Source organism: Stegastes partitus, unplaced genomic scaffold (assembly GCF_000690725.1).
Source record: "Stegastes partitus isolate 25-593 unplaced genomic scaffold, Stegastes_partitus-1.0.2 Scaffold1408, whole genome shotgun sequence".
Lineage (NCBI taxonomy): Eukaryota > Metazoa > Chordata > Actinopteri > Pomacentridae > Stegastes > Stegastes partitus.
Window position 1 is genome coordinate 107,644 of NW_007579139.1, and position 72,089 is coordinate 179,732.

General features: G+C 41.3%; 2 protein-coding genes across 2 annotated transcripts; both read left to right on the plus strand.

Moving 5' to 3' along the window:
* Positions 1 to 25,477: 25,477 nt before the first annotated feature.
* trpa1b (transient receptor potential cation channel, subfamily A, member 1b) lies at positions 25,478 to 47,900 on the plus strand. The gene is made up of 27 exons (XM_008299371.1): positions 25,478 to 25,573; positions 26,331 to 26,493; positions 26,692 to 26,867; positions 27,445 to 27,552; positions 27,718 to 27,826; positions 28,503 to 28,648; positions 29,457 to 29,593; positions 32,075 to 32,123; positions 34,809 to 34,908; positions 35,017 to 35,117; positions 35,526 to 35,701; positions 36,733 to 36,897; positions 37,118 to 37,232; positions 38,860 to 39,026; positions 39,454 to 39,544; positions 39,698 to 39,757; positions 39,851 to 39,943; positions 41,348 to 41,418; positions 41,567 to 41,723; positions 42,729 to 42,818; positions 43,183 to 43,352; positions 43,442 to 43,571; positions 46,104 to 46,286; positions 46,476 to 46,544; positions 47,002 to 47,103; positions 47,212 to 47,330; positions 47,687 to 47,900. The coding sequence occupies exons 1-27, from the start codon at positions 25,478 to 25,480 to the stop codon at positions 47,898 to 47,900; spliced, it is 3,357 nt and encodes a 1,118-aa protein (XP_008297593.1).
* Positions 47,901 to 51,537: 3,637 nt separating this feature from the next.
* Positions 51,538 to 52,643, plus strand: LOC103370346 (musculin-like). Its single transcript, XM_008299372.1, has 2 exons — positions 51,538 to 52,014; positions 52,223 to 52,643. Exons 1-2 carry the CDS (start codon positions 51,592 to 51,594, stop codon positions 52,298 to 52,300), a joined length of 501 nt encoding a protein of 166 aa, XP_008297594.1. The 5' UTR covers positions 51,538 to 51,591; the 3' UTR covers positions 52,301 to 52,643.
* The last annotated feature ends 19,446 nt before the right edge of the window (positions 52,644 to 72,089 follow it).

The following is a 72,089-nucleotide window of genomic DNA, read 5'->3' on the forward strand; positions in this document are numbered from 1 at the left end:
GATCTGGAGAAGACAGCTTGATTCTTTTTTTTCTTTTCTTGATCACTTCAGAGAGCAGTGGCAGATCCACCTCGTGCCTCCAAATCAAATCCCCATTAGCTATCAATATATAATGATCCCCTCCACTCCCTGGTCTGAAATGAATAAATACAGATATTAAATTATGTAGGCTATTCTTTATTATCCCTCTGGTCGTTAATGCTGGACTGCTCTCTCCCTCTCCCTCTCTCTCTCTCTTTCCCTCTCAGCTCAGATGAGTAGCTGGTATTCGGTATGATATTTCCCTGCAGAGCGTACATATGTGTCAATTGAGCAGTTCCCCCTTAGCTAAGCACTTTTTTCCAGAAATTTGATTATACGCTGCATATGTGTAATTGATTCCCCCCTGCCATGTTCCTTCCTTCCAGTGACAAGTGATCAATAATGCCGCATTGACTAAACGGAGCCTTTGTGTGCGCGGATACAGTGTCTTAACCGTGTGGGCACTGATGTTTGAAGGTCAGCGGTCGTCTCCGGGTCTGTAAATATGCAGATCTGCAGATTGCATGTCGTCCAACTGCTCACTCCATCACTGCCAATCACATATGACATATAGTTAGCAGTCTATTTTGAATAAGTCAAGAGCGGTTGTAGGAGTTTCCCCCAATTTCCACAACGTTTACCACTTAGATAAAGACATGATTTGAAGATTTTTCCATTTAACCCCTTGACGTCACATGTGACAGCAGGTCTGGGTGCAGTGAAGCCTGTGATCCCTAATTGACAGGCGTGAAATATACCGCTGTTGACAACAAAACTGCTGATGACACAGTTGTTAATTACTTAGGGTACAGATAAATGATTAAGGGTAATTGACTGTGCCCCCTTTCATTAATTATTATTATCAGCCTGGCAGCCGTTCAGCCGTCCCATGAGTCATGATGTGCGAGGTAGCGGCGACGTTGAGCCGAAATAATCAGCGAGCCGCAGCCTTCCGCGACAGGAAAAAATGCGTCCTGTGAAGCAGTGTAATACTTTGCAGTGGATGCTTCAAGCTCTATGCTAACACCACCTGCATGCATGAGTACTCCAGGGAGTTGAAGGCAGCTTGGCGTCCCACTGTGTGGGCGGAATAACTCTAGTTACCAGCTTGATATCTATAATTACTAACTTTTCAGCAGGTTACAAAGACTACAAAATGTTTTTTTTTTTTTTCTACTAAAGGGTGTTTATGAGGTTTTCTTTTTAATTCCTGTGCACTATGTGGGCATGTGTGCGTGTGTGGGTTGTTGCCATAGCAACCCAAATTGTAGCATCATGCTGAAGAAACACTTTGGGCCACGGAGCCAGAAAGAGTTGGATGTGTAGATAGCCGGCGTGGCTGCTCTGTGGGACTGAAGGATTGAATCAGCTGTTTAGTCAATTAACCTTTGGTGTCTGTATTTATCAGAATAAATTACACGGCCCGGCATCTATTCAAATTCTGTGCGCGAAATAAAGCAAGAGTAAGTTGTGAAGATGAACCCAAAAGTGAGGTGCTCCTCACTGTTTGGCATCACAGGCGCCGTCAAGTCTTTGTAAGCGTGTTCTCATCAATCCTTGACCAAAAAGAGATGACTGACTACACCGGCTGCCTCATCCCTGAGCTGTCACTGCCTGCTGTATTTCCCCTTTTCAATTTGTCATAAAATGTGTCCATTCCATCATCCAAACAACACCGCGGACACACACTCGCACCCCACAGCTCCTGCCTCTGACGCTGGCAGCGCACAAGAGAAACACATCATCATCCGTTCATCACACACTCATTAGGGAGATGCACTGAGGAGCACCGCATAGATCACATTGAGCTTCGCCGTGGGAATATTTAACTGTACTGGGCTCTGAAAGCATTAGGTGCTGTGTAACAGGAAAAAGGAAAAAATGTGTTTTCTTTAAAGAGGCTCAGCAGATCAAACCCAACAAGAAAACGGCGCCTTACATGTAAAACGGGTGTGTGGTGGAAGAAAGAAACGTGGATGCTGTAATTTACTGTGAGCTTCTGCAGTGAGTGAGCGAAGAAAAGCCACATTCACTTAAATTACTGTAATAAGCATTCAAGCAGCGTGGAACACCTTTCTATTATTAGTAAGCTGCCATAGATTTGAATACTTTTAAAAAAAAACAAAGAAAACACACACACATAGGTGGACAAGGTGAAAAACCGTATCTGCTTTCTCTCCAACTCCCCCCCGCCTGCTCCCTTGACATTTTGACGGCTTGAATAGAATGTAATTTTCAAGGATGTCATTTATTATTCTGTGAAATTCAAAGTTATGGAAGGTCCACAACTGGCTCCGGCCACACAGTGAGAGCTTGAAGACTTTGTAAGTACTCCACGGAAGAGTACAGTGTGTCCAAATGTGTGTGTGTGGCTGCATCTGTGAGTGTGTGTGTGTGTGTGTGTGTGTGTGTGTTTTCGTCAATAAGAGGGAGGAAACACGCCATAGCAGCAGCCTGTTTATTCTCTTTGTCTATTTTTAGCTGTTGGCCATGTCAAGGTCCACACAACCACCCACCCACAGTGGGCAGCAGTGGCCTTCAATATAATGGTCTGCTGCAGACTCCAGTCATTAATCTATGTCATGTCTTCATTCATCTCAACAAACACACCTGTTCACCTCTGATGCTGCCAACAACACCTAACGTGTCAGAAATACACACGACGAGATGAACACGCTTTGGCATTGTGGTTGTGCAAAACACAACTATGTGGGGTGTCCTGGGGGGTTTAGCGGTCTAAGTCTGTACCATGTAACCATGCAACTACTAAATCCTGGTTCAATTCCATCCAAAGACCTTTGCAATATGTCATGTCACTCCCTATCTCCAAATGTTTATTGTCACTACCTTCTCCCATCAATCACAGGAGGAGAACAATGCCCTAACAGCAATCTTTTAGAGAGAAATAACACGTTTTTTTTTTAGTCCGTGGCACTCTGGCCTCAGCATCCTGCCGTTAGCTGCGGACAAACAAACATGATTGATTACCACTCTGTACCGTTGGTTATGTTTACATAATACATCCAGAGCCATGGATCGCTAATTGAACGGGTGTTGTTTTGTTTTTTTATATTATTATTGGAATCTCTGCAAGCAACTGCCGGTCAATTGCCGTCACAATCATCTCGTTCAGCGCAGCAGAGCGCGCAGGCCGCCATGGGAAAACAAGTAAACACACGTAGAGGCTCTGCTTTGACCCGTACACCTCCAGTAACATTGTTTACCAAACACAGAATGCCACATCCTTCGTAGCACAGCTTCAGTGCAAATTTCAGGAGTTTGCAGCGCACTCATCAGCATTCATCAGTGTGAATAATGCTGCCTTGCAGGGTAGACAAGATGCTCAGTGCTGCACCTTAACCCAAAGTGCTTGTGGCAGCATGATAATGTGAATATAATGCACTTTGTCTAATTGCTGCAAAAACACCCAGGCTGGCAATTTGACCTGCTACTACTGTCAAGAGTCGTCTTATGAGAGTAAGCATTTTTGTAGTCAGGGACGGTGTGGCACCTCTAGCGTGTTCCTGTGATCACCACGTTGTACACCGAAGTGAAAGACGGGGAGGAGAGGCCATGGCATGAATAGCAATGAAGTCACTTGTGGTGTAGCTGGCAGATTAGTTGGGCTTAGAGTGGACCATTTAGTGTGTTCAGTCTGCACCTGACTTGTATTAATCTTTCAACGCTCAAGGTGTCATTTTTACTTTTAATTTCTCCGAGACAGCGCTCGGCCTTTATAACGTGGCATAAAAGGCATCTTAGCAAAGACAGAGGACATTTTTCTTTGTATTCTGCTGCAGCAAATGTCTGAAGCAAACCTGCTGGTGGGTGACTTTTATGTCCCAGTTACTTGGCGACATTTTTTATCATCATCAGCAGCTTGATGCATTCACGTTGGGCTGCTAATCTGTGCAGATCATTTCTGTATTATCTCACGTCTATGGATGCAAGGCCAAGGTAGCCGTATATGCGCTGCCATAAGTCAGAGAGTTGCATTGATACTGTTGTCAGTTGTGTAATTGGGTCCACAGGTAGTGTTATGGTGTTATGAGTCCCTCCGTGAAATAATGTGAAAGATTAATCATTTGGACAGGAAACCAAAACTTGCCCACTCCTGGGAGGGATAATATGATGGGGAAAATCTCTCCTGCTCTCACAAATGAACACAGAGGAAAGGAGGGAGGTTTCTTTTAACAGGTATGCAACGCTGACTTGTGTTTATATCTTTTCACATATCATCTGACAGTTAAAATTGGATTTATGGTTACATAATTTAAACAGACAAAATACAGTTGAGAAATGCCGCACTGACACCGGTGAGCCATACGCCGCGATGTCGTTAAAATCAGGCGTTTTGAACATAAAGGAAGCAATGAGAGGAGGAAAAGCAGCATGCTGGAGTAAGATGCTAGTCCCATATTCGACTGAGGTGTTATAGCCCTATGTAATATTGATACCGTACTTAACAGCTAATGTGTTGCAACCCCAATTAGGCTGCCTTTTGAGGGAGCATCCTGTCTTAAAACGCTGTAGTTTAATGACTAGTGCAAAGTTAAAAGACTCCACTAAACGACTACCGAGTAAAGCAGCACGCGCCCCAGCATTGAAATATTATGGAGATCTTCCTTTAATGTGTTTATTTCTTTCCTTTTTGAAAATGTTCATTCATTCAGCTCATGCGTGGTCCATGCTTTTGTGTCTGCACTCTTTGTCCCGCTGCGAACAGACCAATGAGTGACAAATACTCACAGTTAGGGCCAACTACTCAGACATACATAGCCTGTGTGTCGAGGTCAGACTGGGGCAGATGATGTGCCCCTATCTTGTTCCCCGCTGTTTACCTGCTGGCGTGCGTCTGCGGTCACGTTGAGCAGATTGGCCGACGGTGATGTTGTTTCTGGGGTTTAAGTATAGAAGATGGCATTGCTTTGACATCCAATCCCCCTGCCCGTCACCTCAGCCAACAGGACTGTGTGTGTGTGTGTGTGTGTGTGTTAGAGTGAGTGATAACCTTGGATATTTGCATTAAACAATTCATCAAGTCTCTAGACGTGCTGCAGTCCTGCTCACAATTGATATGTTCAATCACGATCAGCATCCAGTGGTGATATGACATCATCTCATCGTGCTCATGTCCTTCAAGGTTGCACATATTGAACTTTAAAGATAATGCTAACTGCTGGACATGACAGGGCTCCTGATGGACTCTGGTACACGCTCGACAGATGTGCCCTCTAATTTAAAGCAGTCTATAGAAGGGGGTCATTGCTGTTGATCTTGATTTCTCGTCCTTGAGGGTAGGCGATCCCCCGCACATGTAACACAGTCCCTGACCCAGAGTGGTATCGTTTACATGATGATGGAACAACGCAGAGCAGGGGACTAAGCCTGGATTACCAAGCATCAACTGAGCTGTGCATTAACTAGTTTGTGCTAGTTGAACTGATGGATTGATTAGGAAAACCAATGAATAAGTTACAGGCCAGGTGGTTTTGCAGTATTTGTAAATAAATAAATAAATATAAAATGTATATTTAGCACAAAGTGTAAAAGGAACAGGAGGGTTGATGGTTCATGAGCAGGTCTTTGTTGCTCTGGCACTAATGCTTGGAATAAAAAAAAAAAAAAAAAAAAAAAGTAAAACAATCCCTGAAGAAGAAAGCCTTGATTTGGGGCATTATCCCCAAATCCATGAGATAGATTCTGCCACTTTCAGGGTTCTGTTCTTCACTTTTACACAACTTGTACTCACTTACACCAAATGGAACAGAATCACTTTGCTTTTTCTGGGAAACTGATAAATTGCACATCTCCTCTCAGTGTGTCTTTTCCACCATCCCGCTTTCTTTCTCTGAGTCTTACACACAAGTACTACATACGTCGATCAGCCACAACATTACAACCATCTACCAAATGCCTAATAATGTGTAAGATCCCCGTTGGAGGAAGGATGTCCTTGGGGTGTCCTTGTTTGGTACCTGGACATTTTCAAGGAGTCTTTTGGGCCCTGGGTCTCTGATTGGGGGCTTTGTGATTCGGGCTTGTTCTGGCACATCCCACATGGGTGCTTGATCAGATTGACATCTGGGAAGTCTGGAGGCCGGATCAACACCTTGAGCTCTTGGTCATGTTCCTCGAAGCGTTTGCATTGTTCTGCTGGAGGAGGCTGGGTTTTTCAAAGTAACATCCACATAAATACCAGAATCCAAAGTTTCTCTTTAGCTGTCAGTGCTTTAATGTCGTGCCTCAACAGGGTAAATACAAACACAATGAAACTATTTTATTTAATTCACTGCTGTGTCTATGCATTTTCACTCTCCATTAGTTTTGGAGGCCACTGCTGTGATTCAGAATAGGGAGTGCAGTCGTATTTGTCAGGTTAGGAGACATCACCGAAGAACCAACACTAGAAAGACTTTGCACTTACTATTTACAGTGCAGTTTCTTAGGAAGTGTGAGGTGTCAATATCATCTGTGGCAGTTGCCCCCGCAAAGACGAGTTCATTCGGATCTAATGAAGACACTGTTTACGAGCGTCTGAATAATCATTTAAAAATACACCTGATGGCTGGTCTCATGTCTGACTGCAGAATGTCTTCACACATGCCTTTAAAGTGCAGCACATGATCGCTGTACATTCGTTGTAAGGCTGACGTAAGCGCTTGTTTTTTTTAAAGAATGGTTTATCACTTGGTGTGCTCCTGTGCTGAATGTCATGAGTTTTACACACAGTTCTTTATTGCCCGCTACTTCAATATACTTAGCCATCAGAGGAAGTCAATACCATTCTCCCTGCCTCTGTAAATCTAAGGCAGGCTACAATAAGTGTTTTCTTTCTTGCCCACACATTTTCACATACACTATCCCATCTGTACCTGTTACTGTAGGAAGTACCGAATGCCTCACGTTGAGCCAGGGGAAGACCCTGGTGTACGGAGCGTTAATCATTCCTGTAAAGTGGCTGTGGCCAAATACAAGGTGTTCAAGATTAAAGAGCTGGGCCCGATTTCTCAAAAACATCTTGAAGTAAAGATTATCTCAAACCCATTAGAAGTGTGTGACCATTTTAGCCACAAGATGATTTTGGGAAACAGTCTCACTGACGAAGCAAACTCCGTTCCCCTCATCCATCATGCAGTGTGCCTGGCAGCCCTGCACAGCTCAACATGCCCTCTGCCCGGCACACAAGTCCAAGCCCTTGTCCAAAAAGGGAGTCATGATGTGAAGTATCAAAATGAGCTATTGCTGTCACCATAAAGGAGAACCCCCGAGGACAGATGGTGGTCCTTGGATCATTGCACCCACATTAACCTTCCTGTGAAGGGATCAGAAGCAAGCTTACTTTCACAAGGGAGTTGGGTCATTGTTCTAGGAATACGTTTCTGGAGGTTTTTTTTTGAAGGGCACTGATAGAAACCTATGTTCAGGAACCCCTGTGGCAGAAAACCCTCCTGGGCCTGGCAGGCAGATTGAAAATGAATAAAGCCCTCAAAAGAAACTACAGACAGGCCTTTGGCAGAGATGGTAATGTTATCCCTCGGGTGCTTTGTAACTCATACCTGAGGGACAGGTTAGTGCACTGCTGAACTCTATCCATTTGATTACCGCGACAGAGGCAGGTGTAATTAACTTAATACAGTTTAATTATGTTGAGTAGGTTTCAATGAATGTTTCATTGTTATCCCTGCTTGCTGCCAGTGCAATGCAGTGTGAGATAGCTGTACCACCCAAAGGTATCACCAGATGGTGGTTTGGACATGGTCCTGAAATGAACATTCCCCACAGCCAGCACACTCAAACATTGAACATGTACAGTCAAAAGTCACTCGAGTGGAGCAGTGATCTGTTGGATAACGCCTTCAGAAAACATATTGTTTTTCTTTATGAATTAAAAAAAAACTCATTAACGTAGCATGTTTGTTAATGCTCATCATCTCTGCTTTCCACGATTAATCCTAAAAAAACAAAAAAAAAAACTGTGGCTGTTTGATTTGAACAAAGCAATTTAAAAGCCATCATCCCTCATGCTGTGACAATAGATGGGCCCCATTACTGTACTAGATTTGAGTGTTTATACAGCACAGTGAGTCTGTTGTCAAGAATACCGCTGACACATTTTTCACTCGTGCATTATGCACTAATTGAGAGCTTTCGACATGTCACAAGATGATTAATTTAGATGAAAAGTAAACATGACCACTTTTCTCTTGGTGTGAAGTGGCTCACACTTTACAAAAGCTTAATCTTGAGTGTACATTTGAACAGTGGTTTCTGAACCTGCCTCTGTCCGCTGTGCTACAAAAGGTTGGCTTTCCGTTTACTGTCCATTGAAATGGTATTGAGTGCTGTCTTTTTTAATGAGTGCATTCATCAGTATAAGCTTTCACTCATTTGAAATACAGCTGGACTGCGTTCTATGCAAGGTGTTTAATTGTCTGCTCTCTAAGTGCCCTCTTGGTATTTTATTGAACTAATTTATTCTGAATGGAAACCCTAGAGGGTATAAAGCCATCTGTTTGACATTGCCAGCTGGACCATGTCCGATAAGAGACATTTTTACTGCGAGGTTAAGCTTTGGGGTTTAAAAATACACAATGCAGTGAGGTTGGTAAGTGCGGGCCTCTAAAACTGGAAGAGGTAAAAAAAAAACTGATTCCCAACTATGAATGAGAAGATACTGAAAGAACACTGATAAGGCCATAAATTATGATCTCAATCTTGGTGTCCTAAACCAAAGATTGAGTGTTTGGAGAAATCAATAATGTGCAGGGTGCAGGAAAAGACGGTTTAAAACAGCTGAGATAAAAGCTGAACACCGAAAAGAAGATAGAGAGAAATTTGTACAATGGCAATGAATAAATTACTGTCTTTTTTTTTTTTTTTTACTGCAAGGTCAGCTGTGTTGTTCTGCTTCTCCAGGGAAACCTCCGCCAACTCACATGAGCTCACACACTAACACACACACAAATGTAGTCCCACACAGTGGTCAATCACAGGCACCCCACCAACACATGCATCACTGCAAATGTCTTCCCACACAGAAATGCATCTTATGAGAGCACGCACATGCCGGCCGCTTGCTGCACCGCTGCACACATGCGCGCCACGTGTACCTGTAAAGGAGACGTGCATTTGTGCAAAAAAAAAAAAACATACACATGCGTTCTTCTTTCTCTGAGCCCAATTTGATATAATGAGTATTGAGTTATACAAAGGGCACCTTTACAGTGAGTCTCTTGACCCGTGCATGTGGGAAGCTGTTTGCTGTGGGAGAGGAGGAGGTTCAAGGGTGAACACCAGCTCTCAGCGAATACACTGAAATTACCGCACAGAGGAGGCAGCCAATAGGGTTTTAGACACAGCAACAAAAAAGATTCTCCAGTGCTGATTTCCCACAATATTGCTGGCACAACATTTTTACTTTAATCTACAACTTGAAGTTTAATCTCGCAGATTTGGAGGTGGCACATAAGGGTAAGACACTGTAAAGCCCCTGCCTTGTTTGTGTGTATTTTATATATGGGCTTATATAAATATCCCCAAAAATAAATCGGAAGGATAGAGAATGATTAAACTTTTTAGGATTATTTATTGTGTGCTGAGCAGACATGCTGCGAGTAATTTATTTGTGGGCCATCAGAAACATTTATGAGCCTGTTTCAGCAGTATGCTCTAAACAAGAAGCCATAAATCTACCAGTGTATCCTCACTCCTCTCCCTTCTCTCTCTATGTTGCGCTGTCTCCACCTCACTATCTCTCTCTCTCTCTCTCTCTCTCTGCACCTCTCCTACTTCTCATTTCCCATTTTTCAGTTGCCCACATCACACGAGTAAGTGCCCGGGCTTAAAGATTTGCCATCAATTTCAAATTCATCAGTCGTGATTGGATTACAGGGGGTGGAGGTGAGGGGGTGGGGGAGAAAAGGGAGGCAGCTGTGTTTGATTTGGTGTTGCCTCCTAAACAGCGAAGTGGAGCACATTTCAAAACTAATGTTCTCGATACAGCAGTTTTAGGAGAAGAAATAGTGTCCACAAGGTAAAAAAAAAAAAAAAAGATTAGTAAGAAGTTGACAGTCTTCAGGATGCCACTGTGCTCCAAAAGCACATTTGTCAAATAAGCATTTCTTCTCTAATTAAAAATGAAGCACCTGCCTGCCTGTAAGCACAGTATAATGTTTGTGAATGGTGTGTTTGAAATACAGGAAGACTCCTTGCAGTTCTGTCTGTCAGCACGTGTGTTTAAAGCAGAAATCTGTGTTGTCTCCACAAGGTGGTGTCGTGCTCATTAGCTGACTGTCATTTCCAGACCTAGTTTGACTCTTTTACTGCTTAACTTAGTCATGTGGGTGATAACACAGCTCACATATCACTCAGTGAAAGAAAATGTAAGCTTGTAGCTCATTCTAATTTATCACTGAAGGTCCAAAAAGATTCCCCAACATATGCATGCGTTTTTGTGTTGTTTATTACAGTCAGCTAAAACTGTCGGTGCAGCCCTGTTATCCGGCAGTGTGGAGCGCCAAGAGTGACTGTAAACCCATTTCATTGCAGAGAGCAGTTCAGCAAAGTGAGACTGTAGAGGCAGCCACTCATTACCACGATTTGGAGGGTATTGCTGCCTTGACCCGTCCATTGACCTTCAAAATAATAGTTGCAGTGGTGTGGAGACAGTTCATTACCCAGGATGCCTGTCAGTGGACAAGCTCATACATCCTCAATCACCAAAATAAGGGCAAGAAAACAGGGCATCCTGGAGTGGCGAGCCGACTCTCATCTCTATCTCCTAGCTGTCCTTTTCTCTTTCCGCTGAGCCTTCCAACCTAATCTCTTCCTCAGCCTCTTCCTGCATTTCATTCCCGCTCATTACCATCAGCCAAACTCCCACTTGCACTCTTGCAACACGCAGCTTGAAGAAAATAATAAAAATCAGAAATCAATTGCTTATTGATTTTCTAAACCTGTAGTTCCTCGCTGCATGCGAAAGCAAGTGATGAGTGATTACACAATACAATTATAGTGAACCGCTTTCGTCCCTGGTGACGGATTGCCCCGGTGGTCAGCTCTGGTTGTGGCTAAGTTTGCTCACGCGTAACCTCCTCGGTGTTAGTGGTTAACAAGCTCTGTCAGGGTCGAGTGAGTGGAACTAACCATGGATCAGCTGATTGATCCACAAGCAGTTTTCTAGAGGAAGCTTTCAAGAATAGCAACTTTAAACTAAAAACACTCATCAGCCTGCATGCATGTAGCCATATAATCTTTGCCAGAATTTCAGAAACCAGTTGTTCTAACATTTACTTGAGGATGCTCCAAAACAGATACATTTCTTACTCGATGGATGTAAATATTTGTTAAGCAAATTCCCTGCACAGTGTTTCCAGATCCTTAGCAACAAGGGTTAAAACAGGATATCTTTAATTTGTCTCAGATATTGGTGGTGCCGTGGTTAGCATTCACAGCATGAAAGTTCTGGGTTTGAACCTGCAGATCAGACGGGAGCTTTTTGTTTGGAGTTTGCATGTTAATTCGGTGTCTGTGTGGGTTTTCTGCGGGCGCTCTGGCATCCTCCCACAGTCCAAAGGCATGCATGTCCAAGGTCTACCCCTCCACGTGTCTCATGTAGAGCTGGGATGGGCTTCAGGATTTCAAAGTCAGTAAAGCTAATGGAAGGACGAATGGGTGGATTTGTCTCAAATAAGTTGGTGCTGTGACACATGGAGAGTGGGAGCTGTTTGCACCACCTGTTTGAACTTTTCCTACATCCATGTATACGATGTGGAGATTTAAACATCACTAAATTAAAAGAGAACGCACCACACAAGTCATTTCTTACATAAAGATGAGTTATGACTAATTATCTAGACCTAATAAATGTCAATTAGATATGTAGAATTGGCAATTAACTTACTCCATGACTCATTTAGACTGATGAATACTGTCGCCGTGTGACTGACACTCAAAACGCTGTTGAACATTATATAAAAACAAACAAGGATGCTTCCAATGTCAAAACATGCCAATATTATCTGACAAAAATGACTGCAAGTAATTCTGAAATGCATTGATATTACTTTTACTTATTATACACACAAACTTGTGGCTAGTTTCAGGAAAGCAGGAACACTTTAGTCCTGCTCACCATGTTTTTGCCAAGTTTGATTTTAACGCTGGGTATCTCAAAGTTGCTGTTTACTGTTCTGTTGCTGACATTGTATGCCACTGCGGAGGAGAGGATCCTCCAGGTCGGTCACCGAAGTGTGAATGCTGTGTTAACGATCTGCACAGGGCACAGCACTGACAGATGGAAGAATACTGCTAAAGCGGATTAAAGGCAGACTCGGGAGAGGTGGTCCTTCAGGTGCGTCAGGGGACGGAGCAGCGAAACAGCTGCAACAAACATCCGTCTGTTCTTCAGCCATGCTCTGCTTTTTTACTGTGGATCTTAGTTATTTAAGGTATGAGTGGCATGTGATAATAATATTGGATATAAACATAACCCAGGGCATATGCTTAGATCATAATATGTAATATAATAAGCACGATAATCCCTGCAAAATAAACAACTGTGGGGAAAAAAGTGACAAAAAAAAGGGAATACTGACAAATAGAATGATCCACTCCCAAGTGTGTGAGGGCACGGCCTCACGGCAAACTGAGCAGATGGTGTAGCTGGGACGGAATAGAAATGATACTGTCTCTGTAGCTCATGATTGTTTTTCCAATTTGACCGGTGCAAATCCACACAGATAATCACAGGCACCAGGATCAAGGCTTCAGACCTCAGGGGGGTTCTAGCAGTCATAATGCTCACAGTAGTCTCAAGAAAATGCACTTGAGCTCACCTCAGCTTAGCTCAGACCAGCTGGGGTTTGGAGAGACAGAAAAGAAAAGGATAGAGAGAAGGAGTAGAGGGAGAGGGAGAGAAAGCAGAACAGAAAACTAAAGCACTTTTATGCCGCCTGCAGCAAGAAACTCTGTCTTAGTGTTAGCGCCGACTACTCAGACTGTCACTCAGACATAATTTTTACATTGTTTTGATGTGCTGTCAAAACAAATGTTCACCTCCGAAGAAACAGTTTGAAAAGCATAATTCTAAAAAAAAATTTGAAGCATAAATCAAAGCAGCAGCAGAGAAATCCCTCATTTGAAACAGCATTACTTGGTGCATAGAAAGCAAGAACCCACAGGTGAAGAGCGAATGACAAAATAGGATGCAAACAATGTAGTGTTTAATTAAAAGCACTGAACTGCCAAACATAGTTGAATCTTTAGTGGCTCCAATTTCAACAAGAGAATGAATGCAAAACTTTTTAATTCAAAAGGCACACGGATTTTACCAATTCATTGAGCTGTTTTTTTTTTTTTTTTAGCCTTGCATTGGAAATATGTGTACTATTTATTCTTTCGTTCCTTTATATTTTACATCTGCACCTCCAGGCCCCCACCTTGTGCAAGTCTGTCTGAAAAAGGGTCTTATAAACTTTTCATAACTTTGCAGTAAGCAAAAATACTGAGAGGTACAGTGCCTTAAAAAAAAAGTATTCACTCCCCCTTGGAAGTGTTGCCCTTTCATCGCTTTTTAGTATTTGCCCATGCTCAATTTAACTTGGCTTTTTTGACAAGAATTTACAAAAGCATAAAAAAGCACAAGTCAGGGGATGGATACAAGAACATTTCCAAATCACTGAATATTTCCCGGAGTTCAGTTAAGTCCACCATAAAGAAAGAGAAGAATATTGCACATGCACAAATCTGCCTACAGCAGGCCATCCTCAAAAATTGAGGGACCACGCAAATGAAAGTCTTGTGAGGGAGGCTTTTAAGACACCTATGACTTCTCTGGAGGAGTTACAAGCGGTTGAGATGAAGGAGCATACAACAATCTTTGCTGGTTCTTCACCACTCAAAGCTTTATAGGAAATAGGAAAAGAGAAAACCAAAAGCTCATATTAAACCTCAATCAGACTTCACCAGAAGGCATGTGTGACTCTGAAGTCAGCACCAAAAACTGCACACCATCACAAACACACCATCCCCACTGTGAGGCATGGCGGGGGCAGCATCATGAGTACTTCTGGGCAGCAGGCCCTGGGATGCTGGTAAAAGTTGAACATAAAATGAATGCAGCGAAGCAAAGGGAAATCTCAGACACAACTCAATGCAGTCTGCAATACAACTGCATCTTGAGAGATTATTTGATTCTCATAGAAACAAAGACCTAAATCAAACAGCCAAAAGTGCACAGAAATTGAGTCAGGCATTAATTTAGACAGGCACGGAGTCAGGTGGTCACAAGGCCCGATTCTGTCCAATCGTTCACTACTGAAGTCCAGCCCACCCACTTAACGTGCTTTATAACCGAGGCAGCGCTCATTCATTCTGTCTGCTTCATGCTCATCACATGGCTGCTACACCAGCCTCCACAGATCCGCAAAACTACGCTGCTGCTCAACTTCTCTTCAGAAATCTACCGGTTATATAACTCGGTATTTGGAAGTTTGTTCTTACCTTCTGAATGTGATCATGTCCGGGTGGGCCAATACGTCTTCAGAGTATGATTGCAGCGCACACACCAAAGCTGGACTGTCAAGAACAAAGTTTGGCAGAGGAAGTCCTTCTATCCTCCTCTGGCCGATTTAAAATCCAGTGGGAGCTTCTCATCAGTGAAATCAAACATCCGGGCAGCGAGAGTTTGTAATGTGCATTTGATTACTTCAGCTTAATCCCTTCAAAATGCACATCAGAAAACGTCGGGTGCTCCTATTGGCCATCCACATCCCGTCGGGTCACCGGCACCAGCTCTCGATCTAACCATCTAAATTCTGCTCCAGAACACCTCGCTCCCAACCTCCCCTCACCATGTCTCCTCCAACCTTCCATCAGTCTCCTCTGGACACCACGGCTCCCAATTCAAGCCCCTAAAATCCACTTCCTCAGCTACTGTCACCTGCCGTTTAACTTCCGGGTTCACATCCGCTGTCTCTGCCCACCTGGATGATGTCATAATCTCTCCACCAGAGCGTGCGGCTCCAGCGCCCCCTGCTGGCGTGGCCCTTTTCCTCCTGCCCTCTGCAGCCAGATACTGGCAGGTAAAGTCAACCCAATTAAAATTCTGCTGATTTCATCTGAGAAAAAAAGTCTAGGTGGTTGTACTACAATTTCAGGTATTCTTAAAGACCATGATTGAACAATATAGCGACGGAATCAAGCTAGTTTTGAAGTCTATAAAGAAACTAGTATTAATGTGGCATGGCAAGGTTCAAGGTCCAATGTCTTTATTTATCACAAACACAGTCATACATGGTATAACGCGCAGTGAAATGTTTTGGTTAATCATTGGCTTATCGGCTCCTCATGATCAAGAGGCTCAAAGAACCATAGTCCCGTTACATTGTGCCCTCTTTCTTTCACCTACACGACAGTATCAGTGGTTCTTAGCCGAATATTTAAAGTAGTTAGGTCTGTCTCCAAAATCAATACTTCGTTATGTTATTATATAAATGTATATTGTCATACTCAGCTGTAGCGTTATATTCATTAGGTTAATTTCAATAATTAATGATAAAGAATAATTTCCATATTCATATGTTCATATATATTCATATAGGTTGATTTCCATAATACCCAGGCATCTTAGCGATGATATTAAATTAGCTTGGTTAATATCTGTGCAGTGCTTAGAAGGTCCTGTGTTTGATTCTTAGCCTGAGGTCTTTCTGTGTGGAGTTGGCATGTTCTCCCTGTGCAGTGGGGGTTCTCTCCAGGTTCTCTGGCTTCTTCCCATCAACCAAAGACATGCTGAGGTTAATGGTGATTCTAAATTGTCTGTAGGTGGGATGTGAGTGTGCTTGGTTGTCTGTCGGTCTGTATGTGTTGACCCTGCGATGGACTGGCAACCTGTCCAGGTGCATCCTGCGTCTGCATAGATAATGGATGGAAGGATGGTTAAAGTCCATTATAAATAACAGTGTAGAGACTCAGCCCTACCACATATTTTAATCAGCTAAATTATTATTATGTTTATATTTTCAAGGGGCTTCAATCATTACTATTACTCGTGTAAATTTACATCATAACAACACTATAGGAAGTTAACCCAAATACTTAAATTTGACAGTGATTCGTACTGCCAGTCATACATTTTACTGGAGACCACTTTGGGGCAATGACTGTGGTTTTAAATGTGTTATAATATTATCTGCCATTTGACTTGATGTTTCTAGATTCCACAGTTACATTTAAGTTAGATTCATTTAGAAAGTTTTCCAGATGCTGTATCACCTCAATCTAGGATAAAGTATGAGTATATGGTCTTTGTTAGGGCACCTTATCTGGTGACGTGAATCATTTCCCAGGCAGCTGTTTTGTGCCCAGACATCTCAGACTTTCTAAACTGTTAATAAGTTTGTCATCATATCTTTAGACAAAGGCTCACGGTCAGATTTACAGTGGGTCATGGTTGTACAGGCACTGGAATGGCATATCCTTCTTTTATAAGAACTAGAATCATTGGTCGCCTCAAGGTTGTTTTCTGATGCTGCTGCCTTAGCAGGTTTTGGGGGTCTTGTTTAATAACTAATGTTTTGCAGACGTGTGGCCAAAGAGCTCTCAGCCTTGCCTGCTAGCTCCCAGCCTACTACTCTGTTAGAATCTATTTCCCTTCCTGCAGGAAGACAATGGTAGAGGAACCGATTGCTGTGTTTTGTAGCACAAAGCGTCAGTCAACATTATTAAGAGATCTCCTCAGTCACATCTTATCCCAACCTTGCTCCCTGCAGCCTGCCTTGCCAACATTTGACCAAAGCAATTGAGTCCAAACATAATCTGGTTGTCTATTTGTTCATCTCTTCCATTCCTGGGTCTTTAAATTTAATTTCTGAAGTCCGCTTTCATTTCGGACATTACGACACTTAAGTTTCTGGTCCCCTGGGAATGGATACTGTTTGCTGGGGTCTCAGTCTGCTTCCTCATCAGTGGAGTAAAGAAGTGCACCCAAAATGCAACAATAAACATCTTACTCTTACACTTTTTGATGCAAAGTCAGTTCTCATCTAAAGTCCAAGTGTTTAGTCCATATAGATACTCTCTTAGAACAGTCATTTGTGTGGCTTGAGGCATTGCTTAGATGCAGAGAGTTCATTTTACACACTGAGAAATTTTGTAGAATATTTTCTTTCTATCAAGCCACTGTAACAGTGTCTTGCCAGATTTTCATCAGTGTGCATTCAGCAGGCTGCTGATTCCCTGCATTAAGAAGAAAAGGTCATGCATGTTTACATTAATTCAAAGGAAATGTGACATGGTTGCCATGGAGATGGCGGCGCGCATGGATGCAACGGCCCCTTCAGGAGACAACAAAAGTGAGTGTTTTGGGTGTCTCGCCTGTCCCAGACCTTCATTCCACAAAGCTTGCGGCCAGGAGACTTTGCTGTGCACTGAGCAGCGCTGGAATTGCTGTGATTGGTTGTGATTTGGATATTCTACACCAACACGGAGTCCGATTGGAGACTGCACCGGCAGTTACCCGAGAGAAAGGGGAGCGCAGGCGGTACGAACGTGGACAAAGGAGGAGGAAGAGAGCCGGGATTCATGCTAAAGGCTAGAGGCTGGCCCCTCCAGACCAGTAGGACTGTCGCTCCTGCTCTCCAATGTCCGCCCCCTCGGCAACAAGCTGGACGAGCTACATTTGCTGAGAGAAGCCCGCGGAGAGTGGAGGGACTGTTGTGTGTTTGCTTCAGCAAAAGCATGGCTTCATGACAACATCCCAGACGGACATAGAGCTGGAGGGGATGACATTGTTCCGGGCAGACGGATGGACAGTTGGCTCTGGGCAGCATCTGTGGCTTCATCGTCGTTGCACCATCATGTGTGTCTTTGTGTCCCTACCAGGACCTGGAGAGGTTCGTCATCTTCAACGGGTGGCGGCGCGCATGGACACAGCGGCCCCTTCAGGAGACAGCGAGAGTGAACGTTTGGTGTCTTATCCCAGACGTGCATTCTGCAAGGCATGCTGGTTGAATAATCCTGAAGCAACGCTCTCTCATCTTTTTTTTTTTTTTTAAGTTATTTTTTTGGCCTTTGTGCCTTTATTGGATAGTGCTAGTGAGAGAGAGACAGGAAAGTGGGGGAGAAGAGTGAGGAGGAGGACATGTGGGAAAGGGCCATGAGCGGGATTCAAACCCATGACCTCCACATCGGGACTGTAGCCCTGTACATGGGACGCCAGCTCAACCAGGTGAGCTACAGCGTCTCCCCAACACTCTCTCATCTTGCCTGTACTACGGTGTATGTACAGCAAAATGACAATAAACTTGATTTGATTTGATTTTGTCAGTACACGTAGGCAAACCTCATTGACTTCCACTTCATTTTAAGGTGACTCTGAACAGGTTTTGGGGTTTGTGATCTCATGGACGCTTGGTGTCACGCTTGCTCAGCTTGTTCCAGAGCATCACTCGAGCAGAGTCACCGCCAAACANGAACAGGTTTTGGGGTTTGTGATCTCATGGACGCTTGGTGTCACGCTTGCTCAGCTTGTTCCAGAGCATCACTCGAGCAGAGTCACCGCCAAACACAAAATGAACGTCAGTCTGAAATAAATAGTTAAATATTACAAAATGTTTTGTCTGAAATGGATGAAGGGGTGAACGTTCCAGAATGGCCAAGCCATAGCCAAGACCTATATCCAATCAAGAATTTGTGGCTCATTTTGAAAAGAGCTCTTCACTAACAATCTCATAACCAACCTGACAGTGCTTTGGTGTATTACAAAGAAGAATGCAGTGACATCGTGGTGTCCAGTTGTGCATCTGCTAAATACTGACTTGAAGGGGGACTTAAAGAATACTTGTGCTTCACTTGTGTAACTGTGGCACAGAGAGAAACATTTTCTTAATCAGCGACCAGAGAGAGACTAACTTTTTCTTATAGTGTTCATTTACGATGAAATCAAAGCTATATGGCAACATGGATGCTGAACACATCCTAATGTTCCTTTTTCTGCAATTTAAAATCCATTTAGTGAGGTGTGGAACAAACGGAGTTAATTAGTTTATTAGGTACCCCAAACTCATACTAATGCAGTCCAGCAACAGTTCTGCAATTAATCAGCCCCGACATCAGCCGTATGACCATTATGGAGAATTTAGTTTGTGGTGCAGTTGAACCGCTCTGCATTATACATAAAAGGTGCTTCTGCAATTTAGCCTACACTCACTGACATAAAAAGGGTGGACAACATAATACACTGGACTCTTGTCAGCATAATTCAACAGCACTCCAAACTACATCCTTCAAATTGACCAACACCTCTTTAAAATAGTTTCAACAAAAACGGAACAATAGAGACTTCATGAGCGAAGGTTGTTTCAGAGGAGTATTGTATAGAATTGCATTGGATTTTTTTCAAAGTGTGTGTTTACCAGCTGACAAGTCAGTGCCATATATTTCACATGTCTCTTCCTTGCATAGGAGGAACGTATGTGTGTCTCTGGTACTCAGTAAAGCCTGAAAAGCATTCCTTTGTGCTCTTAATTATATGCTTAGAACAAATCTAATCCCCAGTATGACTAAAGAGATTCCCTGTGCAAACATATTTATATTGAAATGTGCATCCTCATTTAAGAATGATTTACAATGTCTGACAGGCTTGTCACCGTCAGGCACCAAAATCACTAGAATAAGCGCAACCATTATAAAGCGCTTTGTTTGTCTACGTTGATTTAGCAGATGGGGAAATTACTTTTTGTTTTCATTACAGTTCAGTGGAAGTACACATGAAAAGTCAAACATGCTGAGTAGCTTTTAAGCAGGGGACAGATAAAGTGTCAAAAAGCAGTCTGGCAGCCGGGCCGTGCTGCTTGGTCCCCAAGGACGCCGCCACTCTTAAGAGGTAACCTCATTTATAAGTGATGGAACACCAACGCAATGGCACATGTTACCAGGACCACACACACACACACACACACAGACACGCACGCACTAGCAACACTTAGTCCGTTGTGAACTTCTGACTGACAGCTTTGCGGTTAATGCACTTTGCATATCGCTGTTCTCAGCCACTTTTGTGTAGAGCAACACGTTAACCTGTCCTTTTTTACACTTTGAAAACCAACAAGAAATTTTTCTTCAGCAACCCCGGCGCTTGAAATAGCTCTCGTCCAGGCATCACAAGTATTGCAACCACAGTTGCCTGAGGATATGATGCTTCTTACAAAATGCACAGCATGCAAATCAGGGCAAATGCCTAACAGTGGTAATAAAATTTTATGTGCATTAGTAATAGTAGCATCAAATACATGGGTGAACACGTGGGGAAGCATGTTAGAAATGACATTTTTTTTACGCAGTGGTGATTTTTGCAGTGCATTAAGCTATATGTAGTGGGCCCCCTGCGTAATAGCATGAATGTATAATTTAGTCCCCAGCTGCCCTTCCTGTACCAGACCACAGTATTCGATTTGTCAGCAGTCGTGGAATAGTTTGACTGGTGGAGTCCATGCATCGGTCTTACATAGGTGTCACTGCACTGCTAAATACACATGACCTCCATCTGAGCGACAGAATGTTCAAATCAGATTATCGTTGTATGGCCATCATACATACAGCAAAAGTCATGAAGTCAGTCTCTGAAAAAAAATGTAGTCAAAACACGCACATAGTCATGACTTGGTCGCCGTCGCTCTCTCTTTCATCTCCTTTGTGCTTTGAATTAGAACCCACCGCCGCAAATTTCCCAGTGAGAAAAACACATCCACATTGTTCTGCAAACAACCTGATCCCTGCAATTCATCAAGCTCAGCTGGAGAGATAATACACGCTTTGTGACAATGGCTCCACGTCTGCTGCATGTGTGGCTTTCCCACAAACATCGCTTGGGCAACAATGCCCAATGATAACCTGTAAGAACAATAACCGGGCAAATATTAGTTCAGTGCAACAAGATGCGGTGTGGTAGCTCTGTGCTCTAGATGTGGGTAAAATATGCCTGTTGACATTTATTGCATTGGTTTGTACAGCAAAATTAACCTTATAGATCTTTAATAAAATTTGAAGAACTGTTTGCTCATCATTTGTTGGTTCGTTGATTATGATTTTGCTGTTATAAACCAGACCTTGTCAGTGATTCATTTTTTGAGTGTTTTTAACTCCGAGGTTATATCAGGTATGTTGTCAGGCACAGATATGCAATAAATGTTCTCCTCTTGTGCAAAGTTTTTAAGGTTTTAAAGACTTACAAGTTCTAAATATCTACCAACTAAAACAAAACATAAAAAGCTCTGTAATACTGTTCTTCATAACAGCTAAACTTTATGCAACAGTATAGGCAGATGTATGCTAACATGCTAAAGCCATGACTAAGATGTTGATGTTCAATGTCCCCCCCCCCACTATTATTCCTGTTCAATTCTCACATTTGCAATTACCTTAGTATCAACCAATAAAGTTCTGTGGCTTCCAGGTTTGCTTCTGCATCGTGCAGCTCTCTGTACATTCTCCCACTGACTCTGTCATCTGGCTTCCACTTTGCCCAAAGACTTGGCTTGGCCATTGGAAATTTTACAAATATATATAACCTCCATGGAATAAATTCTTTATAGAATGAGTAATGGTTGACCTTATTCGCAGTTGGATGTGTCCCGTCAACAGTTTCACAGACATTACTTTTATAATGGTGGCACATGGGACTGCAGCAACACAAGTGGCGACTGGGACAAATTGGCAGAAAGGTTTGCTGGTGGCACTTTATCCAACCCTATTAATACACCAATGCACTAAAACAAAAAAAAAATGTACAGCAGTAGATTATGGGAAAGTCATTAGTTTTGCATGTAGGTCATGAACCAAAGTATTGGACAAATTGGAATTTTGATCTAATGGTGTTAGATGAAAAACGATCACATTTCATCCTAATGGGTACATAAATATCTGTACCAAATTTCATGGCAGTCCATCCATTAGTGGTTGAGATATTTCGCAAAAAAATGCCACAAGGTGGCATTAGAGGAAAAGTCAGATGAACCACCAAAGTCAGTGGAACACATTGTCTGGAACTAGTTGTGCAATTTAATCCAGTTGATGTTTACACGCTTCTCTGGGTATCTAAGATGTTTTAGCCTCTGGTGGTGCTGGATGAAAAGTAAGCAAATCATTTGAGTCATTATGAGTCATCTTCTCAGTGCTCATAAATCTCTGTTTTTTCCTTGCAGTCTTGAAAGTTGTGATCAAAGCAGCCACCAGCCAAATGTAACCTGACTGGGAGCTTAAAAATGGCTAAAATTGGTATATGCCTATTTTAAGTGGTTGTCAGTCAAAATGGCTCATCCAGTAATAAATGATTTTAAAAATGGCATCAGTCCAGCAGGACTAGCGTAGCAGCTATAGTACACGTTTTATATAGTCCCAGACAAATCTACAATCTGACATGATGCTTGTTCCCTCGATGATAATGCTGCTAGAAATGCTCGTATAATCCTTAGTTAATGATACCTCATCTGATAATCCTTCTTGATAGAGATTCCCTGCTGAATATTCCTTAATCCTCACTATCAACAAGGAGGTCTTCGAGGTCGTCTTCATTCTGTCTTGTCAGGAGTCACTTGCTTAAAGAGTGAAAGCAGCAGAACAGGCCTCAGAACAAACGTGGATCCTAAAGGAAGCTGGTTTCTCAGAAAGTAAATTGTATATGTACAACTGGTTGCTTATGTTTCTTCTCTGGTTTGTTGAAAATGTCAGGGTAGCCTCGAATTCCAAGCACCAACAACAGGAACAGCCGTACAACTTTCAAAATAATGGCAAAGCTTGTTGTAGAAATGAATGCATGCGTTGGTTTCTTTAGTTGAAGTCTGTGACTAACCAGAAAATGAGCCATCAAGAGCCATTTTACAGCATTATGTCTAAAAGACGAGGGGGAAAAAACCACGAGATGTGTAAATATATCCAACATCCAGACACATTAGTCAAAACTTATTAAGAGGGAAATGGCAGTATCATATTTGCTGCATGGTGTATTGCTGCCAGTCAAATTTCCTATCACATTACAACAAGGGCTTGCCTTCTCCACTGTGAAAACATCATGAGAGTCATTTGGTCACAGGGGGCAGCGTCTTGCCTGCATTAGGAACCAGACTGGGAAATAGCCGGCTCTCCACACTATTTAAAGCCCTTATGCAGGCAGTGGTGAGGAGAACATACAGACTGCTCAGCTCAGTAGCAGCCTCACCCAAATACAGTAAGTACATCATGTCTTCAGATTTTTTTCTTTAATGTTTGAGCTTTACAGCTTATGTATGTGTGTATTTCTCTAAGACTACAGAGAGGAAAATGAAAGATTTAATGATGTTTTAGATGTTTGTGAAATATTTTACACTGTTAAACATCATTTTCAGCTGTTGTATTGTTTAAAATACCACCTGACTAAATAAATTTGATTCGTGGTTTGATTAGTAGCTGTTAATGCGCTGATTGTGAATCATATCCAACAAGTGTGCTCACTCTGCACAGCAACAACCTCCTCATTAAATATGTGCTTTATTCATTAGAGTTAATCATTTATTCAGAAAATTTATGCCCCAAGTTTTAGAGCTATTATGGATTTTACGCTCCATGAGACTATGAAAACCTTGCGTGCTGTGTGAATTTGATTTGAGTTCTTTTTGAATAAAAGTTGATTCTTAATTAGGAATTCATCTATTATTAAAGTGACTGGTTACAACAGGTTTTCGACGATAAAAACACATTATATTAAATTCTACGAGCAAATAGTTATCCCATCTGTGTGATAGTAAGCAAATAGTGCTACAATGTACTGTTGAACGGTGCAATATGAGATTAAACTATACAGGCAATTTCCTTGCACACAAAGATGTCATTGTTAAATGCAGTTATATCGCCCACTTCTTTCTGTGTTGTGGGGGAAAATGTTTACCGTTGCCCATTAGTGCACTTCCTGGACACTTGCCGTCTGCAAACAAATGAGTGACAGGCTCAATTACAAGTACCAATGACACTTATTTAACCGCAGCTGCTCGGAAATGATGGGGCGGATGACGGCGTGGGTTCATTATCAAATTCACCACTTTAGAGGAAAATAAGGCGACGCCAAATGGGTTGAACTGTAATGTGAAGTTCTATGTGGGCTGCCGGGAATGTGAAATAAGGCATGGATGACTGGTACAGTAGAGGCAATAATTGTGAGTCAATAGTTATCATTTACACTGAGGTTGAGGCTTAAATGCGAGGTTAACCCGAGTAAAGAGTACTAATAAACAGAGTTAGAATATTGATGGATTGTAATGGAATTATTTTCTCAGTTGTATCTTATTACAAGCATGGGTTGACCACAATACATTACAATCACAGGTGTTCTTCAGCAGAAATGCTGCATCAGTGAAACCTATAACAATAGTCTATTTTTCTTTGTACATTCTTACTGTGTGTTATAATTAAGTCCTTGAAAGTCTTCTCAAGCAGAGACCACGTGTTCTCATTAAAGCTACACTTTTACTCTGATTCCTCTTCTGTAGTCACTGGTTAGAACAATCCATTGCTAATATGCAGAAGAGAAACCTGAAGAGAAGTGAATTAAACTGATTGCTTTGGTGAACACAGCTCACTGAGCCGACAGTTAATTATTAAACTCTCATCTGGAGAGAGTCCTTCTGCTTGTCTTAAAGGAGCCAGCAGTGGAGAAGTTCTTGTTAGATTCTGTTTTCAGAGGCACTGATCCATGTGCTATTGCTAAAATATTTGCAGGAAGTTGTTACTGCAGACAAATGTGCTGTAAATGAAGTGAGTAACAGAAGTGAAATATTTCCGCGAAATAATTTCCATGCACACAAGGTAAGACTGGGCTGCTGTTTTGACCTGAAAAACGGCTTCAGTATACATCAAATGAGTGCTATAGCAATAGGTCAAGGGGAATTCCAGTGAAAATTCTTCATAGTAATTTCCCCACCAAAAATGTCATTTGTTGTTTGGCCTTTCGATGTTGCTGAGGGCCTCATGCAATACAATTACAAGGTCTTTCTCAATCTCGCACACCCAGGATCACGCAAGGACACCTGGGACATACTCAAACAAGCTGCCCCCCAGCTGTGAAGAACATAATTGCTTTCTTCAACTGAAGGGCTTCAACCTCCAAACACTCAGCGGATCTGAATGCCCTTCCGGGTAAAGACAAAGTCATCTGTGCCCATGTGCCCTCATGGCAATAGAAGCCTATGGCTTAAGGCGTTATCTGCCCTCTCAGTCATATAACATTCTATGTTCTTCCAGCTTGTTAAGCAGGCTTTATACTGTATACTCACTTATATAACCTGATTGAAACTATGGTGGATTTATTTTCTGTTTTGGCATCTTGCTGTTGCCAGCATACTGATATGTGTGAATGGGGTTGTGTCTAAACACTTGTCATCGCTGTCACCGTTGACATGAGCTTGTCTCCACAGAGCGTTAAGTGATGAACTTCAGCAGGGATGTGGCCCGACAAACCAGTTGTTATACTTATGTGATAGAGGATGAGGATCCAGCCCTGGCGAAGGCTAATGTATTTGAGGTGAGGAAAAAAAAATCTGCAGAGAAAATGGAAATTTACAAATTGATGGACAAACGAACTGTTTTACAACAGGAGTGTTTATCTCACAACCCATCGTAGAACCTAACTTTGTGTAAGTCATTATGAAGAGGTGAACATTTCCACCTTGAAAATGCAGTGTACCAATGACAGTTTCAAAGTGTTTAGACATATTTAGACTTCTGGGGTTTTGTGTGCATCTAACCTCACTAATTAATCCTTGGTGGGACTTTCTGTATCATTATTCTCCATTAGAATCAGCATTCAAACGTACATGGTTGAATTACTCCAATATTTAAACAGAAAACTTATTATATATATATATATATGTAGAAGTCTGGTTTATTGATTGATTGAAGAGAGGTGGGGACTTCATAAATCTATGCATCGTAGGGGAAGCAGTGGTGCAAAGGTACATTTAACTAATTTAAGTTAGGAAGAGATTATTTATATTGAAAATACATCTAAATAAGCAACTTAAAAACACTGATACGAGTTTCAAGGAATTAAACATTTAAGAAGGAGTTTAAATACAAACAGAAGTTTAGCTCGTTATGTCCAGAGGAAATAGCTGCTATGTCATATTTCAGTGATTGAATCAGAAACCTCACCAGGGAAGCGGGTAATATTTTTACTGCATCGTACTCTTTGGTGAAATCTGCTACAAATAATTTGGAAAGTCTACGTGGAAGGACATTTTCTCTTCTTTTCTCTTCCATTGTACAACATTACCATGTAGTTGGCTGAGAGGGGTGACCTGGCTCTCCTGGACAACCTCGTGAGGAAGAGCCCAGAGGTCCTGAGTGAGAAAGATGAATGTGGAGCCAGTCCCCTTCATCATGCCGCCGCAGGGGGCCACGTCACCCTCATCCAATTCATCATCGCTGTCATCGACTCACAGGGTAAGCATGCCTCAGTCATTGATCATAAGATGCACTGTAGCGTGTGAATCACCATAAATTCACCTGTAAGTTACTGTATGGAACAGTGTGATCCATTTTTACATATGGCATCTGGTACAAATAAGAGATGTTTTTGCGTATTTGAATTTGCGTGTAAGTGTATTTGCATGTGTTTTTTTTCCACGTGTCATCTCTCAGAGCTGAACAGCTGTGATGAGGACGGCAATACAGCCCTACACTGGGCAGTGGAGAGGAACAAGGCAGAGAGCTGCAGGGCTCTACTGGACCTGGGGGTTGACCCCAACATCCTCAACAAGGCCCTCATGTCCCCTCTGCATCTGGCTGTCAGCCGCGGACACAACGACCTGGTGGGGGTGAGGAGGCTCAACGTACCCCGCTGACGTAACAATTTATAGGAAGCGTGTTTGCACAGTCAGGCAGAAGCACAGACTTTTTTTTTAATAGCTAATACTTTTAAAAATATAATTGGATTGGTATGTTCAGTTCTTCAAAAATGATGAGTCAGTGTTTTGTGTTGGGATGATGTCGCTCCTGTTTTTCATATTTTACATTTTACATCTAAAAACTTATCACATACTAAAAATTAACACTAAAAACGAAGTGAGAAGCATTGTTCCACATACAGGCAGTAGGCCAGACCTGTGATCTGTTCCTGTGTCATTGATCTGCCAACATTTATGCGATGTAAATAAAGCATTTATCTTTACTTCTTTTGTATCACATAAACTTTGAGCAGCCATGGCATGCTAAAGTCAACTGACAAGTGTTTACATATCTGACTCAACAGTCTGCTCTGAAAGACCTTGTCATGCCATTGCCACGGCATTTGGCTCTTGTCCACAAACTGACAAAGGACGCGTGCATATAGGTAGAAGGGTAAATGAATATGGACTGGATGGAGCTCACTGTTTTTGTCTTTGCTCCCTCCAGTTGCTGTTGTCCTACAACACCACAGACTGTAATCTGCAGGGAGACCTTGAGAACACCCCGCTGATACTTGCCTGCTCCATCAATAACTGTGAGGCTCTCAGAATTTTGGTATGTACGAAGCTTTCGGCCGCACTGTGTACCTGCACCCACCTGTAAAAGAAAGCTGTCCATCTTCACACAACACATTGTGTTTCCTCAACTGCAACTCTGTCTCTGACACAGCATTGTCTTTTGTTTGTCTTTGTCTCCGATCCATTCTCCTGTCCGTCAAAGATAAAGCATGGAGCGAAGCTCTGCAGACGAAACAAGCTCGGCCATTACCCCATACACGCTGCGGCTTTCGCAGGCGCAAAGAAATCCATGGAAGTGATTCTGAAGGAAGGTATGACAAAGGGAATGATCCATCATCAGAAATTGAAAGTGCTGACAACATTGAAAATATTTTTCATGGCCAAGCAGCACATTAAGCTGATAGATAACAAGACAGTTCACCTCAGCCCCCGAGAGATATTTTGCTGGAAAATGCCCGTGCTTCTTTGTACATAGGCCAGATGCTGCAGCCTGACAGTGTGTTTATCCACAGTGGGAGGTCTGCTTGGTAAATCTCGTTTTTGTTGGAGAGAGTTGAGTCAGTGCACAAAATATTTATGTTTTTTTTTCTGTGATTGCTTAGCCAGAGAATTAATGGGCATTCACATACTTGTGCTGTTTGGATTTTTACACAAACAGCCCACCTTGATTGGACTAAATTACTTCTTACTTCTTTCCACTGAAAAACAAAACAAAAATAATTTAGGGATAAAGAAGGATGAAGGAAACTGCCATGAGCTATCCATCCATCCATCCATCCATCCATCCATCCATCCGTTATTTATACACCACTTAATCACTTAATCTTCACTAGGGTTGTGGGGGACTGGAGTCTATCCCAGCTGACTTAGGGCGAAGGCCGGGGACATCCTGGACAGGTCACCAGTCTATCACAGGGCTGCCATTATGGGCTTCATAAGTATATTATTTGATATTAAGAAACAGTTTATTTCATTATCTACTTGCAGGAGAAGAGTTCGGCCACATTTGTGCGTCCCACATCAACTATTTAGACAAGTCCAATAGCAGTCCCCTCCATCTGGCTGTCCGTGGCGGTAATATTGAGACAATCCGTCTCTGCATTGCGACTGGGGCCAAAGTTGACCAGCAACAGGTACTTAAACAACAAACATGCACTTTTCTACACTGGTTGAACACCTTCATAAATCTAGACTTTTCAAAAAAACATTAAAATGTCTGTCAGGAAGGGCAGACACTCATTTGCTTTTCACCACTGTTTTCCCTACCACTTGGCATGACACAAACAGACTGTCATGGGAACTACTGGTTACAAATATTGTGATCCTTCTTCCATCTGTCCACTGCATGCTCTGTCCGATTTGCATTGTTTTCAAATGTAAATCTTATTTGCCTACACCTGTAAAGCATTTCCCTGGCAAAGGGTCCTGGTCTTTGTACTGTTAGAGCATGTCATTCTTATCACCCCCATCTGGGAGTGATCGTTATATCTAGCCTTGGGCCAGTGGCCAGAGCTACAGCAGGAATAGTGAGTACAGTAATAGCTTCGGTTGCCTAAATTGATACAAATTACCTCCACTTACACTGTGGTGCTGAGTGGAGCGATCACTGGCCTCCTCCTGCCAGTCCTGGTTATCTCATTAAAGGCTTGTGTTACAGCCCCCAGTGTTCAGCCAACAAGCCTGGAAGATACTTTGCTAATGTTTCACTGGGGAAGCCTACAATATGTATGTGTGCAAGTGAGTACACATGATAGCTTGTGTGCATACTAATTCCTGCATGTGTGCTTATTGTTCTGTGTTTATATCGCGCCCAGTTTTCTATCACTCCCTGCAGAGTGTCTGTATGGAGCAGATGTAACCATGTTTGACAAGCTTGTGAATATGTATTGTAGTTATTCATTATTCATCATTTATAATGCATCCATGTTTGTTGCGGTCCAGAATGACAAGTCTACACCGCTTCATTTGGCCTGCACCCAGGGTGCTATGGAGGTAGTCAAATTGATGCTCTCCTCCGTTGACCAAGTGGAAGACATCATCAACCTAACTGATGGGGCGTTTCAGACGCCTCTACACAGGTGGGTTTCCCCTTTCCTTGCACCCTGACGCTGAAAGTAGTTTTCTAAAAATGTCGATTACATAACCTCCATTACTGTGTGTTAATAGTGCCGCTGCATGCGGTGGCATCGGTTTCAAAATAATGGGAATATGACAGTATAGCTCCATAATGGCCTCTTGTCTGCAATCCACCCGTTTCATTTCATATTATGCGTACAGTTAAATGACGGTTTCAGCTGTGAGTTGGAACTTGGAGGACCAGTTTGACATGATAGCAAATGTTTTCTTGTTTAGAATTGGACCAATACTATGGGGGGTTCTTATTGGTGGGGGACTATTTCTAGGTTGCATGCAGGGACTAAATCTTTTCATGCTAAGCTCAACATGTGCTGACAGTAGCTTTATGTTTGTTGTTGGTAGTGTGTATGAGGGTCGTATCGCTCACCTCTCAGAAACCAAATAAGAGCATCTCCCTACAAATATAAAACCACTGGCTAGTTTCACAACATCAAGGGCAAATGCTAAATCTGCTGAAGGCTGCCAGTGATTCTACAGCAGGAAATGCAAGTCATGCTGATACTGAGAATTCTCTAAACAGTCACCTTCCACGTCTGTGCCGAATCTTTGCAGTTTAGATAAATAGTTGTTGCTTGATAGACTGATGCCTTTACAAAAACTGCACGTTGTTGTTTTACCTAATGTGCTCCAAAGAAGGTCAAGATCACTGTGGGTGAGGGCCTTACACATGCTATCAATTTGCGTTTTAAGGATTTCTACAAACACGGGGGTTTTCGCATTAGTCTGCACTCGACTAACTATGGAAAGCGATTTCACCATGCACAATGTATCTTTCAGGAACTTACTGACAAGCTGCTTGTCTGTATACCATCTCTGAAACATGCAACATTTGTTTTATTGGTCAAGTATGTTTTTTATTACTCCTCAGTCTGTCTAATTTGTTTCCATACTTGCCTCCTCTCTGCTTTGTGTAAACACAGCCTGCAGTTCAGCTGAATAGACGGCAAACCTCCGTTGCATGACTGTTGCTCACAGCTGAATCACTCATGACTCATGAGAGTGCAGGATTATTATTTTTTTTTTTTACCAGATTTGCTTGCTGTAAACAGTTTATTTCAGGCAGATTTTAAAGGAGACATACAGAATAAAGCCATATTTAGTACATGTTACAGTTTTAAACTTAGATTTGGTTGATTTCTTCAGATGGAGCCACATGTCACACCTGATTCAGTCAAGGGACATAAGAGACAGTCTGATGAATCTTCCTGTTTTTACAACTTCTGGCTGCAATAAACAGTGTAATCAAGCATTTTTTTAAGAAAATGGAATTACTTTTTACGTCGGTTGCACTAACATTCAGAAAACCAGAACTTAGAAAATGGATCAGTTCTTTTCAGTGGCAGGGCTTTTCTATCGAGTTCTAAGTTTGTGACTTTTGGAGTGCAAATTTGGTAGTTGACAAAATCCAAACCAAACCATCCTGACAGTGCTGACCTTTGAGAGAACAGAGACAGACTTTCAGATTCCAAATGGAGCAAGTTATTATATTAACTGTATCACTCTCCACTGAGGACAAACTACTGATAGGAGTGTATTATACAAATATGCTCCCATGACTTACCGTAGTGACTGAGAGCATAAAAACTCTACATTTCTACCATCAGTGTGTTTAGAAATACATTTCATAGCTAAAATTTCCATCTTAATTAGTTATTTTATCAGTGTTTCGGTTAAACCTGTCGTAGACATAACAGCCTGAAATATACACCACTACAATTATATAGACGTTTAATATTTGCAGTTGCTATCTCAACTGTTTGCTTGTGCTGAGTAAAGATCCATTTATTCTATTAACACTACATCACTGTGGTAAACAAGAGGAATAGATATAAAAAGAGATATACAGCAGAACAGCGGTCCTTAATTGGATGCAATAATGATGATATAATTACATAATAAAGATATGCATCCTGCATAGATTTTATCTGCAAGCTATTTGTGTTGGCACAGACGGCATCAGAGTAAAGAACAAAGGTCTGTGCTCTATATTTTCATTCTTATTGAGATACCAACGCCATAATGTGCTGTAAAATACCCACATTAATCTAACAGCTAGTCTACCATCACACTCATGACCTCTTAAACACAACAGCTATGCTCCCTTTTTTTTCCCAGACATAGGGGTTTGCAGATTTCTAAATAATCAAGTATCTTTGGACTATGATTCAGTTGTGGAAACATCCACTCTCGTCTCGCTCTTGATACAGAATATCAGGTATTAGTCATTAAAAGTACGTCATGTAAGGGAAGCCTTACAATCAGATCAAGATAAAACGTGCAAGCGCTGAAAATCTGGTTAGATCATGCTGTGACAAAGCAGAATTAGAATGAAGTTGTTCTTTTTTTGACACGCGATTAAGACCTTGACTCACAAAGTCATGTGCGTTACAACTGGTTTACAACAACTGTGTTTACCTTTCCAGGGCTACAATATTTGACCACACAGAGCTGGCGGAGTACCTAATTTCTTTGGTAAATATGGCACACAAATACACACGCTACACAGCTGTTAAACACAGAACATATCAGAGTTCAACATCAGAGACTGGGATATTAATCTCCTGCTTGTAAGACAGAGAAACCACACTTTTTTTTTTTTTTTACCCCCAACCCTGTTGTAAATACACTAAGAAACTTAATGGGCAAATCAACAACATTTGCATGTCTTTAATAGAATCTACCGCTTTACTCCAAATGATCTCATTGCCACCATTAAACAGTGTTTGCAATTTTAAATACATTACTTGGCTGAATAAATGTTAAAGGTGCTGCCCGTTGTTTGTGGACCATCTGTCACCATCTGTTGCTCTTAGATTGTTGTAGCAGAACTGTGTTGCTAGGAGGAAGGTGGAGTCAAGTTTATGTTTTTTATCAATTCATTCTGTTAGCAAACAGCAGAACAGGAAATAAACCTCAGTGCCTCTATCTCTGAAATTGTAAATTGGCGGTACATTGGGAGCGACATTACCTGGCAGCCACCAGCGGAGTCTCCGGCTCGACTCCCAGCTGGCCGGATGGATTATTTACTGCGCGTCATTTCCCTCCACTGTCACCATCAATTAAAATACCATGAACATAATGCTGCAATCAACTGTTTACTTTACCGAACAGGACACATGTTTTAACAATGTGCATTTTTAAGCACAAGTAACTCACTTTTTGTCAAGCCCCATTTGCTTAGTTTGCTGTTCCTATCCCTGTCCAATGTCTTGCATGACACAAGTGCATACATCTATGTTTAAACCATTTCAGACGGAGGTGTACAGTTTCTCATTTCAAGTCTGTTTTATCAGCAAAACTGATGGTTAACACTGCAAGGTTTGATTTGGTTCCTCGTCAGTCATTGATTAAAGTCCTGAATCTCATCTCAGTGTATCAAAGTTTTTTTTTTTGTTTTTTTTTTGTTTTTTTTTTATGAAAATCGTCCCCTCCTGCCTTAAAATGGCTCAGAGGTAATGTTACATTGTCGCCTGCTTCAGACTGTGTAGATCTACAAAGTCCCTGCCCCTCCCTCCATCACTTGCTACAGCCTGAGCACACCAGCTCACCTACGACTCTGCTCAAACACCATAAAACTACACTATTACTCTGTTATAAAGCTGGCGAGAACCCTGATGACACACGTTAACACAGCCCTTCTCCCCAAAATTCCAATCTTATACAACTAAACTGTATTCTCATTTACATGTTGAAACATACATATTTTCTTAGTGAAATGTAAAACTGTGACACAGAAAGTCTTCAAGTTTGAAACAGCAACAAAGTCTGCACAAGGGGGTAGGAAATGGACATATGTCTGCAAAAGGACTCTCATCCAGGGGACTGGGGTTTGCGTCACTGTTCACTTGCTGTTTGGTTAAGTTTGGGCACCGAAGCTGCATGGTTAGATTTAGAAAAATGTCATACTGTGATTAACACTTTCACAAATATTCCTACAAATCAGAAGCTTGGTAAGGTTTAGGCACAAGAATTACCTGAATAGATTTCAGAAAATAGCACAGTTTTGGTTAAAATACAACACTTTCATAACATCTTTGAAGCTCCACTTCCAATTTCTGGATTACGAGGCTGACAACTCCTGCCTGATCTAAAATATGAATGGTTGGCAACAGTAAGGCAGTGGGATAAATGGCAAAGATATGTTGATTAGAAACATATTTGTGATACATCACAATCAAAAATAATCCTGCAGAGAATATACTTCCCTTAAAACATACTTGGAAATGCAGTGTAGTTGTATAGTAATGCAATTTTGGGAGGGACATGGCTGGTTATCAAGGTAGAAAATTTGATATTCATTAGAGGAGGTCTTTAAGCTTTGTATTTTAGATAAAAACAGTGTTCATGGACGATAAAAGCTGACTCTTTTAAAAACAAAAAGGAAATTTAGCTTTAAATGTGCTTTTAATAGCTACATAATGTGGAACTAAACCTGCATGTTCCAAAATGATAATTGTGTTTTCTCCTTGCTTATGATTCATGTTAAAGCAGCTGATAAGTCCCATAGACGACTTAATGTATCGTAATCATCATAAAGAAAGTTATAAGATCAGCATGTCTATTACTTACTTACATACTTTACATGTTTTTATTTTCTATCTGATAGTTTAAAGTGTGATAGCCTTCGATCAGCTCCCACACTACCACAGTTATGAAATACTTCAGAGTATGCGCTCCTTGTGAAAGGTTTTTTAATGCAGCCTGCACCCACACAAACTAATGTAGGTAATGATATGCTCCTTTGCCTTGGGAGTCCACTCGCTTACTACTGCTGGTATTAACCACGCCAGCTTACATAAGAGCATTCTTTAATCAGTCCCACTTTGGCTGTAAGACATCATCTATGAGTGTATTGCTCAAGAGTATTTTTGCACTTTCAAATTTTCATTTTATTTTGAATTCTGTGCAAACTTACCCCCCATGCTTTGCATACTGGTTCAGCACTCATAGATCCTGATAGACCTGCGGTGCAAAGTCAAGGTTGTAAAGCTATAATTGGACTAGTCGAGGTTAGCAGAGGTTTGAAATACTACCAAAATCAGATTTTTAATCATTGCCAATTTTCTCCACAATGCTTTTATTTGCTTTCCTAAATCCCAGCAATGTGTGTTAAAATCTATGAGGCAACGTTAAGGCTTCAATGCATTCTCTTCTCAGGGTGCTGACCTAAACAGCATCGATTGCAAAGGAAACTCTCCCTTGCTTCTGGCTACGAGCTGTAGCGCATGGAAAACCGTGGCTCTGCTGCTGTCAAAAGGTGAGCTACAGTGCCGCGCTCCACCAGCAGCAGTGCTCGCATAATTTGTAATTTGATGGCTTGTAATGCGGGTCCCGAACACGTGCGAATATGTTCATGTCTTTTTAGGGGCAGATGTAAATGTGACAGACAAATGCGGCTGTAACTTCCTCCACCTGGCGATTCTGCAGCCCAAGGGCCTGAAAAATCTTCCGGAAGAAGTGCTGCAGGTAGCTTCAATCAGCTTTTCAAAATGTGCTGCTTAGACAAACATGTCATGCAGCATTGGGAATCTAATTACTATGATGTCCTTGATCAATTTGCCTTGAGCCTGCATGCATTCAAGGCCAGCAGATAAAACTCATTACACTCTCATTAAGCCAGAGAGTCCCTAAGACATTGCATGATGGTACCTAAAGCTGCAACAGTGTCACAGCTTTCAAAAGGATCCATATGTAGACAGTGTATGGATGGGAACATTATTACAATGCATTATTATTTATATATTGGTGTGGATAACTGCAGCTGTTCATGAGTTTTATAATATGTGCCATTTACTTTATTTGCTCATACACATTCCCCTATGTGATGTAGATTATTATGTATGATTATAACATGCATAATGTGTCTGCTTTCAGCGTAACAGTGTAAAGGCTTTGCTGAGCTGTGAGGATAACGAGGGCTGCACCCCGCTCCACTACGCTTGCAGACTGGGCATCCATGACTCAGTGAAGAACATGCTCGGCCTTTCGGGGCAGGTCGGCCTCTCGTGCAAGTCCAAGGACAAGAAGTCTGCCCTGCATTTCGCTGCTCAGTGAGTTTGATTGGTCCCCGAGGGCAAGACTTTTCCATGCCATTGATCTAAACAATACTGATTTGACCCAGTTTTCACACAAAGTTGCTTAAACTTTGCAAAATTGTTCAGAGAAATGCGAGCACAGCGGATGACACTGACCAACGTGGGGTGGAGATTGTGTATCCGCTTTAGCTGTTTCATCTACAATGAATTTCTTAGTTTACCTCTATCATCAAGAAGGAAAAGTAGTCATAAACCTTCCCTGGCTTAAAAATGGAAGCTTCACAGACAGGTAAAGATCACAGCTTGAACACCGTTCTTCTAGTATTGAATAATGCTAATACACAGAATATAAAAGAGTACTGATCAATGAAACAGAAGAGTATAAAGATTAATCCCAAAATGGCTTCTTCAGAAGACACTGACTTATGATCTCCTGACGTAAAGCCAAGATTTTTGCAGTGCCTCCTTAACTGTGCCGCAGATGAAGGATGAACAATGTAACTGCATTTTAAAATGTTACCTCACTGTCGAGTTATTTTAATCCTGTTAGAAATTTCTGTACTCAGAAGCTTTTTGAAGATTAATTGCAGTGACATACCTATTATACAGTGACCCAAAGGTATTGTCACAAGAATAGAATTCAATTAGCGAGACACATGTGAAGAAGTGTTGCTAATAGTGTGACATGACTGACCCTTCAACATTATTTTTATTGATTTTTCTATCATGTACACCCATTTCATTAGAGCTGGAGGGCAAATGAAGGCTACACTATGATATCATACTTTAACTCTTGTAGAAACCTCGTTCTATTTCCACAGCTGGACCACTGGACAGACTTAAAGCACTGCTGACCTCCTACTTTTGTCCTGTTGCAGCTTCCAGGACCCTGAGCCATTAATGCTACCAAACACTTATGCTATTTTATGTACAGGTTCAAGCCCTGCAACAGCAGACTTCCATTTCAGAGATCAGCTGCTGATAACAGTGAAAAAAAGTTCATCTGCAATCGAATGTTTCTCTTCATCCTTTTTTTCTTCTTTAAGGTACGGGCGCGTCAATACTTGCCACAGATTGCTGGAGACCATTAAAGACTCTCGTCTGCTAAATGAAGGCGATGAGCGGGGCCTAACACCGCTCCATTTGGCCTCAAAAGAAGGGCACACCAAGGTGGTACAGCTGCTGCTACGCAAAGGAGCTCTCTTTCACAGGTAAACAGAAAACATGCACACAAGAATAGGCGTGTATACACACAAAAGCACAGCATGCTACTCTACGATCTGTGCACTGTTTATATTATTGTTTATTTTTATTATTTATATTCTTAGCTATTTTTCAAATCTTGCAAGGATTTCAGTTTACCATATAAAAATCTGTATGCAATGTTTATGTGTCACCAGTACCTGTTTGTTGAGGATGTGTTGTTTACAGTGATTACAAGGGCTGGACTTGCCTTCACCATGCTGCTTCTGAGGGATACACACGGACCATGGACATCCTGCTGTCAGCCAATCTCAAACTACTGGATAAAACAGATGAGGATGGGGTATAAATTACTATTCAGTTTAATGTTATCAACATTGTCAACATCAATTTATAATTCATGCACTTAAAGCAGGGGTGTCGACATCAGGTCCTCGAGGGCCGCAATCCTGCATGTTTTAGATGTGTCCTTCTTCTAACACACCTGATTCAAATGATCAGGATCGTTATCAGACTTCTGCAGAGATTGATGATGAGCTGATCATTTGAATCAGGTGTGTTGGAAGAGGGAAACATCTAAAACATGCAGGATTGCGGCCCTCGAGGACCGCAGTTCGACACCCCTGACTTAAAGCAACAGTATGTAACTTTTGCTGTCTCTGTGGCCACAAGTGGGAATTACAGGTTTCTGGTCTGTTAAAGATCCCCTCTGGTGAAGTTTTGTTAATATTTTCACCTTGAAACTGCAGCATAACAATGAAAGTCTCGACTTTCGTATAGTACAAACCTATAGCAGCAAGCCTGTCAGCTTGTGGGGTCATTATACGACTTTAAAGACAGCAATCACACAAACAGCAATTTGTTTAAAAATGTAATTTCCACATCAAACTGCCATTTCAACAAATTTCACCAACATACTGCAAAAGTTATTTTACCAGTTGAGTGAAGCAGATGCTTTCTCTTTCCATCGACATGTCTAGCTACTGGGAAAACCCCTCCCTGGTGACATTGCTTGCGTTTAAAAACTAGCCAGCAAGTGCAACAACGCAAAACGTAGTAAGCAAATTAATGCTACTTACTCTTCCTACTTATCAGCAAGAACGTCAGCTCAGCATCTGTCCTGCAGCCTTTTGTTTTGTGAAGCTCTTGCCAATGACTTAAAGTGGATCCGAGCACAGTGACAGAGCCAGAGTTTTTATAGGGGTGAGACCATTCCTCACACTGGGGTGCCACAGAAACTGATCATTTGTTTTTCTCTGTGTGGGAAAACTGGGAAAAAAAGTCATATAATCAGTTTTTTGGTCACTTACTTTTATCATGCGCCTATGTAGGTGTGACTCCCATGTAGAAGTATACCGTCAGGACATGCAATATGCTTTTTATGAAACCCTTAACTGATGTATGAGTAGCTGTGTAGGCCTCTAATGAACTTCACTATTGGTTGTTAAGTGGCTTGGACTGAGTACCCCCGAGTCCAAGAATAAGCCTCTCGCTCAATGACTCTCTTCATCCCTTTTTTCGCTTCCTCCATTAAAACATCTTTCGGCTCTTCGCTTCAGCTGTGACGTCTGCACCGAGAACACCAAACTAGCTTTTTCTTCCAGGTAGCTGAGGGACCACAGTTGGTGATGTGTGATGTAATGTTGTCAAGTGTTATGCACTGTGAGATTGTACCCACTCAGCCCAAGTTACATAACAAAAGAACAGATGTTTGGGGCTGCGGACCAGTAATGAAAGAGGTGCCATTCTTCCTTTTACAACTCAGTGTGGCATCAAAATTTTATTTAAGCTATTAATTTAAGGTAAATTATTTGCATAATGTTGACTTAATATTTTGCGGTGACACATTTTTTGCACATGTGCACACAAATATATGGTCACCACCACCAGCAGCGTGGAAGTGATACAAACATTGCTGTTTTAATGTAAAAGCAGAGAAATGTATCTCCTGTTATATATCGATATGCCAGAACACTGCACTCCACTTCGCTGCGAGAGAGGGACATGTGGCTGCAGTCCGGCTCTTGCTAATTCGGGGAGCAGACATCATCGTGAACAAGAACGACACCTCATTCCTTCATGAAGCTCTGCAAAACGGGAAAAAAGATGTGGTCAATGCTGTAATTGACAGTGAAAGGTATGTTAATCATACAAGTGCCAACTCTATGAAGAGAGATGGAAAAAAAGAAGGAATCGGTCTAAAACGGCTTTTAACTGTTAGTATAATCTATTTATTCAGGATTTTATCTTTGCCATTGATCTCCAAAATGTTGCAATTTGATTCCTTTCAGGTATTTTAATGGGTTTTAAATTGTTTGTTTAGCATTAGAGGTAGGGCACAGTCAATAAAGCAACATTTAATCCTTCAATTTATGAGAGAACAAAGTTTGATTTACAAGCTGCTTAGTGTAGAGTTTTGTTTTTGTGAGTATTTTGAGGAGTATTTAGTCGTGATTTCTGTCTCCCACAGTATATTTTTTTCAAAACTACCGTTGGGAAAGTCATTTTTAACAATATGCATATTGTAGTTGTTCTAATATTTCTTGGTGGTTGTCTTCTTCCAGGTGTGCTGAGGCTTTGAAGGTGTTCACTCCCGGCAGCAGCCAGCGATGTCCCATAGTAGACATGATTGAGTTTTTGCCTGAGACCTACAAGGTTTGCCACTGCTGAAGAAAAAACACATTAATCTGTGTACACATTCATCACAACTATTTTATCTGCATTTTTCTGTTACGCAACCTGTTTTAACTGAGCACTGGGCAATGATTTAAAGCTGCGTCGCTGTGTTTTTGCTACTATCTTCAATAGCACCTACTGGATCGCTGTGTGAGGGAATCTGATGATGACCACAACAGTCCTGAATACCATGTAATTGAGCTGAACAATGAAAACAACCCACTATTCTTAGTGCATAAAGAATGTAAAAAGAAAAATACTTAAACACGTCTTTATGTGATGTAGATTGAATATGACTTTGAGTGGCTCCAGGCTCCCATTATGGCAAAGAAGATCACTGACAAGAATTACAAGTTTCAGCCACTAGCTGCGCTCAATGTAAGTAACTTTTTTTTTTCCCTCAAATATAATGTCAGTGCAGGAGAATGCAAATATTCTGCTCCCCCCATGCTTTCTAAGTAGTCATGTTCTATTTTAGTCACGCATCACCCTCTAATGAGGCTCTGTAGACTCAAACACTCACCTCATCTGATCAGGACTTGCCCATTTATCCTCAAGGGACAGTGATGATACTTTTCTCCAGCCACTTTTCTGCAGTGACAGCAACAACTACATAGCCACGGTTTGTGGCTTTGACATGAGAGACTTTACTTTTCCTTGCACAGGTTAGTGAAGCGCAATCGTGTAACCTTGCAAAGCCACAGTGTTTACACCTGCTCATAGCTAATGACAAAAATGAAGATGACACTTTCTCAGTGCGATGTTGACGAAAAGTTCTGATCTGAGTGTGTGTCCTTGGATTCTCATTCTTGTGGCTGCCTTAAAAGGTAACAGAGTATATTCCTGCTGTCATACTACTGGCCTTCCATGTTTGCCACTAGGCAGGGAGGCATGCTGAGGTTAGCAATGTCTAGTGTGAGAAATGGAGCAGTTAAAGTTTACAACCAAATCTGTTGCTCAGGTTTGGTTGTAAACAGATAAGCAAATCTGGTGAGGTGGCTTTGAGTCAATGGGCCAACTGCTTTGTGCTGACTTCTTTGACCACAACAAAGACTCTGTCAGAATAAACCATGAGGTCAGGCTGAGGCTCACTTGCCAATAATGTCACTGTGTGTTGTCTATGGATGTTTTTCGCTCAGTATTATAAATAATACACAGATAGACCTCATTGTATAAATGCGATAGACGAAATAATAGAAACACCTATCACTATGTTGCATGACCTACTGCAACCTCCAAAATGATCAAACAGCTGCATTAACACCAAGAAACTACACACTGTAACCCTCATAAAAGTAGGATGTGCTGCACAACTATTGTATAAAAGTGCCTTAGTTTTGTTCCAAATTAACAGACAACTATGATTTGTTCAAAAGGGGTTTAATCTGCATGCAAACGTTGACCAATTTGGTAAATGGCCAAATCTACAGAGCCCTTTAAAGGCCTCTAGCAAATCACTGAACTCAAGGTACATTTTGTAATTTTTGTTTTGCAGTCATCCACATAGCAATCACCACTCCTTTTAGTAATGGCATTATATTATTGTATTATTTGATAAATCGCAAAAACAAAACCATCTTTCAACACATATCTTTCACCCAATGTTAGAAATACTAAATGGTCTATTTCTGCTTGCTGATGTCCTCCTACATTATGCGAGTGCAGATCAATAACCGGCTCATACTTCTAAATCTTTTAGACATTAGCTGTCAGGCTGTTCTTACCTGCTTGTGGAAAATGTACTATTGACTGTGGACTATTTCTCTGTTATTCTATCTGCAGGCAATGGTGCAGTACAACCGCATTGAACTCCTCAACCACCCAGTCTGCAAAAAGTATCTGGCAATGAAGTGGTGTGTATTCATCCCTGAGAGTAACATTTCTCATTCTCACATAGAATTGCTGATCTGATTAGAAGAAGAACGATTCACTCTGCTGCAAAATGCCAGTGAATGACTTACTTAGAATGTTAGCCCTGACTGTCTTTTTCTTTATTCGCAGGGTTGCATATGGGAGCACGGCTCATGTTCTCAACATGTTCTTGTACCTGTTAGGGCTAATGCCCTTAACTCACCTGATAGTGACTTTAAGGCCCTCTATGAACACCACTGAAACGGGCGGACACGACATCATCATGGTGCCAGTATCTTTCACCCAGGTACGAAGGAGAGGTCTGATCAGTATCAAAGATGTTAAAGCTCTATGGATGTCTAATTTATGTAATTACGTAATTAATAATCAGTCCAATAGTGAAACCACCTAATATTCTGTAGCTTCCACTTTGTGTTGCCATAAAAGTTCTGAGACAGAAGCTCTAGGAGCATCCTGTGGTGTCCAGCACTGGGATGTAGTGGATCCTTTGGGTCTGGTGGGTTGTTGGGTGGTATTTTTTCTAGCACATCTCTTGGATGTTTGACCAGGTTGGGATCTGGGGAATTTGGAGGCAGCGTCAAAGCTTTAGTCTGATGTTATACTTTCCACGAGTATGTGAGGGTCCACAACTCACCAAGTCCACATGGTAACTATGTTACAAGGGTGTGGCGTACTTTCCCAATGGACTCCCATGGGCAAGGAAAGTGTATAATTGTAACAACTGCATGTCCGCATCAGTTGTACTTGGTATGGAGTTGGATACATTCTCAGTAGGTTGTATCTACGTTTTTTTTTGCACACATTACTGCTGAGCTTACGTATTATCCGTACGGACATGAATTTTGGGCTGAACATGTGCGGAATGATCCAAGCAGACGCTCACGAATTTGGGGAGATGACAAAAATTTGCGGAACATTAGCAGATCCAAGGGTACTCACAAGCATAGAAAGTATAACACTTGTCTTGGACTCTTTTTTTGTGTTCCTACAGTTGTTCATGCACAGTTTTTGCAGTGTGGGAGAGCACATTGTCTTGCTGGGAGGGGTGGCTTGGTCTTCAACTGGGTTAATATTGTTTAGGATGGTGGTATGGGTGAAAATCCATGTCAAGACCCAAGGTTTCCTGTTAGAACATTGTATTGCATCAAGATAATCAGTGTCAAACATTTCACCTGTAAGTGGTTTTATTGCTGTGACAAATCGTGTGACTTACCATAACAGATGGTGATCATTTTTTGTGATGCACTCTCACTGAATAACATAAATCTCAACGTTGCTCTTCATTTCACAGCAAAGTCTGTTCATGAGCTTTTGCATGGTGATGGTCGTGATTATGAACATCTACTCAATAGTGAAGGAAGTGGTGCAGATTACACAGCAGGTACAGTGACTGTTACACAAGTGTCATTACCTCATATAAAACATGTGTCCATAAATCTGTTCAGCACCAGGCCTGTGTGGACACATTACCAATCAGGTGTGATGGATGAGTGTCCTCTGATTTAGATTAACAGGATCACTGTAAGGCCGCAGTCGGTGTCACCTCTACACTTTAGTTATACATCACATTACATTTTAAGTAATACACAGTTAAAATAGTGTTGTGCATGGTAGTTTTTAAGCTAAATTCTGTACTGACCACTCAGGCAAGGAAAATTTTTGGAACAATTGTCAAATATCTAGGTCGTTTGTCTAATTATGCTATTTTGTATTTGCTGATTTTTTCTTTTCCTGTTACTTTAAAGCGCTGGAGTTACTTCAGGGATTATTCCAACCAATGTGACTGGATTTCAGCCGTCTTCTCCCTTCTGTTCATAATCCCTGTCATGTTCAATTCAGAGGGCTCATTACACTGGCAAGCAGGTGCAATAGCAGTTTTAAACTCCTGGGTTGGATTTCTCCTTTATCTCCAGAGGTGCTATTCATTTGGACCTAATTTCTCTATTTCAGTGTGTTTTTCATGGTGTTCAGACCACTGACTATTCTGTTCTCCTGTTTTCTCAGGTTTGAAGGTGTTGGCATCTACGTTGTGATGTTTGGGGAGATCATGAGGACATTGATCCGTGTTGTTATGCTGTTCTTCTACCTGATGTTAGCATTCAGTTTGGCATTCCATGCCCTGATGCTCAATCAGGTAGGAGAAGAATGCATTAATCTAAATAAGCATAAATGTCTCAAGCTCCTTTCACATTGTCCTGTGGGAAGATTACAGGACCGTGTGGTGATCGACAAGACTTGATCCTCTTTGGAGTATAATTACACTCATTCATCAGTTTTCAAAACAATCTCAGGAACATTTTAAACCTAGTGTTTGAAGAAAAGTAATATGTTTACCAGAGTCCTCGTCCTATTGGTACCATGAATTCCCATTTCATCAGTGCATCTTAACATACTGTATAGTGCTTTGGATCGAAGAGACCCCACTCTAATGGGTTTAAAACATTTGTTAAACATGTTTTGTCCCTACTGCAAGCAAACCCTGAAAGCCATTTGCACTGAAAAGAATGCCCAATCAAATTTAAAGTTAAAAAACATTTTGGATATGCACTTTCTTTTGCATTAAATTAAGCAAATCTGGTGTTTGGTGATCCTCGCTGTTTGAAAATAATGATAGACAAACTCTCTCTATTGTCACCCATAGGTTTCCTTAACAGCAGTTTTGAGGTTCAAGGCTCTGGCCATCACCATTGTAGCAGTATCTGATTCTGCCTAACTCCACCATCTTTTAAAGCAGCAACAGTCCAATTATGCATACTTTTAAGCCTCAATACAATATAAATGAGTGAGTTATTTAAAAAAATAAAATAAAAAAAACCCTTCTAACAGTTATAATGAACAAGGAAAATAGTAATAGATCTAAAATTATGTAATAGAACTGTATCAGCCTGTAAACATGTTTGTTTCTGCTGTAAAGTTGGGCATTTTAACATCAGCAACCATAAGTATTAACTTACCTTTGGAGGCAGCCTCAAGTGGCAATTTAAAGAACTGCAGCTTTTGGCACTACACTTCATATATATTTTTTATTTCTATAGTACTTTTCATACAAACAGAAATGCAACACAAAGTGCTTTACAGATAACAAATAAAATTACAATAAAACTTTACAAACAACGTTATTAGAGTGGGTGTACAGTCTTCTTAGGGAGACCAAATAGGAGAGCATTACAGTGGGCAATCAGCATGTAGTAAAAGCATGTATTAGTGTCTCTGCATTTGTTTTCAAGAGTACTGGCCCAGTCTAGCAATATGTTTTAGATGATAAAAAGCCATCTTGGTAATATTTTTAATGTGGTGCTCATAATTGATTGCAGAGTCCAAGATAACTGCAAGATTGTTTACTTGTTGGCATGGTTTTAAGGCCAGAACTTATAGTTGTAAACTGAGCTTGTCTCTCTGAGCTTCAGTTCCAATGACCAGTACTTCAGTTTTGTCCTGGTTGAGCTGTAAAAAGTTATTTGAATTTAATGTCTAAAATACAATTTAAAATGGCCTCAGTTGGCCTGGGGTCATCAGGAGACATGGCGATGTACAACTGTGTGTCATCAGCATAACTATGGAAACTGATGCCGTATCTCCTGATGACATTTCCAAGGGATAACATACAGCGCCCTACATAATTATTGGCAGCCCTGGTTAAGATGTGTTCTTTAGCTTCTAGTAAATTCTGTTTTTTTTTCTAAATAATATAGGACCACAATGAAAAAAAGGAGGAAAATTCAACCTTTAATTCAAGTGCATTTATTCAGTGTGAAAAAAATCCCACATTAAAAAATAATTCTTTAAGATCAAATCATGTATGCCACAATTATTAGCACCCTTAATGTTAATACTTTTTACAACCCCCTTTTGCCTACAATTCATTTGAGTTGAGTTGAGTTGAAAGTTACATTTTTCTACAATATTCAGTGTGAGAGTGTGCTTCTGCAATAAAAATTGAATTTATTTTAAGGCTTTTAACACATCTTAACCAGGGGTGCCAATCATTATGGAGGGTGCTGTATATAGATTAAAAAGTGTTGGACCTAAAATTGAACTCTGAGGAACACCACAGTTCATTTTATGGCTCTTAGATGAGGAATCTTCAGTGCTTACTAAAAGCTCTCCATCAATCAGTTAGGATTTAAATCAGTTAAAAACACAACCAGTGTGTCATCTTTTTTTTTTTTTTCTGCCACGGTCGTTGGCATGTGATGATCCCTAAGCTTGAGGTTGACTTTTCTGATCTGGAGTGAAATGTTTTACCAACTTGGAGACGAATTGCCATGAAATTGTTACACATAGTCATGGTCCCCATAGGATGAATATCATTGACTTGGAAAAGGTAAACCTCTGACTTTTCTTCTGCTACTACAGATTAAGGCTTATACTTGTCCAATGAAGTACCTCAAAATCCGTTACATTGAATGGGACAAAGTTCAGTATAGACAGTCGCGGTCCCCAGAGGATGTAATGTAGTGACTTTAGTGATCGTCTGACTTTACACTTAAGATCAGGACAAAATTTCAGTACCTTATATCAATAATATCAACTTCACCCTTTGTTGTACTTGTACTGCGATTTAAGGCATTTTAATATCAATGCTAGACCTATGTATGTTATATAATAACACATATTTGTATAACTCTTTTACTAACCTTCATTTACACATTGGTATTCTTTTTAGAGAGAGTTCGAGAGCGTCCCACTCTCAGTGATGCAAACTTTTGTGATGATGGTTGGAGAACTGAACTACCAGAATAACTTCCTGGATGCATATCTGAACCATGAACTCCCTTTTGGTCCCCTGACATACTTCTTCTTTGTGGGCTTTGTTCTGCTCATGCCAATCCTACTGGTGAACTTGATGGTAAGCAGAGCAATGGACCGTCTCCATGGAGCTACATTTTCAAGCAGTTGTAGCCATACATTCGTAATATATTAGGGAAAGCTGTTTCATTGCTTTTACAACATCGTCATAGGCTCCTTTTGGTATATACTTGACAAAAATGCTAATATTTAGTGTGCGCTAACCTTTTGTCTTTTGATTGGATGGTAGATTGGTTTAGCAGTTGGAGACATTGCTGAAGTTCAAAGAAATGCTGCCCTAAAACGAATAGCCATGCAGGTATGTAAGGAACCAGCTTGTCTGTGCCTAAAGCATTGTTTTAAAAATGCATCACATCTTTTATCCTCCTCACTGTGTGTTTGCCCTGTCCACCAGACAAGCACAAAGGATCTAAAACACAAGCACAATAGAACACACTATGGTGTTTTATACATGGAATACAGACATCTTACACCATTATTTGCATGAGATTATATATTGAAGGTCATTACTTTAAAATACATAGCAAAACCAGATATGTGTTTATGACTAATTAGGTCCAATACAAATTAGCAATAAGGCAACATTGTTGTTAGAAGTGACGAATGCGACTGGAGCCCTTAAGAATATAATTAATAATAGTCTCTTTTAGCCTAAGAATGTATGGTTTTGCTCTTACCAAAGCCTCTCAGAGGAAAATTACTCTCCATTCACTGAACCTCAGCCTCAGCCTGAACAACTGACTTTCTGATCTTAGATTGACCTCCATACCGCTCTGGAAGACAAGCTCCCTTACTGGTTTATGAAACGAGTGGACAAACCCTCCGTCACCACCTACCCCAACCGCAAATGCTCCAGGGTATGATCAGTGTTTGCCATAAACAGATACTGTACTTTTTTTTTTTTTTTATAGCCTGCATTAGGTGAGTATTTCCTCTTCATTAATCCCGTCCACTGTTGATTGCAGCGCTTCCTCAAGGTGATATTCTTTGGTGAAGAGGAAACAAATGAAGTCTGGAATCGTCTGCAGTCCAAATCAAAGAGCTGCACTGTGATAGAGACGGAGCTCAGAAAGCAGAAGCAAAGGTGAAGCATGCAAACGTACACATATGAATAACATAAGGGTCAGTTTTCTATTTCCTAGAATCATCAAAGTGTGCAGGCTTATTACTGCAAGGATGAAAAGTAAATGATTTGGATTTAATACTGCAAATACAAGGAAATAGGGTGCAACAACTTTAAGTGGGCTCATGCATGCCTGTGCATAAACAATGTAGAAGTGGAAAGCAGTGTAGTAATTGTTTTTGATGCATGAGTGACCCCTAGTGGTGACTCCTTGTATCAATTTGTATAGTAAGCGCATTATGTGTCTCGGTGTCATGATGTTCCAAAGGGCTGATTTTCAATGAGGTATTTCACTGAACTGTTGTTTTCTTCTGCAGAATGAAGGAGATGTCCAGCATCCTGGAGAAGCAGCACGGCCTCCTGAAGCTCATCATCCAGAAGATGGAGATCACGTCCGAGGCCGACGAGTACGACGGCCCTGTGACCATCCGGGGCACCATGTGGCCCACTCTGAGTCATGTGAAACCAAGAGGACGGAGCACGTCTCGCTGGGTGCCGCTGATGAAGGCCATCGAGTCCAAACGCAAATGAAGAGGACTTAAAGAAAACGTAGCTACAACTACTGCACAGGGAATTGTCACAGCCTTAAACAGTCATGTGTGATATAAAATAGGTGCATCTTAAGTGTTGAATATAGAGGATAGTTGCATATTGAATGTAAAACTGTGATCTTTGTGGTGTTATTGTAATTTTTTCCACTGTCGACTGACACGGTAGCATTATTAAGTTGCACTAATGACCTGTGGATAAATGAATATCATTCTGTGGTATGTATTCAGTGTTGCCATACCTCTATTACAAACACAATTGTTGTTTCTGTAGTACTGTAATGTGTCTTTATGGCCAGTGCATGCTCTTTTATATTCCAGATAAGATGTTTCAGCTTCCTATTTGTCTCAACCCATAACATCATTTTAAAGTTTTAACCAAAAGATAAAGGAATGGTTTTGTTGCAGTCATTGAATCTATCAATTTTCATCAATTTCCTGTTTGTTGGTTGAGATCACTAATGCAGAATCTACAGCTAAAATACGAGCAGAGAGGAAATTTCCCATGTGGGGATGAATCACATGTCAAGTCCAACTTGGATTTGTAAGAAAAACTAATTGCAGAATTTGAAGATACTGTTGATGACTGTTTTAATTCCCTTATCACCCACCTTAGCCAGACTTCCCTGGAACAAATTGCTACTGCCAAGCGTTTTACAAAGTCCTCTAAAAGGTTTAATCTAACACCAAATTTGGTTTCTTTGCAGTGGCTTCCCATCCAGTTCAGTATCCAGTTGGATGTTTTCCTGATCATGTTTAAAACCTTTCATGTCGGCTTTCCACTTTAATTAAAGAGCGACTGCAGTTTACAACAGTTTTTTTTTTTTTAGTATCTTATGGTGTTTTACACTTTTTTAAAAGTAGCTTTCTTCTGTCTGTGTATTTTCTTTCTGTCTAAAATGTGGCTTCATGTTTTATTTGCTTTTTTTGCCTGAATTGTAAAGCACTCAGTCATACATGCTCTCGTCAGATGGCGAATGAAAAAACCTACTTTATCAGTGGCATTTACATTTAGTTGTAGACGTGAATGTGTGAAAATCTGATTATGTAACACAGATGAACCATTGGGCACGGTTCAATGCATGATACGACAATAAAAATTCAAAAGCTTCACAGTGGTTGTTTGATTTTTGCTCCCGGTTTTTTTTTCTATGTCCGTGTCGCCCTGCAGCTTAAAGCGCTGCAAGCTGCTTCAGTGGGAATCCTAAGAAGTTGGGAGGGAAATGGAGAAAGGCCTCTGACATCATGAGCCTGCACCTGTCTCTCTGCTTCTCCAGAATCGGGCCCCGATAAAGGTCAAGACCCCTGAAAGTCTTTGCTGATAGACGAATGCTAGCTCTCCCTTCAAGTCAAGTCTTGAGTCATATTTATTGCTGTTGGCCCTGAATTTAATTATCCCCAGGGCAAATACAATAACCATGTAACCATCAATTACGCTGATGTTTTGGACAATATTTTCTCTTTACCTGAGGAGCTACACGTACAGAATGACTAATGAGCAGAGTGTTATAGCTCAACCGGCTTCTTGTTGACAGTCAAGGAAGCAGCAGGTTGAATTATGTGTCATATAGCCGATGCCTTTCAGTGTTGGTAAAAAAAAAAGAAGAAAAAAAAACGAAAGACAGCTTATCAAATGAGAAATAAATCCAACAGCAGAATCCCTTAGCTTGCACCTTCAAGTGTGTCAGTCAGGCCGTTCACCTCGCTGACGGATGCAGTGACAGAGGATGAGTTGGCCGCCGGCCCGAAGCTCTAACTGTCTTACCAGCGCAAGTGGAACTTAATATCTCAACGTCATGACACATCCAAGGATACACTAAGAGCCGGGGGGGGGGGGATCACTCCAAGGTCCAGCTGATCTCGGGTCTTGTGAAAAACTGCATGGAAAAGCAGGATTACGGGAAGCACGGGAATGTGACATTGGCTTGGATTAGAGAGCATTCTTGGCCTGTGAAAGACGGAAATTTGAGCAAGAGAAAAGCAAACAATGCTTCAAAATCACTGTGACCTGCATTTTGACAATGAAAAATCAAGTTGGAAGATCATGATAAGAAAGCAATAAACAGATATAACAAGCTATGATAGGCTGAATATTTATGTAGTTTAATAAAGCAGGATTTGAGCCAGCGTGCTGGAATAAATTACACACCATCCTGGGAACTGCTGGAGTACTGTACAGCACCGAGTCAAGTGCAGTACAGTAATTTCCTCCTTTATCTCTCCAGTGACCCTGGCATGGCCATCCACTAAAATCAACCATGCATCTCAGCTGCAGTTAGGTAATCCTTGGCAGAGTCTTGCTATTGTCATAAAAAAGAAAAAAAAATCTAGATTTCACACATATTATGTGGTGTAATAGCTAACAGCGACCTGGGATTTTCTGGGAATATCTTGAGAAAGCAGAGGAGGGAGTCCTGTAAGTACATTCCATTTATTCAGAGAGAAGCCCATTCAAGGTTTTCTCCAAAGCATGACTTGCATTTTTGAGTTTTGCATGCAGCACACTGATGTTTCCAATCGTAAAACTTTAACATCTATTCTGTCGAGGTCTGGTACAAAAACATATGTTTCTCTGAGACTTTTCAGGCAGTAGGCATCTCAGCAACTACTTTGAAACCTCTACCTTAGCTTCTTTCTAGCCTGAGGAAATCTCACTCTCTCCTCTTTTTCTCTTGAGTAGTTGATTTCAAGCATGCCAGCCTGTCTGAAACTCTTAGAAAAGTTTCAAAACAAAAGCAAAAAAAATGGCCAAAAAAATGCACAGTAAAAAAAAAAAAAAGGTCTGTGATACTATGAGAATGAAGATGGTCCCTCCTTGCCTCTGCCACACCCTTGTCATGCCAACGCTCCAGATGTCATGGGAACCGATAACAGCTGGGGCTGGTACACGCAGGCTGCGTGTGAAAGGCTGCTCCATCTGCAGAAACCCAATCCCTCTGTGAAACCAGCAAAGGATTAAGCACTTTTGATAAGGTCCTCAAGACATTTCTATTACCAAAACACATCTGTGGAACCCCAAAAAGAAAAAAGAAAAAAAACAGAAATGTTTGCTGTATATGCACTTCTAAATGTTGCCATGGGTTGAGTGTATCATTATCAGTAAATTTATGCCTTGCTATATGATACAACATATCTGGGGGATTATGCCTGTTTTGTAAAAAATCAATCCTCACACAGCCTTGGAGTAACTTTCAATACACCTTCCACTGGAATTACCAATAATGAGCCATTCATTTACAGGGATTAACCTAATTATCTAGTTGCAGATTGGCAATTAAAGTGTTTAACAGTTTACATAAAGAGACAAAGTTGTGGTCCTGCACTGAGGTCAGGGTGGCTTGGAGCAAAAAAAAAAAAGGGGTGGAGAAATGCTCTGGGAAAGAAAAAAAAAAACTCTGTACAGATGCCAAATCCAGGACACTTAAATTAGAGGGGTAGCAAAGCAAAGAGTTAGAGAGCTGACTTTATCTCATGCACATGGTGCTGCAGTGCTGTCCAGTGCAGTGGTGACACTTTAAGGTGACATAAGTTACAGGTTTACCAAATGGGATCTTTAAAAGGACTGACACTCTGCTGAGTAGTCCTTTACTAAAATCTTTGTCATTTGGAGACTCGAGGTTTTCTGTCCCCGCTGTGCCACTCCTGTCCACCTCCGAGGCACAGGTGGAACAGCCATGTCCACTGGCTCCGCAGCAAGTGATGCTGAGGACGACGAGACGTGTCACAGAAGGACTACCTCCCCTTTGCAGAGCACTGCTCGGAAAATTACCTGCTACAATCCCAGCCGGTATTCGGACGAGGACCTGGAGGATGACGGTGCGGAGGGGAGGAACAAGCAGGAGCGCAGACTCTCCAAGGCGCACCAGAGGGAAGCGCGGCAGTCGCAGAGGAACGCGGCCAACGCCAGGGAGAGGGCGAGGATGAGAGTGCTGAGCAAAGCTTTCTCTAGACTAAAAACCAGCCTGCCCTGGGTTCCAGCGGACACCAAACTGTCCAAATTGGACACGCTTCGCCTCGCCTCCAGCTACATTTCCCACCTTAGACAGCTCCTGCAGGATGATCGATTCGAGAGCAGCTTTGCGCACCCAGTCAATCTGGTATGGATGTGAAGTGTGGCCAGCATGCATGCTCAGAAAACTGCTTCTAAAGTGGCATATTTAATTACGAAACTGCATCAACAAAGCTTTTTGGGGTTTGCAGTGACATTACAATGCTATTTCCCTTTTCTACTACACAATGCAGTTTGTGATGTGAAGTAGTTTGTATTCGTCCTTCTAATGAACCTGTTGCATTTTGTGTCAACAGACGTGGCCATTTATGATGACAGGACGATCAGAGGACGACATCTCATCCACTGTAAGACTTTGTGGAGCAACAGCATAGGCCACCTCTTCACAGGGACACCAGCTCTACAACTAGAAGACAACTAATGGCACTGAAATCCTCCTCTCCAATGTTTTTGAACAACTGTCTCCATCAGTGTGACCCCGATCTCCCCCTTTGTGTCCTAAACAAATGACTTTGGACTCAAAACTATATTGTTTTGTTGTGTGCATGTTTGCTGAAATCAGTATTATGTTGCATTTACACTGAGTGTAACGTCTTCATTTATGTTTGATTTTAAAACTCCACATTTGGGTTTTGTGAACTTCAGTGTTAAATCAGTTTATGCACAGATTCTTGGTTGATTTGATTCATGAGTAAGATGCCTTTTTTTGATACATAAAACTGTTTTGTGAACTCAGCTTGTGTGTAACTTACAGCAGCAGTGTGTTTTATATTCTTTCATTCCACAAAAGAACACGTCACCGCTCAAAATTCTGTCTGACAATTCTGTATTGTAGATCTATTTATTATGTTTGTGTGTTGGCATGTTTGCATTTTGGATAAAAGTTAACTAACAATGCCTTCTTTTCTTATGTTCTCATCCAACCAAAATGCATTATTGGTTATAAGTTATGTAGCACCGTGTCTACTTCAAACCAAAGCACATATTGCCGTGTGACTCGAGGGTGAAGCAGCTCCATGAATCTTGGTGGCTGACATGGGATGTCTGCAGCAGATTAACCTAGAAGGAGCTGCAGCTGCACCATTCATATGCACTGAAAAGCAGCTTATAAATGTGGGATATTGGTATCATTTGTGCACTTCCATGTGTGCATCGCTGGAATGCCACGGAAACTGTTTATAGATCAGTGTTTCAATCATGTAATGAGCGTGCACACATTTCTGGGCAGATTTTTCTCAGATGTTTAGACATCTGTATCTTTGCCTCAAAGTTTTGGCACTCGTCAAAATGATACTCACACACGCATAAACACACAATCACGCTCTTTAAATACAATAAAGTGTCTCTCATACCGTCATCAAGTAAGTTAAGCCACAGAAGGACATATAAAAATGTGGTTTCTGTGGTTAAATGAATCTTTATGCTAAATTAACTGACATGACAGCTCATATCTGGCAGCAAGAGTTTGAGATCTTGAGTCGTGTCGCTAAATAAATTGCAATTTTATTGTGCTTCAGCCAAACAGAATGTAAAAAAAAAATTAGAACGCATTGGTCAAAAGTTCAGGGAGAAACTGAAGGTCACACACACACACACACACACACACATACACAGCCAAGTGTGCACCTCCCCTTCACACAAACACACTCATAAACATCCACACTTAGTCGCCAGAGTGGATAACCGTGATCTTTTTTGATCCAGAAGGCCTTTTATCCCGTTAAACCCGAAAATGATGTGACTACAGATGGATTGAGACCCAGGCCCAGGCAGTCTGATGGGACAGACTGACAAAACAGTTTAAACGAAGAAAGAGACGGAGAGAGGAAAGGACGAGTTTTCATCAGGTTCATGCAGACTTGCAGCTGTTGCCATTTTGGTGAGTTTCCCAGAACTCTGAACTGCTCTCTAGGGAGAAACTGGCCACTCTGCTGGACTCGGGCAGCTAATGAGCTGCCTTCTCACACTCCGTCTGTCTCTGTTCCCGTACCATCCACTTCAAACGTGGCACCAAGGGAAAGCAACTTGTAAACGTCCGATGTGTGACTTGACTGCACTGAAAATGAGGCGTCATTAATCAAAGCGTGGCATGTCAACAAACTGCTGATGTCTGCGACTGGCTCACGTACAGTGAGCAGATCTCTCTTTTTTTTTTCTTTTCCAGAGGCTTCTGTTTTTCACAGATAAAATTACTTGGTGCCAGTTTATGATACCAGTTGCTGGAACAAATGAATGCACACTGTCGCGGAAGGTGAAAGTGTGTTTGCTGTGGCAAGTTGCATCTGAGCTGGTACGGTTTGCAACGTTACATGAGTGGCATCTAGTGGTGAGGAAACGTGAACACACACCAAAGCCAGGATGCACGAGTTGAGCAGCATGTAGCACCTTCAGAAGCGTAAAGTGTCACCTTTAGAAAAGAAAGCATATTCAAGATTACGTTATATAGCCTTGAAATACTCATTTTGCATAACTTTTTTTTGCTTAGCGCTAACATTAGCATTGCAGAAAATGGAAACATACAATTTCTTTGTTAACAAAAAAAAAACAAAACTGGTTCCTTTATTGTTCATTTGTTATTAACAACAACAATAATAATTATTTTTATTTGTAATGCACTTTTCATTTCAACAAAATCTCAAAGTGCCACATTAAAGATTTAAACGGATAAAAACAAAACAAACAGGTAGAATAAGAATAAAGAAAATAAAAATTTCGCGGACATGTTTAATTAAAAGCTTTTTTTAAGGACTGTCTGTGGAGCTTGCTGCACAGTATTGACTTAATTTAAATAATAAATTAATCCCGTGCAGCACTAAACCACATATTACTGTTAAAAATACTTAGCCCAGAGTTAGATCTCTAAAACACAAAAGATATGCAGAAAAAACTCTCAAAAATGTAAGAAAAAATGTATGCAAATGAAATGAGATGACACTGTTTCCACTACAGATTACTGGCTCATATTTTTAATATGAGTGCAGTTGTTCTGTTGTGTTTCAAGCTACTATCTCTCACTGATGAGGCCTAAAATAAGTGGAATGTTCCTTAAAGTTAAACAATCCCATCAGATTTGTAGAATTTATACTTATTTAAAGAAAAATAAGTCTTTGAGATGTAAGACATCGTGTCACGCAGCATGAGACAATAAAGGCAGAAACATCACAGGACATGTTAAAGTGTCTCAGTGGGGAAAAGAACACATGCGAATGATAAAACGAACGGTGGTCGGGTTGAGCTGCTTCGGTTTCTGGGTGCTGGTATTGTTCATGCTGTCTCGCTGTCACACTGTAAAGGCTCAGCTGAATATAACAAAGCCACTGTTAATATTATCAGTAACATCTGCGCTTTTCCTACTACGGTAAGTTAGAATGTCTGCCGTGAAAAAAAAAAACAAGGCCTGTGGATTTTTGCAGATTTTGTTTTTGAATTGCTTTGAGTTAAAAACAAAAGCGGTGCGGTTACGAGAGGACAAGGACGGCAGAAGGATTAGTAAATTGAAGCCAAGTGTGCAGAACTGACTGAAAACTTGAACTTTTTTCAACTCTTCTAATGTAATAAAGCTTCTCTCTTTGCTGTGTTACGCAGGTTTTAGTGCAGCTATGAACTGGCATATGTCTAGTGGAGGACACAACATTACAATTCATGGCCTCTGAAATAACAAATGGCATCTTGAATTTTAACAATCGTGAATACATGCATCCAGCAGAGGTCAGCAAATCTTCACAGTAGCCAATGTGGTGGCAACAAACTGAACATCTCACTGCTCTCTTTCACTTGTAAAGTGACAATCAGAAAGCGTCATTAATTAGCTAGTTTTTACTTCTGTTTTTCTTATATATGGTCATAGTTAATCTTTTTTTTTAATTATTTTAAACAAATGTGATTATATAAATTAGAATACAACAGCAGTCCATTTGCCATTTTGCTGCCTTTGTGCATTCCACTCTGAAGTATATATATTTTTTTCAATCCCATTATCGTCTATTTTTTAAACCAGAGTTTTAAATCAATTCAGGCTGAACACATTGTTTTGATTTTTTAAAAATTGCATCGTCAGCCATCAAAGCTCAGCACAATCCAACTTTTTTTTTTTTTTTTTTTTTTCGTACAACTGAAACATTTTTCATTTGTAGAAGAATTTCCATGAACAGGAAGGAACTATAGGTCCAAAGCCAACATCGGAGGGTTCAGTGAGGCTGCCTTTGTAGCTGCCCCAAAAACACTAACTTTAGGCCTTCGGGCCTGCAGGAATCCAGCCTGGACGCTTTGAGCTTTCCAAACCCATTTTCAACATGTTTGTTATTCAATATCCAGTCACTCAATACCGCTAATGAGAAAAGGGATATGTAAATCCCAAACTATTTCAATCACGTTTGCCTAATGTATACACTTCTCTATGGGGAGATTAGTTCCTCTCCTAAGTCCAGGCTTTGTTTAGAAAATGCATTCTTTCCAGGTATGAAAATTGTGACCCCTGACCCTACAACTGTCATCCTACAACAAAAATTTAAGGTAAGAGTTTGGCTATTGCTTTCCTACAAATTGCTGTAATTATGATTATTGCTGTGGGATTGTAGCACAACATGGACGTAGTGTTTCTGATAATCAATCCACATCCACTTTGGGAGCTGAGAGTTTTTTTCCACTGAACCGAACATCTCCATGAACGTGTCCATGAACTCAGGAACATGGGGTTTAAGGACGCTCGCAACGGATCCAGAGTTGAGCTTGGACCGGAGCAGGCGGACGAAGGAAATGTTTATCTTTGTGAAGGTCAATCTGAATGACATAGTAGATTGACTAACAGAGTTGTACTGCAACTGTCTCAGACATCTTTTCACTTTTCACTACTTTTTTTGAATCTGAACATTTGTTTCTACTTGACAAGAAATTGCTTTCATTTCTAATGATGAAAGAATTATTTTCACTCATAACATATCTATCTATCTATCTATCTATCTATCTATCTATCTATCTATCTATCTATCTATGTATCTATCTATCTATCTATAATTATTTTATTTTATTTTGCTATTATTTGCTAAAATAGTTGGGCATTGTAAGATTTTTTAGAAAAGGTAACTTAAAAAGGAGAAAACTGTACATTTGTTCGGGACTATTTTAAGGTGCAGATTTGATGCGCTAGTATAAGATAATAAAAGGAGTCATCAGAGGGCTTTTTCAATATTGTAAATATTTCCAGCAGTAGGAAGGTGATGTGAACAGACTAACCTAAAACAAACTACATGACTACAGTGCTCAGGTTCTTGTCATTAGGAAACGTGTCACCCTGTGCAACGGTGCAGCTCACTGATGTATTTTTAATAGATTCTTTGACAATAAGCAGGAATAAGCTCCATCAATATTTAGCAAGTAATATTTTGAGTTTGTTTAATCTTTTAATTAGATTTTTTATTTCACTTCTATCACCAGGCTTTTTCTTTGAAGCACGCAACCATGACAATGCAAATATCTGAACTGGCTATAAAAATAGAACTTTTGTTCTGTTTCGTCAGTGATCTTAAAGATTCAGCGTTGCGAGCATACTCGTGAAGATACAGCACACTGTTTGTGTTTATGTCTTCTTGCGTTTAAGTGTGAGCAAGACAGAGAGAAAAAGATGCAGAGAAAAAGAGATCTGCCTTGCGCACAAGACTTCCTGTTACTCTGTGGAGATGACACACTCTTCTGTTAGATAGATGATTGGGTTACAGCGCAGGACTGGTAGCCTCCTCTCAGGAGAGAATTGAGGCTCTTTGTGGCAGGATGAGCTGGACACTCTGAAAGGGAAGGTCGAGCCAGACAGAGAGAAGAAAAAAAGAGAAAAAAAAAAAGAGTAGAAGAAGACAGGAGCGGAGGATGGATAAAGAAGGAGGGGTGAGGAGAGAGAGCAAGGTGGAGAGGCTTGACAAAACAACATCCACACGAGCCTCGCGGGCCTTTCTCAGCCTCGTCCGCCATTGTCTCCTTAACTCGGCAACAGTACAAGGGCTGAATATCAGTGATGCACTTCTGCCCTGTTGACTGAGACAGTTGCTTGGGTCCTAGTTTCCGCGTCGCTGCCAATAGGAGCTCAGAAGAAACAGATATTAGTGTTTGCTCTCAGGGCATGTGGAGCAATCCAGGCCCTGTTTACAAGGACTGGGCGGTGCCCCCTGGCTTATTATCTTGTCCTCGCCTTTCTGTCTCTTTCACAAAGAGATTTACACCACCAGGTTCTTTCACTGGGTTTGTTTTACGTACACACCGACTGCATACTTCTCCCACTGTCGCTGAGTTTGAGTTTCTGGATGTTTACGGTGCTCTGACAGGTGAACACATTTATTGTGTTCATGAAACACAAAGGTAAAAAAAAAACATGTGATTTGTGCCCAAACACAGGATTTTTTTACACACACTTTTAAGACTACAAAGTTCAAAACGATGGAAAAAATTCAAATGAAAACTTTTTTGTTGAATGCTCATCTTAATTTCAGTCATTTTGTTCACATCAAAATAATTTAAAAAAAGATATATTACCTCGAAATCTTTAAATGTAAAAAAAATAAAAAGTTTAGATGAAATGTGAATAAATAAACAAAAATATCAACACTTTTTTAAATGACTGCTAATGCTAATGAGGTCACAAGAATGTGTTTTAAGACAAGCTTTCAGACTAAAGACCTCTTAACCTGGCTGAATAGCTTTCACACACTCTGAGCTGGTTCTGTCGCTATTCCATTTTCCCTCCGGTGGCATATTCTCCCCGAGTTCATCTTCTGATATTACAAAGACGGCCACAGCCTGACAATGGAGATAATATTTTCCTTTACAATGGCTCCCAGTATCTGCTCTGGGCGAAGGCTCAGTAAGTAGCCTGGGTTTTCCCATCCCTGTCAGACAGCGGCCCAGCCCAGTGGAGAAATGAGTCCCCAGGTTGCTTAAAGGCCCAACCTGTCAGCGGTCCAGAGGGATTAGCTATTCACAGCCTCCATATTGTTCTCCAGGCCACAATAGGCTGCATGGGGCCCGACCCTTTGTCATCAACTCTGTTGTGAACTTCTGCTTGGGCAACAAAAGTGTAACACACCTGCGACTGTGGATAAGAACTTTTTTCACATTTTTCTTCTCTTGTTCTCCCTTGTCTTTTTCGCCTTCTTCCCTGGCACATGGCCCATGGCTGTGTTGTCCACATCAAAAGGCATCTTTCAGACAAAAAAAACAAACCAAAACAAATGCTGTCCTAATAAACTCCCACTGGACAAGAGATGGAGAACATTTTCACGATGTTTCCTGTGATATTTTGCAAGACATATGAAGAGTTCATTTGCAAAAACAGATAACTACATTTTTGTAGATTTTCAGAAAACTTATTTTTTGTTGTTCGCTTGAGATAAAATCAATCAAACTGAAGTTAAGTGGATCTGACTCAGTAGAAATGACATGACAAAAATAGTAAAGTTTGATTGATATTGTCTCAGGTAGACGATGGGTTTTCTGAAGGTTTGTGAAGATGGAGTTATCTGTTTTTGCAAATGAACTCTTCATATAATAAAATCTTGAAATAACATCTTTTGTTTTACCTTCGCGCTAATCGAACCTGTATCAAATGTTTTCACAAGTCCACATAAACGTCAGGAAGGCTATCCTTTCTAGGCACCAGTCTTCTTTTGACATCCCTGCTTCACCTTTAACCTCGTGGAGAAAATATTCTGTCAAAGGTCTCCAACTGCCACATCCCGGCAACTAAATCCCAAATCCGACCTTTTTTTTTTTCTAAGAGGTTTGAACTTTTCATGACCACATCAGAAATCAAAGTAATTTCATGGTTATCGTGTAGAACGTGATGTCCTAAAAAGTCTCGGTGGAAGCGAGAAATTTATAGAGATCTTTTCTTGTTTATTGCCTCTGGAGACAGCTTAGTTTGCACAGGTGCAACCAAAAAAAAAAAGTTTGGGGATATTTTGAGCGTAACTTTACTGTCGTCATATTTGTGTTTGTAATTAGATGCTTTACAAAGATTTCTTTGTCATTACAGCATTTCCCATCAGCTCCTATCGAATGTCTTGGATGACAGTAAAAGCTTAGTCACCCGCATTACTCATTTAAATGCTATTGAACTTTTGTTAAGGGGGAGTTTTGTGGCACAGGTGCATCATAGACTCTTGTCTCCTCCGCAGCATCCGCATGTCTCACAATTTAAATAAACCATGAATACACTGACAGATCTCAAATAATTACATTTTTTTTTGGAATATTAAGCAAATCCCTCTAAGCAAACTCATTCATTTTGTAACTGTTAGAGACCTTCAATCAGACGTCATATATTTCGGATTAGTTTTATGATACATCCACGTCCAAATTGCCGGAGTGGGGATTGTCATTACAGCACATGATGGTCTCTTTGGGCTAACCTCAGGGTCACCATCATACATAAGACGCAGCTGACAGCGACACTTGGCCAGTTAACACTGCTTGATGGATTACCTGTGCGTGTAAGCGTGGAAGTGTGCGTGCAGGCTTGTGTGTGTGTGTGTGTGACGTGTACGTGTGTCTATGTGAATGCGTGTGTGTCGTTCCCCCCCCCTCCAGAGAGCCTCTATGGCCGAATGGTGTATCAGATGGCACGTTAATTACTCAGCCTTCAAAAGGGGGCTGTCCTGGGTAGAAGTGAGTGGAGGACTGATGGCTGTGTGGTGGTCAGAGAGGCTGCCCGTGGGGAAAAGGCGTGGAGATGTGGGGCACATGTGGAGATCTACACGCATACCCACTCATCGCTCGGATATGCAGCCACTCGCGCAGGTGACACAGTCACAGAAAAGATAAAAGATGAATGCGAGAATCGTCACTGTCTCCCTGTTTGTAATGTTTATGTGTGTTGTTTCTTTTTTAGTTGCAAAGTCAGGAAGTAATGAACATAACCCATCAGTTTAACAAATAACAAAAGTTGTGGTATGATGCTACAAAATATTGCAAATTGTGGCTGCAGAACCAAGCTGTTAACACAACACTGACTTATTGACACCTTTTATGTCGATATGAAGACTATATTTGCGTGTAGTTCTCTATTTACACCAACAGATAAATACCATCAGAATTTTTTTGCAATTATCTGCTCACCTGATAAATGTAAACCCATTAGTCACCCTCATTTTAGCTCTATTTTGGTCTCCACAGCACCTCCTGAGGAATATATTAAGGTCATAAAATTGGTAAATACTACGCTGTATTCAACAGGCAGTCCCTAACTTGGCAAGTAGTTTGCTAAGGTTTTTGTTTTTTAGGTTTTTCAAAAGATTGAAATGCTTTTATTGTGATATGCAGCAATAAACAAGTTATCAGTGTGATGAAACCTCAGTGTGTCTACCCAGTACTAACCTATACACTTACACTGAAAATACAAAAATGAGCACAACAAGAGTATCAAACGATGTAAAAATTATGGTGCAAAAGGTCAAAATGTGCATATAAAAGGTCAATATGTGCATTTGTGGGCCGTATGATGAGAACAAAGTGAACCGATGCAGCAGAAAATCCAAATCTAAAGAATAAGCCGAAAGATGCTATGATGCTAACAGACACAGCAGTCAAGTTGCAGTTTCTCTGGGCATTTTACCATCGACAACACGTCTTGATTTATATGTAGTCACTGTTAGGATGATGTTAGCAGCTTTAAACTCTGTGTCTTAGTGTATGTGTGCGCACGTGCTTGTCTGTGTGTGAGCATGTTTGTGCGAGTGTGTGGGAGCAGTCCTGCAGCCAACAAACAGAAGGACAGTCGAGATGGACACCGGCCTTTGACCCCACCTGACCCGAACCATCCCCCCCGCCTCCCCCCTTTTTTTTCTTTCAGACTGCTGCCCCATCACACACATACATGGAGCTTAGAGTTCCCAAAGCGCTCTCAGACCCCCTTCTTCTGTCGGTCAGATCAAAGCTCGCCGGGGGTTGAGAGGGACCTGACCCGTGGGAGAGGTGGAGGATCCTGCTGTTTGGCTAGTCGGCGGTGTGGAAAGAGACAAACAGGCAGCTTCAAGGACGGCCACAGAGCCCCCCGGGCTGATGGAGCCCTAAATCCATAGAGGTTTCTCAAGGCCATGCATGACAGAGGAGGTCGTTTGTTCTGTCGTCACAGAGAGACATGCTCACACACACACTTGAAAAGACACACGAATTGTGTTTCTCTCGCCGTCTCTTCCTTCCTCGCCGCATTAGGAAGCCACGCACTCTCTCTCCTCCTCTATCGGTACATCGCAGATCCTCAAACTGTCTCTCTGTTTTCTGCATCACTGGCAGACATTTTTCATCCATCATATTTCTCCCACTGTCTGCGCCTGTGACACTGATTAATTTGTCTTGTATAATGGAGACAAAACTAATATCTGGAAAACTGGCTGTTTTTAACACAGTGTGATGCAGTGAAACAACATTTAAAGACAGGAACTTCTGACAGAGTCTAACATCTATATCAAAACCTAGTAACATAGCAACAGCTCAACACAGTAAATCAGCCTGTGCCAAATTCAGCGTCCTGCAGTATTTCTGACTAAATGCCCATATTTTGTGGAAATAGTCGAGAATGTTCTTGTTTTTGACCTCGTTTTTCATCTTTCCTGCACTGTGAATATTCCAGCAGCCTGCTGCCTCAGCCTGTGGCGTTGATTAATCTCTGTGATAATGAAGACACGCCACAAACCCTGGTGGGGGTGTAATCACCATAATCATTTAATAATTATGTTGTATTCATAAGGAGCGGATGTTTAATGATCTGTTTACTCACTTTATCTCCACTTGATTAGATCTAATCACACCTCAGCGATACAGAGTTGTTTTTTGTAATAATTACTTGTAGCTCTGGTGAATTACTAATGAGCCATTTCCTCTGTACCGAAATGCACAAACTGCGATGGCTCATTTGCATCTATAACGCAAAAAAAAAAAATCCAGAAAACTAAATAATAGCTCATGTCAACAATCACTGGGTTGAATTTCACAATCTCTCTTAGCTGAGGACCGTAAAATACAGTTTTGCAGCATGAAATTTCCTTTGAAATCCCAGAGACACCTGATGCTTGTTTGAGCTACTTCATGCGTCTTATACTAGCCTCCTCCACGTTTTTATTAAGCACCCTGCAATTTCAGACCCCGTGCTCCCCTCTCCACTGCCCCCCGCCCGCCTCTGGTGTGCAACAAAAAGACACACTGTAGTACCACTCATTGACTTCCCCGCACTCCTCTGTCTCTCCTCTTTCGTTTACAAGGTGACAAAGCTCGCGCAGTGTCTCAGTGCAGCTGGCATCTCCAGTAAACGGGGGAATCCCATGTGATCTATCTGCATGGCGCTCATGTTATCTCCAGCGAGGGCATTTAAAGCTCTATGTCTTTTCCACATGGCCCAGACTAGTTTAATTACCTCGGCTCTGCCTCAGCTGTAGCTGTTGAACGCCCACCACTGTGTCTCACTATGTGGGAACCAGGACGGAGGAGGACAGGGTCCAGAGCAAAGCTGTATAATACTAATATGCTGGAATTAGTGTATATCATATGTTGATGTATAGCGTGTTAAAAGAGCCACAAAATCAAGAGCAACGGGGCATTCAGCTCGCTTCGTGACTGTACATGCACATATGCTACATGCAATCATATAAAAGTATACTGATACCCAAATGTTTGAAGAGTTCATTTGGAAAAACAGATAACTCCATCTTTACAAACCTTCAGAAAACCCATTTTCCCATCATCTACCTGAGACAATATCAATCCAACTTAAGTTATCTCTATTTTAGTCACGTCATTCCTTCAGTTTGATTGATATTATCTCAAGCAAACAACAAAAAAAAGTTTTCTGAAAATCTACAAAAATGGAGGTACCTATTTTTGCAAATTAACTTTTCATTTACTGTCTTGTTTTCCATTCACTAAGTATAATTTCACTTAGATGGAATATAGAATCTATAGAACGTTTTTCTTGTCTTAAGTTCCAGGTCTTTGCAGTAACACATCAGGTTGAATGGCCTCATTTGGTCACATAATTTTCAACCTAACGTCCCGTCCTGAATGACTTTTTTTTTCCAAACTGAGCTGGAATAATCCATTCATAAAATCTTTCAGGCCCTTCACTAAATCTGCCTTCCCACCATTACACTAGTCTGGATTTTACCTGACACTCTGCAGTCCTCTGTAATTAGGGGGTCACAAATATACACAGTCTATTATTCAAAGTTATATCTGGAAAAGTTATAAGCATACTGTAGGCACACATGCATTCCACAATCTGCGTTATCTCTGGGGTTTTATTTTGTTTCCTCTGATTGCTTTGTTACTTTATGTGTCTATTTTCTGTACATAATTAATCTTCAGTGATACGCAGGAATATAAAGTTCCCAACCTTTTTGGCTTATGACCATTTAAACAAATAGAAAGCTTAATAGAAAGTCTTGTATTTCAATGAGCTCTGCACACTTAAAGCAAACAAAGCCTGATTTGATTGAGTTTAATTTGAATAACCTTTAGAAGTCCAAAAAGGTAAAGCGATCCAGTATTTAACTCTAATGTGAGGATACCACACGGTAGTACAAACAGCGACCTAATGCAGGCGTTTGTTGCTTTATTTACTAAAAAACACAATTTCTTTAATGTGCCAGAAATTCATAAACACCAATGCATATACCTGAAACATTTTTAGCTGGAAAAAAAAAGTGTTGTTAGCCTTAACAAGAACCACCCAGTGTTGTGTTCATATGATACTGCAGGCCCGGCTCTGCCTGTGTCAGGTCTTCTCTGGCTCTGAGCAGTGTGAGAAGGTGAGACACTCTGATAGGATCAGCTCGAATGACCTTTTCACTCCTCTCCTCTCTTTCCTCGACTGCCCTCCATCCACCCCCCCCACCCAACGCCTCACCTCCACTCCCTCCCAGCACCGTTGGCGCTGGGTGGCACCCAAGAGCCGCTTGGCCCGGGAGGGTAGAGTTACAAGCAAACCAGGGCCTTGGCTCACATGTTTTAACAATTTCCTCCGTCCTCTGTGAAATTATGCAAATATTTTAGTCCAGTTTCCTTGAGTCTGGAACACCAATTAAGAGTGTCTGTTTGGTTTTCATGACAGCTGCTGAGGAGACTTGCAGACAGGCAGGCCTTGCGCTAGAGGTGAAGGGCCCCCATCAAGCGAACCTGGACCCAGATGTAAGACATACAGATGCTCGGGAGGCTGCGCACGGGGAAGCGCTACTGATGAGGTGAGACTGGGGTATAAAAAGGGGAACGTACAGGGATAAAGAGGCTGAAAAATGAAGTACGTGAGGAGGAAAGGTAATGCTGACAAGGACAATAGAAAAGAAAACACAGCGATGGCAACAAAGACGAAAGGAGAGGAAAAAAAAAAGATAAGAGTTGGATTTCAAAGAAAGTATTAAAGAATAGATAACCTTGGACTTTGTGTTTATTTGAAGAAAACCTCCCATGTGTGGCCAACAGAGTTAAAGCCCATCAGTCTCCAGTGATGACGTTCCAACATCACTCCTCCAGCAGCAGCAGCAGGTAAGGTCATATCAGCTATTACCACCATTTAAAAGCAGGAGGTCAAAAATTGAGCGAGACCCACTGCTGGGAGTACACGCTTCTTCTGCGTTTCTAATCAGACCTGCTCCGGTGCTCCGTCTGACTTATTTTTATTCTCCCTCTTCCTTTTACCTTCTCCCACCTCAGTAAAGACCGACTACCAGTCATTCCCATCACAGGGAAAACTTGATCCAAGCTCTAAAAAGACTATGAAGTCCGTTTTACCTCTCTGGAAGTCCATCTTTGCTTTAAAGGCCTGGTGGCTCCAGAAATTCTCCATCATGCCGAAGAATTTGATCCAGGGGATTGTGCTGTCTGGATAAAAGTTCACTGTGCTCTCCGAGGGGAATGGATTGAGGTCATGGCACTAAAGCATCTCCCTCAGTTCAAAGGTGCGCATGAACGTGAGTCCTGAAGAGAGATTCATCTTGGTTAGGAGAAAACCTCTTGAAAGGAGGGCATGTAATTGCACTACGGGGCGTGACGGACCATATCGTTATTAAACGGTATTGTTAAAGGAAATAGGAGAAAGGGGTCAATTTTGATGTAAGCCGCCTTATTGTGACATTTGAGATGAGTCCTTCACTGATGCTGGTGATAGATAGAGGGTTAGCTTTGATGAGCTGATCCATCATTATAAATAATGGCACGGCGGTAGATGTCATTTGGGGGGAAAGGGGGCACTTTTTAGTATTTCTACATCTAATTTCTGTTCTTAATGTGAAAACTTATATACTTATAAAATGCTTTATCCTAACTATTCTAGTTCAGTTCAAAATATTGCCAATCATTTAACTTCTGTGATCTATGACTGTCTTTAACCTGAAAATATCTCAGGAATTACTCACTTTCTAGCCACAACTGGTCAGTTTAGCTTAGCTTAGCACCAAAATTGAAAACCAGGGGTGATGTCTAATCTGGATCTGCCTAAAGGTTTTTCAAAAATCGACCTTCCAGCCCCTTTGAAGCTCACAAATGAACCCATTTGTTTGAATCCATACCCAAACTCACATGTTCCGGCAACTCCAAGAAGCTTCCAGCCAAGAAATAGTCGTTATACCCTCCTTGTTAAACCACATCTTCTCATTCTGACACTTTGCTTTTTATACAGATTAAACAAACAACATCTAACATGTAAAAATAATGAGCTTTAGATGAGCTGGTAAGGAGATTTTGTTCACTTTAGACAGCTGCTCACCTGTTCCCAGTCTTTGTGGTGAGCTAAGCTAAAAGACAGCTGGCTGCAGCTTTTTTTTCTTTTTATTCAAGGTATAGACATTAAAATGGTATCATTTCTCTTACTGGCTCTCACTGAGAAAGCAAAGTGTATTCATCAAAATGTCTTCCTATTTTTTTTTTTTAAGGTTGCTTGCTAAGAATAGATAATAAGTTAAAGGTGGCCTGCAGCTTTGCTTCACCTGCCAGTTCTTTCTAGTCTTTTGGCCTCAGTCAGTACCTTAATGCCTTTCCTTTGTTTGTCTGTTTCTTCATCCTTCACTCTGTCCGACCCCCTCCCCTCATCCCCGTTCATAATTTTCTCCCCACTATTTCTCTGCGGTGTCTCCCAGAGTTCTTAGTGTGGCTGAGCTTTTCTGCTCCAGGTGGTCTGCAGCCAGCCACCTGTGTTGTCTTTGTGGCGCTGTCATCTGTCTCCGGGCAGGCTTTGTGGGGTTGCCAGTGTGAGGACAGGCCTGGTGAGCACCGATGATGGAGATAGTGCTTTCTGCTGCTGCTTCTCCCAGACTCTCACAGGACTCCAGTGTTGCTGGACACAAGGAGCAATGTTTACACCCCCAGCCGGTCCCAAAGAGAAATCCTGGGAAAATGTTTCATTCGTCTTCCTGCCTGATTGCTTGTGTTGTCACGGGTCCAAACTTTAATGTTCTTTTCAAGCATTTAAATATCTGTCTGAGAAACAAATTTAAAAAATGAAAAAATGGTACAGCGGAGTTGTAAAAAGACAAAATCTGCCTTCGTAGGATACATCAGAATTGAAATCAGAGTTTAGAAATAGTGTATCATACAATGTATTTCTGTTGTATTTGTGTTTATGTGCATGTAATAAGAAAAGCGTTAAGTTTTCTGCTGGTTCTGAGCACAACCATGATGCTGACAGGTACTGCACAGAGGTATGCCAGCGAGCTAAGAGGCTCGTTTACTGATTTGTTCTAAGAGGAACCTCGAGCAAGAGTATCATTATCACATTGTCAACCTGGCAGACTGTCATACCTTCATACTTGTGCGACATCATATCATGTAACACCCGTCTTAAGGTACAGTAGAATTCATGCGTAGTAGAATTTAAAGGATAACAGTCACACCTGACTATGACAGTGTGAATATCAATAATGAAATACGGAGAAAAAAAAAGTATAAAATCTAAATTATAAGCTTCCAAACTGTCCAAAACTACCTATTGTATACAGTTAGATGGTGAAGTAACACAGCACCAGAGACATACACTCTAATGAGCAATGTGTTTTTAAGGTAATGCATTTTTCTTAATCTCCACTTGAGGGAAACATTATTCAGCTGTGGCACCCATTTGTTAGTCTGCATAACAACATAGAAAAAAAAAAACTAAATATCTGATGAGAAAAAGCTACTGAAAGTTTGAAAAAGATTGGATATGCATTTTAGGGCATTACTGTTTCATTTGCTGATTATTTTCTCAATTAATAAAGTAATTATCTGACCTACAAAGTGCCAGAAAACAGTCACAATTTTAATGGCATAGTGGATTTTTTTTTTTAAATTTTTTATTTGGGTCGACAAAATATTTTGAGGTTTGGATGAGTGAATGTTCAGCATTCTTTCTTGGATAAAAAATAAATGTTTAATAGCCAATAATTTTTTGTTCCAGTTGACTGCTGGATGAATCAAATGATTATTTCACGCAGATATTCCAACAGGAGGTTTATAGAGTTGGTTAAAATACAACATATAAAGAATAGTTTATGAGCCTAATATACTGTAGCGGATGAAGTGCCTTCAAATACGCCCCAGAAAGTCATTAAAAGAGGCACAGTTAGATGATTGTTAGTTGGTTTGTTAATTTATCGCTTTAATCAGAACTAGGCACACATCACCAAAAAAATGGGCCTAATTGAACTCTCTTAAATTCTGTTAATCCTTTCTTTTTAAATGAGGCATAAATGATCTACATAAATGTGATTTAGAGAAAATACGCAATAGATTGGATGAATAAAACACATTGACGACTGCTTGGAGGTCAGAGTTCAGGCCTTTCTTTATTTACCATTACACCACTGGATATGCTCTACATCCCAGGATACCCCGTCCTCCTCCCCTCCGTTACATATTCAGAGTTTTATTTACTCCTCATCCGGAGGGGAGAGTGTTGATAAATGACGGCGCTGCGCCCTGGGACTCTCCTGTTTAAGGAGCGCCGGGGCGATTTATGAGCGCGCTCTTGCAGGCTTCACTGTGATTAATCGACGCCGTCCTCCACGGCCACAGGCGGGGCAGGGGCAGCCGGCCCTCCGCTGTTTGGATAGGGAGATAACATCAAAGCAGCCTGCTGCTTGTGTTAAGAAAATACTGCATTCTGGGTCAGTGCAAATGAATCCAGGAGGAGCTCCAAACTGTTTTTAATGGCATTCCCATCTATATATTATCACTCTTGCAGAATTTGAGTCTAGAGGTCGTCAAATGACATTTGCAAATGTCTTTTTGCTCCTTCAACCCCCAGAGCTTCCTTCAGGCTATGTGGCTGACTTTGATGATTTAGCTGTTTATGTAGGGCTGCATTTATGAATGAAGGGTGTCAGTGAGAGTAAACATTCATAAAAGCTGCAGCACTAAAAGAAAAATAGTGATTACCTTTAATTACCAAACCATAAATTAGTTTTTTCCTCAACTAAACTCTTGAGTGTATAATAATCCCATCTGTCCTCTAAATGTGCAGCTAATGAGCAGTTAAAGGTGTTAAAGCCTCTGAGATATTTACCTGCCCTGCTGCGCTCCTCCACACCTGCACCATTGATCACAGGCCACAGTGATGAGCAGCATGCTCCAGGGCTGACACTGCTGCTCTTTTGATCTCACTTCACAATGACCTGCTCACCACAAGGCCCGAAATCCCTCTTGTCATATAGCAGACTTAAAAAAAAAAAAAGAAGAAGAAGAAGAAGAGCTTGTCCTCAGGAAATGACAGCCAATGTTGAAATGTTAATCTCAAGTTTGATCTCGTGCAGCAAATTAATTCATTTAAAATAGTTTGGTTCAATTAATTTATTTAAATGCATTACTTTGTCGGGTCTGTTCTCTTAAAGTGTGCAACAAAGTAAAGCAATCCCAGCCAAAATCACCCCCCCCTCCTCCTTTTTTTTCTTCTTCTCTTATCTCATTTACACATCAAAATAGTTTCTCTCCTTTCCCATTGTGAGAACACCATACTCCTCCAGTCAACTGGGAATCGTTGGGCGAATTTCCGCTCTTTATTTTCTACTTCCAACTGCTTCCCGTAGTTCCTAAAAGGATGCCAATTTAGCTGAATTCAGGCTGAGTTGAAAGGCGCTCTGTTACCTGTCCGCTGGGGTAGAACCTCTGCGGTGGCTGCCCTTTCCCATGCTTCCACTACAGGACCTCGACCACAGGCAGACAGAGGGGACACCTGTTCCCTCAGAGTGGTTGGCCAGCATCTGAAATCTTAGCGTCGGCCCTGCCTATTGAGAGTGGGCAGCACGATAAGGCCCTCGCACTGTGATGGGGCGGAGGAAACCTGAGCAGAGAGCAGGAAAGGGGATGCCTATAGCCAGATGAATCTGGTGCAATTTGCCAAAACACAGTGCCTCCTTCCACGAGACGATTACCCACACTTGCAATAGAAAAGCCATTGTCTCGTACGAGTCTCCACTTATCTGTGTATTCTTTATCGTAATGCAGAGATATAATAGCCTGCCTGTGCTGCAGTAAAGGACAGAGTTTAGTGCGGGAGGGAGGAGGCCAAATTGAATGTTTCTGTAGCTGTTGGTGTAAATCAGCACGGTTATAGTCTAGTAGGAAAAAACATTGGCCTCTTCTGGAAATACCTTTGACTCAAAATCATAAATTGTTGGCACAAAAAGCCCATCAAATTTTACACTCTTTGAACTATTTGTGTGTCTTTGGCTCTGCTCTGCCACCGTTCGGCTCGTACAGAAAAAAAGAGCCGATTCGAGACCCAAGAACTCGTTCACGCCCCATTGAACATGGTAACTTTTTAAACATGTGGTTAAAAGAGTGGAAGGCTGAAAGATGACTGCGATCCTTCTGTTATGTTTTTTTGTATCCCTCATGGTTACAATATAAACCGAGCCTTCTGCCACTTCCTGACCTTGTTCTGACTGTAGCTCCTGAGCATCTTTTAAGGAAGAAAACGCAAAAAAATAAAAATATTTCCCCCGTCCAGACTGAATTCTGTCAGGAACACGGGTCACAAGGGCAAACACGGTGCACTGAGAGTTTGTCCAAGATGTTTCCGTACGAGCCCCTCAATGAGCCCCATACTGCCTCTCTCCTCACACCATATATCAGCCTTCCCCACTGAGGGTGAGTCACCTTCCCCATACCACCTTTGATGTCCTAAATATCCTGGAGTACAATTTGTAATCACTGTCGGACCAAACTGCAGCGCGGCCTCACGCAGGCCCCAGTCGACCGCATTCTATAAGATGGTTTTAATCCTTTCAGCTTGTTTTCTTTAATGTTTTTTTCCCCCCTCACTTCCGTTATTGTAACATCTCACAAGTGCACCCTCGCTGATATACTTGAGTCGAGTGAACCACGGCGTAAAAATGTCATGCACCTCAGTGCTCAAATATGCTGAAGATGGACACCGGGAGGCACGATGGCCACCGAGGGGCTATTACAAGAGGCCTAGGTCAATGTCTTTCGGCTGCCTTCAGAAGCCATGGGGAAGTAATCGGCAACTCTGGTGGAAGGAGTGAGAGGAGCACAGATGCATGGTACTGAAATCTTCAAAGATCCCCCCCCCCTCGTCTGATTTTCACTTTCAAACATATGTGCAATAAGAAGTGGGATGTGTAGACGAGAAAAGCTTGGAGACAGCGTGATTTACTGCAGCAGCGTTCTGTTTTAAACAACAGGATTTCTTGAACATGTCTCTTGGAATATAGCAGTGGTGATTTTAAGAAGAGGGTTTGTTTTGTTTTACTGTGGTGCGGTCTCTCCAGCGGCTATTGTTGATGTGTGTAGAAATATTTAAACAATATACAATTGAGCAATGACAAAAAAATCACATTAAAGTTAAACATTTTCTCAGGCCGCTGATGTAATTTTGTCCAAAAAAAACGAAAACACCATAATTTCAAAAACCAAGGAAAAAAAAAAAAATCAAGCCAGCTCTTTTTTTTTTTTTTTTTTGATTTACGAACTAGTTTCCCAATGTTTGTTTTCTGAGAAGCACAGTCACATGCGAATAGCCAGAGTGTGCACAAAGCCTTGGGTGACAGCTTAATGTGGCTTGCTAATTTATTTTGCCACCCATCTTTTTGACTCAAGACCAAAGAAAGAAAAAAAAAAAAGAAGAAGGCATGTTATTGGGGATAGTCCGTTAAGCTGTCCTCACCTCTCCGCCTGACCTGAGCTTGCTTGAGATGTTTT

Coding starts and splice junctions, on each gene's coding strand:
- LOC103370346 (XM_008299372.1), top strand. CDS start 51,592: ATGTCCACTGGCTCCGCAGCAAGTGATGCTGAGGACGACGAGACGTGT. Junction 52,015..52,222: donor TTGCGCACCCAGTCAATCTG/GTATGGATGTGA, acceptor TTGTGTCAACAG/ACGTGGCCATTTATGATGAC.
- trpa1b (XM_008299371.1), top strand. CDS start 25,478: ATGAACTTCAGCAGGGATGTGGCCCGACAAACCAGTTGTTATACTTAT. Junction 27,553..27,717: donor GTGAGGCTCTCAGAATTTTG/GTATGTACGAAG, acceptor TGTCCGTCAAAG/ATAAAGCATGGAGCGAAGCT. Junction 41,724..42,728: donor TGCCAGTATCTTTCACCCAG/GTACGAAGGAGA, acceptor TTCATTTCACAG/CAAAGTCTGTTCATGAGCTT.